Raw genomic sequence first — 72,089 nt, forward strand, 5'->3', positions numbered from 1 at the left:
GCTTAAGCCACATTGGTACCTAAGATGGCATCAAAAGGGACTTACAGTATACCTCTGGTGCTGTAAAATGTAAATAGAAAAAAACTGAAGAAAAATAATGTGTACAGAATTAAGAAAAAGTATTTGTTAATGATGTTGCAAAGGATCAGAGGTGAGAAGTAACAAAGTAAAACCAATTTTTTTACTAATAGAATATTCATGTAGGCTATCTGTATCTTTGAGTATTTTATTTGTTTGAGACATTTTACTTTAACTCACTATATTTCAAACGAAAAAAAAATCTGTACTCACTACAATAAAAAAAAAATCCATTAGTATCTTAACAACAAGTTCCTGCATCCGAAAAACAATGGTAATTAGGTCAGGTAATTTTATTAAATTATTTGCATATCTGTTTGAAATTGAGGGACTATCCCATTACATATTTATTTATTACTGTAACAAATTTATTAGAGAAGCAAATGCAGTAACTGTTGTGATTTAACCAGTGAAGATATGGTCAAATCAATCTCAAGCAACACTTCATGAGATTGAAGATACAAATAGGTTAGAAAATATGCCCCATATAAGTAGTAGGCACAAAAACGAGCCTTGGTGAATGCATTGTCTTCTGAGCCAGACATAAAAACACAAGATGACAGTGTTTAAAAAATGCATAGAGGTAAGCGTGCTCACAGGAACCTTTGTTTGACTTGCCGTTTGGAAATAATGATAATAAAACGATAACTAAAAATCAATCAAAATAAACTTCAAGTGGAAAATAATGGTACCCAAAGCCACATTCATCAGCATTAAGCATTCATTTTCTTCTCATCTTGTCATTTGTAGGATGCTAGTTTTATTTATTTATTTTCTGTTCTTCTTGACAATGACCTAGTTTATGTTTATATTTCATGTTGAAGATGTTTATTTCCTAAATTTAAAATAAACATTGTTTTATTGTCATTTTCTGTAGTTTTAAATTGCCTGGGTCAACTTAAGATCATTACTTTTTAAGATGAAAACAGTTGCGATTTTTAAATCTGAAATTGAAATTATCAGATTGATGCATTGCAACGGATCATCTTAAAGGGTTTAAACTCCCCCCATCGCAGTTTTACAAAATAGGGGCCACCCAAACAGAATCTTGCATAGGGCCCCCAGAAAGCTCGAAATGGGCCTGGACATAACACAATATTTGTATACTGTGACCAATTTTATTATTCGGGAGACAAATGGGTGGATCTATCATCATGGCGTTTTGGGTGCATACACCACTCCCAATCACCCAGCGCGACCACCAGCCGCACTATTAAACGATCGAGTGCCTGCGCGATGAAATCCAGCCGCGGTCGATGAAGCGTTCGGGTATCCGCACACTGGAATCATCAAGACAGACCCCCACAAAACACACACACACACACGATACCATCCTCAGACCCCCGAACCACACACACAACAGGCTCACCAAACCCCATGCTCTATTCACCGCTGGATTGATTAATGTTTAAAGTGTGATCAACTCCCTGTTGATGAGTTCTAATCATTAAGTCGTACAGGGGCTGGTGGGGTCTTAATACAGCCCACGTCCGAGATGTAAGTGGTGTCGCGCCTCGCGTGCACAGGGCCGCCGTTCTCCCCTCTTACTATCAGTAAACCTCAGTGCGTTCCACCTTTCATTAAGGCGTGAGCGGGCGTGGCAGCGCGCACCGCTGCTCAAGGTAAAACGCAGCATAATACACTGCCAGACTCAAATGCCACTATGTTCTGTTTCACTATGACGAAGAAAAAACTCCTGTTACTCTTGTTTCTGACTTCTTTGGGACTCCTGCTATGCCTCTTTCACACTACCAAGGAAATAAAACGGTAAGCAAGCGGGTCATCGGCACCGCCTTCTTCGACGTCAAAGTGTGGGTCTCAATTTTATATGGTTATCTGCCTTGTGCATGTTTCTCTGTCCATGTTCTGATAGTTTCATTTGTATTTCTCTGTCATTGACTTAACAGCTGTAGATGTAACAGATGTAATTATTGTGGTTTTGATAACTATAGGGCTCAAATCTGCGTTTTCAATCAATAATTATTAGAGTTTTTAGTCATGAACAGTCTAGGTCACTGATAAGGGGCAAAAAGGAAACCTGTGAAACCTGAACGTCCTGTTTACTGACCATCATAATCATCGGTAAACAACCAGTGACAGAGCCAGGGTTTAAACACGTCACGGCTAATCGCCCGGCACTCATAAAGATCAAACTAAATTCCTCCTTCGTGACGGAATCGACGTGACTGTCCGAGCGTCCTCGGATTTGCTTTGCTTCCCTTTAAATGTGTTTTCCTGTGTTGAACCAGTCGTTTTTGATGTGTCTTCAAACTTAATATCAATAAGCGTGTTTAGGAAATGGGTGAATTGGTTCAAATGAGACTGGATTTTAAAAATGTGATAAAAGCGAATGACTTTTTATCTAATTCTAATGTTGATTGAACATTCCGGGACATTTTATTTTATACCGCTGTTATTTAGTGTGTAGCTGGCTAGTCTGGTTCCCTTACACAGTTTAACGATTTGCTGCGAAACTGGCATCTAAAATTGAACATTCATGTTCCTCTAAAACGATCGGTGTCCGGTCCAGAGTTAGTTTCTGTATCTAGGCTCATGTTGTCAGAAAAGGCTCCGATGACAACAGCAAACGTCAAATTGACAATGGGGACAGTGACCAGGGTGAGAGCTTCACTAGGGGCCAGCGAGAAGGGAAATTGACTGTAAGATGATTAAAACGAAACAGACGTTAAAAGTAATTTATCATAAAGACAGCATGATTCACCATTTCTTTGGTATGTGCACGGCCGGACTGCACAGGCAGCGAGTTATGGAGCCCGCAGATTAACCAAGAAGAAGTGTGACAAAAAAAAAAACACTTTCACGCATTCTTTGTTTTTGGACCTCCTTTACGTATGAGCTAAAACGTTCACAGCTGTCCAAGTAGATATTGATTCGCACGCCCTGCGTCATCCCTAAGCTTACGGGTCTCCAGTATAGGTTGGGACGGAGTCCGCAGGCAGGCAGGCAGGCAGGAGCCCGAGTGCATCTTGCCGATGCTTGAGGAAAGGAGTATAATTGAACATGGATCGAGTTAAACGTTTAACTCAAATATCTGAACGGAAAGCACGCGAAGAAGGTCAGCTTGTCAGGTACAAAAAGTCCCTTTCAGATCTTCGTCTGTTTCTAAGTGAGGCTTATTAGACGTAATTTTAATTTAAACTGAAATAAAATTATAGGATTCTCATTTGATCTGATGTCCGCCAAGACAAGGTGGTTTCTTTCAATACTTACAGTATATAATAATCAAAAAGCCTGACGTTGAAATGTGCTGATCAACTAAACCTTTAATTCAAATGCTCCATCAACAACAGATCATGAGTGAAAAACGCTTCATCATGCCTGTCAGTTTTCTGCATTTTTGACTTACAGTCACTACAAGCAGCTGTGAGAAATTCGTTTTGAAAATGAAATCCTTCCTTTACACCAGAGCAGCACCTTTGTCGCTGTTGTCAAAGCACAAAATGGACCTCATACTCTGATGGCCCTATCTCTGTACGACTGGTAAAGTTTGTTGGTAGCTAATGACAGTGCCCAAAGTGTGAAAACTGCTGAAAAACTGTTTTTAATTTGATACATTTTTAAAATGTATTTTAATCCGATTTTAACTTTGTTTTCATATTTTCTTAGTTTATAATCTTAACAGCCAAATTTAAATGATAGAGTGAAAGGGTGTCAGAATAATGTTTTAAAATATGTTTTCCTCTCCCGTCTTCAAGGTTCAAGGCTCAAGGGTTCTTTATTTAGTCGTGTTTACACAAAAAAGCATGAATTTTGCCTTCTCAGTTGCATCTAATAACAAGACAGAAAGAAATAAAACAAAACAAATAGAGATAAGACAGGTTAAATAAGCAGTTGAAGGATCAAACTCTCTTTGTTTTGATATTTCACATGGCTTACTGTGCTCTAATGACAAGTGTTTGTAGTTCTAAGCTTTAGTACTTTAAATAACAGCCAGCATTGGTTTATGAGAGGAAGATCCAGTCTTTTAGATTTTTTTTTGAATAGGCAACTGGAATAGTTGATAAAAGCAAAGCATACAAAATAACATACTTAGACTTTCAAAAAGCCTTTGACTCAGTCCCACACCAATGACTCATTGTGAAATTAGAAGCTGTAGGCATCGGCAGGGCTGTCGTAACAGCATCATAGGCCCCAGGGCAAAGTAGTGTGCTGGGGCCCTGTTTTGATAGCAAAATGGAAACATACATAAAAATCAGAAATATCGTAGTCCCCTAATCTCCTGGGGCTCCCAGCCAGTGCCCATAGTGCCCATACGTTAAGGCAGCCCTGGCATTAGGCAACCCACAAAACTGGATCTCAAGTTAGTTAACTGGCAGGAGACAAAGAGTACAGATAAGAGGTCAATGCTCCATGTGGAGTGAGGTCATCAGTAGAGTCCCTCAGGGGTCTGTCCTAGTATGGCTGCTTTTTCAGATTTATATTAATGATATTGATCCTGGTATAGTCAGTGAACTTGTAAAATTCACAGATACCACCACAACTGGTGAAATGGCAGACACTGAGGAGGCAGTAAAATGACTTGGACAAGCTTCGGAAGTGGGTGAACACTTGGAAAAACGTAGTTTAACACAGAAAAGTGCCAGTTTCTACATGTGGGCAGCAGGAATGCAAATTGGAAGATAATATTCTACAGGATGCAACCTCTGCAAATAATTCAGAGGTTTATGTTGGCATAGCTTTTTCATCACATAAGCATTTTAGAGAAACAATTATTAAAGCAACTAAAATGTAATATCTTAAAGCAGATGAATTTAGCTCAAAGGAACATTATGCTTAGACTACTTAATGTGCTAGTGAGACCACATCTGGAGTATTGTGTACAGTTTTAGTCACCACGGTACATGAAAGACATAGCAGCACTTAAAGTTGTGTAGAGGAGAGCAACCAAGTGCATCCCAGGACTTAAGGAGAGACTTAAACCTGTTTAGTCTCTAGCACTGTGTGGGGGCCTAATTAATCACATACTCAGTTGTTGTGCATTCAATAAAGAAGAAAGGGAACACTTTTTTAAGCAAACAGTTGTGGAAATCTGGGACAAACTGCCAAGAAACATAATTCAAGTTACTGTATATAACAGTTGCAATTTAGGAATTTTTAATGCACTATAGACAACTAAATATCCCAAAATGAAGAATAAAATACACTAAAGCATGAGGTGGGTCAAACTTGACCCAAAGGTGTTCTAAAGGTTAATAAGTCAGTGACATAAATGAAGGATTTGAAGAAAACAGAAATGTACCTGTATAGAAATGCCAAGGGAGACAGAAATGGTCTGGAATGTGCATGTGCCTTTGAAGCAAATAAACATCAGATAATAAGCATATGTGGTTAAATGCCATCAGGTAATTCAGAGGTATTGTTACAGAGGCAGGTCTTGAAATAAATTTCTTGATGCAGTCCTTCTATGTATGAGCATCTTTGTGGCCTGTCACCAGACATTCAAATTATGAAAAAAACACTGAAAGTCTTGCATGTATCATTTCTCCAATAATCATTAAAAAGCATTGGAATTTGTGCTGTCGAGATCCAGATCGGTAGAAGAGGAGTATCACACTACATGTGGGTGACTGCCTCACTATCACATAATGTGTATCTAGCAATATCAGCAGATGTTGTACTAGGAGAGGTAATATTATTAGTTGTAAAGAGTACAGTGAAATTATTAAGTACATTTCCAGCTGATATACGCGTCACCACTCTCTAGCACAATGATTAACAAGCCTACATTAAAATGCAATACTTCATTTTAATTAATAGAAAACACAAATGCAGATTACTTACTGGACTCCTTATTCTTTCACTTATAAGCAGACTCCTTTAAAAATCTTCATACCTTCTCAATTCAAAGTTTGGAAAGAAACTTAGTTTCTACCTCTGGAAGAAACTCTGATAACATTTATTCGTTAGTAATAATAATAAGATAATCCACCCTGGAGTAGCTCAAAGCGCAGTACCTATAAAGAGTATTCACCTCTTTGGAAGTTTTCACATTTTATTGTTTTACAACATTGAATCTCAGTGGATTTAATTTGGATTTTTGCCCAAGCTACTGTTGCCCAAGTGCTTCACCAGTTGCAGGTTTATGGAAGAATGGCAAAGAGAAAGCCAGTATGGGGAAAAATGTCATTTTGGCTAAAGTTTATTACAAGGCAAATGGGAGACTCTGAAGTCAGCTGGCTAAAGGTTCTATAATCTGATGAGGCAAGAATTCAGCTTTTTGGCCATTGGAATAAATGTCAAGTTTGAACATTGCACAGTATCAAAAGCACACCATTCTCACCAAGAAGGGTGGTGGTGGTAGCATCATGTTATGGACACTGTGCTCTGCAGCAGGACCTGTAAGTCTTGTGAGGGCAAAGGGGAAAGTAAATACAGCATGATACAGAGAGAACCTAGAAGAAAACCTAATGAAGTTTGCTTTGAGATTTGTTTTCCAGCAAGCTATCGACCCCAAGCATAAAGACAAAGCTACACAGAAATGACTCAACCGCAACAATGTTAATGTCCTGGAATGGCCCAGTCAGAGTGCTGATCTCAACCCAATTTATGGCAGGACTTGACAAAAACTACTCTCCCACATTTAACATACAACCTGACAGAGCTAGAGCAGTTTTACAAAGAAGAATTGTGGAAAATGGCAGCATGCAGATGTGAAAATCTGATAGAGATCTGTGTGCACAGACTCAAGGCTGTCATGGCTGATGAAAGTGCATCAACTAAATACTGATTTGAAGGGGACCAATATTTAAGGGATCACTTATTTTACTTTTTATATTTGTAATAAATTTGGACACTTTGCCTTGATCTTTTTTTTTTGAATGGGAGAAATTCCAAGTGGGCGAATTGTTTTTATAGGCACTCTACTTGCACTATTTCAGCTCCATGATACAGTAGTTTCCTTCATATTTTTTTACTACCCTTAGAATTAGAATGTTTTAATTGATTTGTCTTGAATTTCCACCAGTGCCCTCAAGTACTTGGTTTGCTATTTAAATGAAACAATGCAAGAGTGTTAGCATCTTTGAGAATCTTCAAAGTGTATAAGTAAATAAGTTTATCAATTCCTTAGTCTGTGAAGGAAGGACTTGTCTTTTAGTCTAGGAATGCATTCAGTTGTTCTCCTCTGCATAACTTCAGTACAGCTATGAGTTTTTCGTAACATGATGACCAGAGTTGCATAAAGAACTTCAAATGAATGCCATTAATTTATGGCAGATGATTTGTTTTCTGGAATAGAGAAAGTGCTTCCTGACATGTACTGAAATAAACTCAATTTAGAATTAAAGAGTCCACATATGAGATAGCCGTGCATGTTACTGTGTGGGTTTTTAGGAAGTGGTAAAGATTAGAACTAGTCATCTTTATTAGGGTGAGGATTTGGGAAGCACTTGACTTCCTGTACATCAATAAAAACTTCCACTGAGGTATCGTGTAGTTCGTTCCTCATATGATTTGTAACATGGATGTAACCTTGACAGCACTCAGTAACCCATTACACAGTCAGAACATATTGTCTCCGGATATCTATTCACAATGTATGTTTATTTTCATTAGAAAAACAAGGGCCAGGGTTGGTTGCTCCTTTATCCATTGTGGTCTATGGCCGGCTTGTAATCCCGGCCAATACCCCCAGGCCGCCAGATGGAGCCCTCCTTGCAGCATGGAGGTGCCCCGAAGACCAGCAGGGAATCATGGACAATGGAGTTTTAATCCACAGCCCTGCTGGATACCACATGGGCCTCTAGAGGGAGCTGGAGGGTGGAGCAAAGCATCATTTGTGCCCTATAACCCGGAAATGTGTCATAGGCAAAACAACAGCAGAAGTGACGTACTTCCGGGATGATGAAAAGGACTTTTTATCTGACCCGGAAGTGATAAGGATCACACGAACTGGGGATTGGAACACTTCCGGGTCAGGGACTATAAAAAGACTGTGACAGCTCCCAGACGGCGAGCTGAGCTGGGTGGAAGGGTGGCAACGCGTCTGGGAGTGGAGGAATTGTTTATTAAGTATTGTGATTATTGAATGAGTACTGTGGAGAGGAGGGTGCTTTGTGTACTGTGCAGTTTGAATAAAGTCTACTTTTGGACTTTTATTGGGTTTCTGGAGTTGGATCGAAGGGTTCAAGAGGACAACAAAGCCTTGAACTATCACAACATAAAGAAGCTGGTAAATGATCTGGATCTCGGAAAATTCAAAGGGCTCAGATAACAGAGAAATGCTTATATTTTATTTGTCTAATAATCTGAGCAGCTTTCATCTGCAGTCACTCAGTATCCCCACTGATCCAGGAGATCAGACTCTCCAGTCTTGAGGTGAGATAACCTTACAATGAAACCGGCTCTCGATAGTGCTGTGCCTTTGTCCATTTTAGGACAGCTAGCAGCTCTTCTTAAGGCCATTCACTCTGTAAACATTTGACCTGGATGGTGTTTGAGAACCCTCCTGAAGATGCTATTTGATGACAACGTCTTTTGAAAGGGTACATAAACGGTTATTACATTTGCATGATAAACCTGCCCATCTAGTCGGTATGTTGATAATAAGGTGCTTTTTATTTTTCACACTGATTTAGTTCTTCTAAAATGGTATGGTATCTAGAATATAAGTTGATAAATATTTTGTATTTCTTTGTTTGTAAGCCAGAAAAAGCAAAAATAATATTAGTGTTTCAGGAGGCATGTTTTACTTCATTGATGAGAACAGTGGTGCTTTGATGTTTGTCTAACCAACTCCCCCAGTCTTTAGGACTGACTCAGGATGACGAATGTATGGCAGATGCGATGGAGCATCAGACCAGCTTGGCAAGGATAACTATGTTTGGACATATATGGGCCTGTGAGCCATCACCTGCAGGTAGACCATTAACTGACTAAATAAAAGGCCTGTGGCCTCAGGTGGTGAAACAGCAGCCGTTCCATGGTCTTCATCACATGTGATGTCAGAGCGACAGGCCGGAAGTCATTCAGCTGACTAGGACATGAGACTTTTGGGACTGGGGTGATGCAAGATGTTTTCCAAAGCCTCTGGACTCTCCCCTGTTCCAGGCTCAGGTTGAAGATATGCTGTAGAGGACTCCCCAGCTCCAGCGCACAGGCCTTCAGCAGTCGTGGCGATACTCCATCTTGACCCACTGCTTTACTAGCACAAAGTCTCCTCAGCTCTCTGCTCACCTGCACTGCTGTAGTTGTGGGTGGAGATGTCTCTCCTATGCTGGTATCAGCAGAAGGATGGGTGGAGGGTGCAGTTCTCCAAGGTGAGAGTGGGTTAGGGTGGTCAAACCTGTTAAAGAAGTTGTTCATTTGGTTTGCTCTCTTCACGTCTCTCTCAATGGTGGCACCCCTCTTCGAGCTGCAGCCAGTGATGATCTTCATCCCATCCCACACTTCCTTCATGCTGTTATACTGCAACTTCTGCTCCAGCTTTCTCCTGTACTGCTCCTTCGCCGCCCTGAGCTGGACTTGGAAGTTCCATCTGCACGTGCTTAAGCTCATGCTCATCACCGCCTTTAAAAGCCCTTTTCTTCTGGCTCAAAAGGCCCTTGATGTCACTTGTAATTCATGGCTTGTTGTTCGCATAGCAGGGTACTGTTCTTACTGGAACTACAATGTCCATACAGAAGTTGATGTAGTCAGTAGTGCAGTCAACAACCTCCTCAATGTTCTCACTGTGTGACCCCTGCAGGATATCCCAGTCCGTAGTTTCAAAGCAGTTTCTCAGAGCCTGCTCAGCCTCAGGGGACCACTTACTGAATGAGCGTATGGTTGTAGGTAGTTCACTCACTCTTGGTTTGTAGTGAGGTTGAAGCAGAACCAGGTTATGATCTGTTTTTCTTAAGCGCAGGCAGCAGGGTGGTGCTGTATGCGTCTTTAACATTTGCATACAGTAGGTCAATAGTCCTATTTCCCCGGGTGTTACAATCCACTTACTGGGAGAAGGCAGGTAATGTTTTGTCCAGCATCACATGGTTGAAGTCTCCAGCGATTTGCACAAGCGCCTCAGGGTGCTGCATTTGTAATTTAGCAACAACGGAATGGATGATGTCATCCGCTATCTCCACATCCGCCCGAGGAGGGATGTAAACAATTACAACAATGACATGTCCAAACTCTGTGGGCAAGTAAGGGCCGATTTATACTTCACGCTCAGAACACGTACGCGCCCGCATCATGGCTGCCACGCATTCCCAGCGTTCATTTCACGCGTTCTCTGAGCAGGTCCTCAGAACTTTATGCGACGTGTGCGCGAGTTGCAGTACCAGAAAAAAGTTGGGGGGCGAGTGTGCTAAAAGTCGTAATATGACGTCAGAGTCTCTGTTTACTATCTACATGTGACAGCAAGCCTCTATGGAGATCCTTCGGGGATAGGTGTGCACGCTTTGCTGTTTGATGAATAGTTCAAAGTGGTGAAGCAAAATGCCGACATACAGATGTATTCGTGGTGCTTTTATATTCAAGCGTCGCATATTCCTGATCGTAAAGACACGATACATTTTAAAAGTCTCACATACCATCTTTTGTGTCGTCTATTTTTTATTTTTACTTTACCTGCTGTCAGGTCCAAGAGGCTCTTAGCGATTAAAACTGGGATGACGTTTACGATGGTCTGCTTTATTAATAAAGTAAACTATGAGGTTAAAATGGACATTTCGAGATTAAAGACGAAATTTCCACTTTAATCACAAAATACACGTTTTCACCGTGTCTTTTATTTTCTTCTCAGCGGCTCAAATACAGCGCTATACATTATGTTGCCGATGTGAAGTTGGTACAAAAGATGGTATGTGAGACTTTTAAAATTTGTGGTGTCATTACGATCGGGAATATGCGACGCTTGAATATAAAAGCACGACGAATGCATCTTTATGCATTTTGCTTCGCCACATCGAAGCATTCATCCCATAGGATCCGCATAGAGTCTTTCTGTCACATGTAGATAGTTCCCGAATGTAATGACATGATACATTTTAAAAGTCTCACATACCATCTTTTGTGCCGTCTTTTTTATTTTTTTATTTTTGCAACTTAACAACAGCAGCATAATGTATAGCGTTATATTTGAGCCACTGAGAAAAAAATAAAGGACACGGTGAAACATGCATTTTGTGATTAAAGTGGAAATTTCAGATTTAATCTTGAATGTCCACTTTAACATCATAGTTTACTTTATCATTAAAGCAGACCGTCGTAACCGTCATCCCAGTTTTTAATCGCTACGAGCTTCTTGGACCTGACAGCAGCGGAAAGCAGCAATAGGTCGCCACACAGAACAAATTAAATGTGTGATATTCCAACTCTCAGCACATTTAGAATCCTTAGATTTATACTTAATATCACTTTCATGATGAAATGCATTAAAGTGTGTATGTTACATTTTACATATAATGAATATTGTTAATTACACACATGGGGGTGTCACAGTGGTGGAGTGATAGCACTGCTGTCTCACAGGGAGTTATGTTGCTGGTATTTCTTGCTTGTTTTCCACACTGTGCTCCGGTTTTCTTCCAAAGATATGCAGATTTGGGAATTTGGTGCCTCTAAAATGGCGCTAGTGTATGTGTGTGCTTGTATTCACTTTGCGATGAGCCGAGGCCTCGTCAAGGGACTGTTTCTCACTCGTGCCCAATGCTTGCTGGAATGGACGCAAGCCTGGATTGATGGATTTAATCAAGTAAACATCCTTTTCAGAGATATTGCGGTAAGGTGTCATCAGAATTTAATAGGTGTTCTAGGCAATTCACAACACAGAGAAGCCAAACGTGTTCTCACTGTGATAATATCTCGCACTGGCACCTGGTGGATTTCGCCAGATTTACGTAAAGTACACGCGCAAGAATGAACATTACAACACTTGCGTAGCAGGAGCGTCCGCTGCAGCATGCGTCGCGTCGCATGAAGTATAACTCCGGCCTAATAGGGACTCAGACTTCGATGTCTCTGCAACAAGTGCACTTGTCAACCATCTCAGAAAGAGAAGCAGTGCTGCAGCATGGCTCATGTCAGCAAATGTCATCTCCAGTGTGATAGCTGTTGTCATCATTTTCCTGCTTACAGTGTTGCATGTCCATAATTCATGCTGCATCTACAGTTTAGAGTAAGGAACATCTTTTATTGCAAGGGGAATAACACCAAATATCAGAACTGGTCTGGTCAGCGTATTACTTCAACCATTTAAATAAAGTGACTGCCTTTCATTACACAGGTCTCAGTTGATGATCAAGAGCAGCAAACACGAGAAGCCAGTGGTGCTGTCCAATGAGATGAAAATTGCTTGTCACAATCTATGGAAAAAGATCCGTTCATGGAACTCCCTGAATAAGTGAGTAGCTGTATTCTCAAGTGCTAAAGGTGGGTCGTTGATTCTGAACAGCTGCTAGAGTGTTTCGAACATCAGAAAAATGAAACGTTCAATACAAATAAACTTCTTCTAAACACACATCCATACTTATGATTCCAGAAAAAAGTGACATCCAGGACATAGTGGTTCACATAACAAATTTAAGGACCAAGGTTTGATTTCCAGTCCAATCACTGCACGTGCAGATTTTGTATGCTTTCCCAGGTCTACATAGGTGTTATTTGAACTCCCTAGTGTTCTGATGATGTGCAGGATAAGGTATTTGGTTCAGCAGAGTCAGCAAGGGTGTGTTCTGATGGTGACTTTGGGTTAGGATTGACGACAGAGCTTCACCATCTCCAAAGGTGTCAAGTTGCCAGCAGGTTTTTAGCTTTGAGTTTCTTGAAAAAGTGATGAGTCAGCAGGGCATAGGGTCTTGGCTGTCCATTCTTCCAGAATTTACTTCATAAAGAGTATGTCTATTCAAAACAAAATAGTGTTGGAACGAAGACTGTACAACTTTACTGGGGAGAAGAGTTAAAGTTGTGCATTTGAAGCGGACAATAAATTCCAGTTTGGACAACTAATTATCTGTCTTAGCTTTTGAATTGAAAGACAGCATTGTGTTTGGATAAACTGGCATATTCCCTTTGGAGTTCTCACATCACCATCTTGTACCATCCCTCATGTTTCCCAACATATGTATATTAGAGAAACAAGCACCTTTTTTACCTTGTGTGCTCCCAACCTTGTTAAATCAACAACAACCAAAATCATCATTATATGGTGTAAGTTGCCACTAGTGTACATCATGTCATTTCGCTGTGAGTATATCATCTAAAGCCTTTTCTTACTTTATTTCTAGAATCTCACCTAAGGATCTAATTAAAGAAGTCCAGCTCATGAAAGTATGCCCTTGGATACAGCACCTTAAAAACCACAATAATTACAGGTATTGATCTATCAGTTCATTGTTCTTAATTAATACTGACCAGACTATCTGATATTATCATTGAAAAACATACGTTGGTGCTATTTTGGTCTCTGTTTTTGAATAGATATTTAAAACAATTATTGGTAAACTGTGCATAGTTTCTCATTTTACTTGGTAGCTGATATGTATCTCACTGATATATTACATTAGAGGTTTTGATGAGCCACTGTTTGCTTAACAATAACTAAATTAACAACATATATTGTTCACCAGGCACCTAATACTAGAAAAAGATTTAATCATGTTCATAATGAATAGGTAATAAATGTATATGGTCTGATACTATTTCAGTGGAACTAGAGGCAGATATTATTAGCTAAGGAGATGATAGTTATCCATCATGGCCTATCATTGGCATTAGTTGGATTCTCATTAGAAAGGGTTGTCTAGCACATGAAACATGCATTGAAGCAGTTTTTTAACTAGTAAGCAAGTGATAGGCTATAATAATGTGGTGGGCTGGCGCCCTGCCTGGCATATGTTCCTGCCTTGCACCCTGTGTTGGTTGGGATTGACTCCAGCAGACCCCAGTTAACTTGTGTTAGAATATAGCATGTTGGATAATGGATGGATGGATGGATAGACTATAATTTACAAGGTAACTCACTGTTCCATTCCATCTGAGCTAGTGTGGTGCTGAGGTGTCACCCGTTACATGGCTGCACTTGGGTCCTAATCTGGGATCTTGATTTGGTTTGTTATGTGTTGGGTGTGGCAATGTGCTGTATTAGTGTGTGCTCCTAACCTCTCTCTCTCTCTTTCTCACTGTCCTTTTTGGAAAAATATATGAGGCAGTGTTAGAACAGGTTTAGGATAATATTGGGAAGATTATGATTGGGTAGTGTTGATCCAACTCTAAAATAACTCATTATGCGGAACACAGACAGGGTAGTGATGACCATTATTAAGATGAAATGTTAATAACATTGAACTGTAGGTACCTGATGGTTATCTATTGCTATTCTAAACCCATTTGGAATAACTTCATTTTCTGAATTTGTTGGTATCAGTTATTTTGTTTTATGATCCAAACAGGCTGGAGCTTCAGAGCTGCTGTAATGCCAGTCATAATCTGGTTCTCACCAAAGGGAATATAAAAGTTGGAGATAAAATCACATTTGAAATGGAGACAAAAAGGACTCATGTTGTCGATGAGGCTCTCTATGAAATGCTTCTGGAAGTAAGCCGTTTTTATCAGTTCTGGTTTCATCTTGGAGTGGCTTAAATCAATAAAGGAGGAGAGAACAGATCCTAAAGGACCATAGTGCTGGTAATAAGAGCTTCAGTCTATAAGCTCCCTACTGTAGCCTGGAGTCTCCTTCAAGCTTTGAGCCCAGTTTGCGTGTTATGCCCTAGGATGGTTGGATTAATGGGATACACACAATAGCTAAGTTTAATACAATTGTAATAAAATATGAATATTAATTACAATATCTCCCTTCCTTAGGAACCTTTGTGGAGCAAGACTTTGGGACACTGTGCTATAATAGGAAATGGAGGGATTTTACGTAACAGCAACTGTGGAGAGCAGATTGACCAAGCAGACTTTGTTATCAGGTAGTAAAAACATTCTTGTTTCAGATTATCTTCAGATAAACAATATCTAACACGAGACTGTAGTCAAGATAAATTTCACATTTAAGAAAATTGCAAGATGAGTTGTAAGTTAACCTTCGTATCATGAAATTTTTCAGGGTGTGTGTGCATATGCACTTTCTGTCTCATGTTAACATTTCTCCTGGTTGCCTGCTTTTAATTCAACATTAAAGTGACATGCAGGTTAGGTCCAATTAAATTTAATTACATATATTTCTATATGTTTATTATACATTTCTACTGAGCGCAGGCTCACCGCCTTGTTTACAATTACAGAAAGAGTTTAGTCACACTTCATACACAGACATACTAAAGTGCCGCACCAGCATTGGTAATGATGATAATGGCCAACAATGAGGCAGAATAAGTGTAATATAAAGAGAAGGTAAACTTGCATGTGTAAAACAAATCATACATAGATAACATCAGAGAACACTTGCAGCAAGGAAATAAATGGAGAATTGGAATAGCAAATAGTGCCTACAATGATTTGGAAGTGCAAAAACATTAATGTGAAGATCGAACCAAAAATAACAAAAAAATTGTGATGTTTGTGTTTCTATACGTATGGTAGTCTTGGAAAGAAAGTCGACATTGTTAAGTTGAATGCATTTGAAGTTAAGTGCTATACAAAATAATGGGATTAACTGGGAGGGAATGGTCGACAAAATAAAAGAGATTGGAAAGGTGTTGAACAAAAGAGTAACAGTAGAGGCCAAGATCAAAATGAGGAGACTGGTGATGTTTGGACATGTTTGCTGGATGAAGGATGACAGACTGGTAAAGACAGTAATGATTGGAAGAGCTGAAAAAACAAGTGAAAAAGGAAGCTAGAAAAAGGTATGATTGGATGACATCTGGGGATGGACTACAATGGATATCCAAAGTGTAGTAGACTTCCACCACCGATCCATTGGACTGTCAGGTGCAAGATGAGGAACAACAACAAATACAAAACAGTTCCTTATAAACATAGTAGGTTAAATTTAAATGTAAAAACACCTTGATTATTTAGTCAATTTCCAAAACACATTAAAAAGCAACTAAAGTTTGAGGTTATATTGTAAAGTCTGCTTAAAATAAGGCAAGGGATTTTATTCTGTAGCTATATAATGCACTAGAGACCTCATCTGGAATACTGTGTCCAATCCTGGGGCCTCATGTATAACGCCGTGCATAGAACTCGCACTATAACATGGCGTAAGCACAAAAGCCAAAATGTGCCTACGCACAGAAAAATCCAGATGCAGGAATCTGGGCATACTCCAACTTCCACGTTCTTCCGCTACATAAATCACGATCAGCGTGAAAAGTAACGCTCGTGCACACGCTTTATGTAACGCCCCAACTCCTCCCAGAATTATGCCTCTTTGAATATGCAAATGTTCAGCCTTCTGTGAAAAGACAATGGGAAAAGCACGGGGGAAAATATAAGAATTTCAGCGAATACCAAGTGGAGGCAAAGGAAAAACATACTTTTTGTTCAAATAAACCGTGGTATAATCAACAAAAGGAAGTTGATCGAGTGACATAGCATGTTAGAGAAACTTGAAAGCTCACGTTCACAAAATCGCACAGTGCCGGAAATAAAAAAGAAGTCACATATCAAAGTCGCTGTGAAAAGGCAAGTTATAGCCCACTGTCTGAGTGTCATATGAAAGCTTATTAGGGTACAGAGAAAAAAGGCACACAGTGGGGAAAAAGCACGAAATGTCAACTTCAATCTCGACATTTCCACTTTAATTACGTAGTTTATTTTGTCATTAAAGTAGAACATCATAAACTTCATCTTAAAATCGTTTAATTAACCAGTTTCTCAAATCACATCGTAATGAAAGTAGCACGTTAAATGCTTTGTTTTGTATTTGATCTTCTATGTGCTCTGTGTGTGTGAATCACTACTTGCTTCTTAAACCGGCTCTCTTCCTCCGACTGGACACAGAATCCATTACATTCGTGGTATTACAGCTCTCTGAATAACTAAAATACTGAGATGTATACCGTGATATCATTTTTATGATGATAGGAGTTAAAGCACGTTATTAAACATGAGTTTCATGTCGCAGTGATTGTGTGCGACCTTCGATGAAATAATTTATTGCAGCAGTACTCAGGGGTGGCTCTAGGCTTGTGATGGCACTGGGCAGAGGAAGAATCGGTGGCTCCTTCACCCGCCCGTCAGTAAGGTAGCTTATGCACGGTGGATGGCCACGTCCGTTGCGGACACTGCATAGCCTCCTCGTTCTCATGACACAAGCATTTAACTTTTGCCGAAATTTGTCGCATGCGTTTTTAGCTGTGTTGTTATTTTCTCTTTCTGTTTTATATCCAATATATATTGGCGTAGCCGCCACTGCAGTCCTTGCTTTTCTTTCTCCAAATACCCAATTACCACACAATCAGCTCTGTAATAGAAGTTAAGCCATCTGTAAGCTTAGAGTGCCAATTCTTCAAAACATTTAAGGAACATTGAAATATCTTCGTAGTACATATTTAATTATTCTATCCTTCACGACACTCCCAGTGAAGAATATAGATTATTTAAATGAAGTTAAACTTTTATCTGTATAATATAATACACATATTTTGCTGCATTTCACCTTAAAAATGATATTGTCATCATATGTAAATACGCGTATTATAAAGTGGCTCAGGTTGTGCGATATTATAACTGTAGTGCAAGTTTACAGTGAGGTGATTGTACTTATAAGTGTAAACAGTTCTACAAGGAGCAATTGATTGAGTGCGTTTAAAGATGAAACTGTTTCTGAACCGCGAGGTCCGTACAGGAAAGGCTTTGAAACGTTTTGCCGTGGCTGAGACAGCGTGTGCTTGAAGCTGTATACCAATAATTCTCTTTCGAATCAGCTGCTGCTGTGATTCACACTCAGATATAGTGATATAAATACTCCGAGTGGGGCAGTGAGAGTAATATGGAAAAAGATGATCCGCTGTGGCAACTCCTAACGGAAGAAGAAGAAGAAGAAGAAGAAGAAGAAGAAGTGAGAGTAACAACGCTAAAGCAGTTATGGTATTTGGAATACTATGGCTGTTCCCTGGACCATTATATTGTTACAAGTTAATTACAATCAGATGCGTTACACTAATAAACAATATGTGGTTAGTTTCAGTTTATTTATAAAGCCGCATCAGGAAAATAAAGTGTAACCACACAGGAACAGTAGCACTGCTTTGACGCTGGGTGCCGCCAGTCTGCAAAACCGAGCGGAGAACTTGCGTACGAAAAGGTATGAGGTACCGTGGAAAAGTGCGTGACTTTACGACAAGTGAAGGTTTTATACATCGCGATTTGAAGGTGGAAAAGTTCTTATGCAACATTTCTGTGCGTATGCACCGTTTATACATGAAGCCCCTGGTCACCAGACTACTAAAAACAGAGCAAACAGCACTGACCTACATGATGGAAGCAATGACTGGAAAGTGGGTTTTGCATTGACACAACATTCTCATCACCAAGGCAAGATATGCCTTAAGCAAATATAATACTGGAATGTATTGTGAAATCTGTTTAATATAAAATAAAGTATGATGTGCATCTCTGCTCAGCATGTCACATAAAATATAAAACAGAATGGGAGGCTAGTTAAAGAAGACCATTAAGTGCACAGTGAGACTAAAGGCCTTGTCTGCTCTGACAATCTAAGAGCATTCAGTCTCGAGCTGGGGAAGGCTGTTGTGAAGATTCCATGTGAGGTTCCACCTATTTATGCCACTAGAAGCTTCTTTACTGCTTCAAGTAGTTGCGAGTCCACATCAGTGATAGGATGGACTGGTCTTGTAAGATAGTGGAACTATATTTGAAAAGGACAGAGGAGAATCTGTTTTCTTGAGACTCTTGGGTGTACTCTAGGGGTGTTATTGTTGAATATTTCTTGAGCCACATTAAAAGATATGTTTCCCCCAAAAGGACTATCTATCTATCTATCTATCTATCTATCTATCTATCTATCTATCTATCTATCTATCTATCTATCTATCTATCTATCTATCTATCTATCTATCTATCTATCTATCTATCTATCTATCTATCTATCTATGTATGTTATAAATATCTAGGCGTCCACCTTGATGACAAACTGGACTGGTTAGTGAACACAGATATCCTCTACAGGAAGTTGCAGAGCAGGCTCTTTTTCCTCAGAAGACTGAGGAATATGCATAGGTAGCATATGTAGTGAAATGCTGCCTTTGTTCTATCAGACAGTTGTTTCCTGTGTCCTCTTCTTTGCTGTCGTGTGTTGGGGAGGCAGTATGACAGATAAGATCACTGAAAGACTGGACAAGCTGGTGAAGAAGGCCGACTCGGTGCTGGGTAGGACTGTGGACTCAGTGGCAATGATGGTGCAAAGGTGTATGAGGACGAAAGTACCAGCCATCCTTGACAATAGCAGTCACCCTCTCCACAACATTTTGGCAGTTTAGAGAAGTAAATGTAACTGCCATCTTCTTTCACTGCACCGTAGAACAGAATGCTTTAGAAGATCATCTGTTCCTACTGCTGTGAGGTTTTATTTTTTAAAATGTCACAGAATTTATTAATTTCGTATTCATATAAGAGCCATACTTATAGTGCAATAGTGCAGTATACAAATTCAATAGTGCCCACTCAGAAACATTAACATGGTGAGATTTGGTTTTGACGTCAAGAGAATATGTTTTGACGATAACATGAAAAGAGGACAGATGATAAATGTATTTGGGTGTGTATCTTTGGGATCCATTGTGATACAGCCTCTAGTGTCCAGCTAGATTGTTCGGTTTGATGTTCTTCCCAGGCCTGTGTATTTTTGCTCTGGAGGCTCTGCTTTTCTTTCACAAGACAAGGTCATGTTGTTAGATGGACTGGTAGCTCTGATGTAGCTTAGTATAAGTGTAACTATATAAGTGAGAGAACCCAACCAAGCCAAGTTAGCTCTAATGTCCTGAAGTGAAGAAGCAGCTCTTCTAATATTACAAGAAATGATGCAAAGATTCTGCCTGAAATAATTTTACCTTTATTTTCCAGGCTCAACTTGCCACCTTTAAATTACACAACTGATGTTGGAACTAAGACAGACCTGGTGACAGCAAACCCCACCATCTTGTCCAAGTCAGTATTGTCCAGAGAGGAAGCATTGGTTTTGTGTGGGCAGTTTATTAATATATTTTTGGAAAAATAGGGAAATCTATAAGCAGGGGGGTCCTATAACTATGGTGTTTCTTTCATTTATATGCTACTTATATAATAATAATATATTAATATTATAAATTAGACCCATTTTATTAAAATGTTGTTCTCCTATAACCGGCACAACATCACCACTTAGTGAAATAGGAAGGCAGTTTTCAAAGACTTAGGATTCTGTATCGGTCTACTATAGTAACAAAAATGTTTCAGTGTTTGAGAAATTTGCTTGCTTTTTGCTGTTAGGTTACAATAAATGTGCTCTGAGATTTTTCAGGTAATGAAGAAAGAGGTTTTGAGGTAGTCATGGCACCAGAGAGTGGCAATGTGTCATTTGTTAATTAGCACATGCAAGTTAGACTTTCACTTTACTCTGTTTATATAACAGTAATGATCATACAGTATAAACATATAAATTTAACTGACCAAAAAAAATCTACATGATAGATAGATAGATAGATAGATAGATAGATAGATAGATAGATAGATAGATAGATAGATAGATAATGTGCTGTATAGAGGCACTCTAAAATTAACCCTCAAACCCAAAGATGATCCAATATAATACAAAATATTAAAATGTGTGTTTTTTGTAAAGGAAAATGAACTGAATACGGTGAACACAAAGCACAACAAAAAAATACAAATAATGTAAGACCTTAAGCCCCACAAGACATCCCTATGCCCCAGGTGCCAATGCCTATCATGTTCCATAGGTAGTCCACTTTCTATTAGAACACCTTCCATCTCCTCACTGCTCACCCTCCAATAACATAAGAATGCCTTCTTCATACCCTGGTCTACCTTCCTGTGGTCAGGCGAGCTCTTAGCAAAGTTTCACCTCTCCACTCCAGTCTCAGTGGTGGCTCCAGGTGTTTCTCAGCAGGGGCCATGAAGTTGTACTGAGAGAAAAAAGAAAAAAAATTTTAGATGTGACACATGGACAATCAATTCTTTATTCAAGCGCTTTCGAAAAAAGGTCGCTTGTCATCATGGGAACTTAGGCATACCCAGAATGCCCTGATGGTAGACGTAGATCCGACTAAAATCTACCGTCTGGAAAATTATGTTATAGTATAGTCATTGACCCTTTGGGTTTAATCACCTTCATACCCTGAATTCTAACCTTGTCTTTAAAAAATAATAAATTTAAACAGGCTTCCTCCAGCATTGGTGCGTTAAAATACTGCACTAAAAACTGATTATGTTTAAAAAGTCAGCTTGTAAATTTAATCCAGTGATTATGTGGTTAGATAAAGTCACTGATAACTATAATATCCCTCTCTAAATGTTAATATTACTAACAAGATTTGCATTGAAATTCATGTCTGCTTTGGGGCATCTGTAGCTAAATCCAGACGTTCTCACTAAGATGTGGTTTCATTGTCCAGATGAAGAAGACTTGCATTAAAATTTTGTTTTACATAAACAGCAATCTCCCTCTCCCTTTTCTTTTCTGTCTGTCCTTCCTAAAATCATTTAACTGTCTATGTTATACTCATCACTACCTTTGTTACTTAGCCAGGCTTCAGTTATTGCTATAATATCATTATTAAATTTTGCTTCAAACAATTCCAGCTCACTTGTATTATTTTTGATACTTCTAACATTAAGACAACCAATTTTTTTCTATAACTATTTTACATTCACACTTTAACCTAAGGCTGGAATTTAACTTACTTTGCATATTTGTTCTTACACTACTTTTTGTACCTTCATGTATGGTTCTAAATTTGGCCTGTCCTAAACTCCCTGCACCCCAAGACAGAAGACAATAAAAACAAGTCCAAAACAAGTTTCAAGAGGAGACCCAATACCTTATAAACCTATACTCTTCTATAGTACAAGAAGATTTGAGATACACATTAAAACTTTTTTATGTCAGTGTTATCTGGACTAGCACATAGCAAAGGCAGAACACTGGAAAGAAGTGTCCTGTCAGTTCTGACTCTCGGCATGGGCCTAACTCTTTAAATGCAGAGATGATAACTTGCCCTTTTGTATGTCTTTCTTCTAATATGGACAATGAACAACTGGATCCACCCCCGCTCTGGCCAAGAGCCTATCCAATCTTTCAATCCCTCTAATGATTGAATCCCCCACTATTACAATCTCTCTCTTTCCTGGTGGGCCATTGGGGATCCTCATGCCTGCCTAACACTGATGACCCCTTTGACTTGTGCCTGTGACCCACTTATCTTCCTGTCTGCTTTATTGTTTTCTCTTGTACCACCTTAAGGGTGCACTCTCCATTTCCGTAATGGACACCTTGTCCAGGTCTGTCAATTCCCTATTACAATGTAGGCAATCTACCTTCTCCTCCAACTCAGCAACACTGAGTTTGAGGTACTAGATTTGTGTCCAAACCACTCTCCAAAAAGTCCAACATCAAACAGCACTTCCCGCTTCCTGACCTTATTTTTTAAAATTTGAAGTAGGTTTTCTGAACTGCTCAGTGCCATTTTAATTACATTTAGGTTATTTCACTTAAATTATTAAAATAAATAAATGATTAAAGAACTACTTCAGTTATTTAACACCTGCACATCTCTTAAGTGGGGCGGCACGGTGGTGCAGTGGTAGCGCTGCTGCCTCACAGCTAGGAAACCCAGGTTCACCTCCCGGGTCCTCCCTGCATGGAGCTTGCATGTTCTCCCCGTGTCTGCATGGGTTTCCTCCGGGCGCTCCGATTTCCTCCCACAGTCCAAAGACATGCAGGTTAGGTGGATTGGTGATTGTAAATTGGCCCTAGTGCTTGGTGTATTTGTGTGTGTCTTGCAGTGGGTTGGCACCCTGCCTGGGATTGGTTCCTGCCTTGTGCCCTGTATTGGCTGGGATTGGCTCCGGCAGACCCCCGTGACCTTGTGTTTGGATTCAGTGGGTTGGAAAATGGATGGATGGACATCTCTTAAGCTCCTGTAATACTCTCCATCTTAACTGCTTTCAGCATTTCTTTCTTTTAAGATACTAAACTTTTCTTTCTGCCTGTCTGCTTTCCTAACTCTGAGCAGCTCTTATTATTTTCTTACTTTCAAGCTGTCTGCCTCATCCTTCTCCATTTGTGCTCCTTCCAATTAACGAACACTTATGCAGCACTAGCGCTAACTTTCATGAGTGCTAAAAACTGTATGTTAACCTCATGTTAGTTATTAGATGGTGTAGGTTTTAGAGACAGGAAATAATTAGGGAGCCAGAATGGTCCGGCTGTAGTGGGCAATTTAGCCAGAACATCAGGCTACTCCACTTTTTTTTGAAAGATGCCAAGGGATCTCTTATGATAGCAAAAGGACCTCAATTTAACATCTCACCTGAAGGACAGCACCATTTGTACATCACCTTGTCCCTGTCACTGCCCTGGGGAATTGAGATCCACACACAGACCACAGGGTAAGTGCTTCCTGATGGCCTCACCAACACCTTTTCCTGCAGCAAGGCAAGCTTTTCCTAGATGGTCTCCTATTTAAATACTGGTCAGATTCAATCTTACTTACCATCAGGTAGATTACCTGATCTAAAGTGCAGGTGGGATATCTGCTGGGGTTTCACTGTGCTCTCTATATGTGAAAATAAAAACCGTACAGGATAAATACATACATCTATCTGACAAAAAATACCTATACAATAGATAGATAGATAGATAGAAAGATAGATAGATAGATAGATAGATAGATAGATAGAAAAAGCACCGCAGAGACAGTATGTCAGTTGCAAAAAAATGAATTACCTGAACAGTGCAAGATTAGAAAGAGAAGCTGCAGCATAATGTGGAAGGAGAACAAAAGTGATAGTTTGTGTGTCCAGCAGGAGGTGCTATCTCCCTGGGAATGAGTTATTTCATAATTGCGGCATGTTAGATAACCTGAATCTATATAGATATAACTTTAAAGGCAATACCCCTTCCTAGTGATACAGAAGAAAACTCTGTCCAGGACTGCAGGCAAGAGGCTATCAGTATCGACGGTGCAGTGGAAGGCATTATCAGGAACAGATGACGGTATCTCCCATTTCTCCTTTGGTTACAAAGGTGTGCTGGGCAATGTTCCAAGGCTTTGTACTATTTCTTCATGCACAGGGCCCCTCTTAGGCCCTGTTGGGGATTGAATTGAATTTAGTTTGTTAAGTTTGACTTGATTTTATGGAATGTTACGTGCTTTTAATAAATTCAATGAAAGAAAAAAAAAGAAATGTTGACACCCATAAAAAACCGATATGACACTGCATGAAAATTAATCTTTAAAAATACTTTGGAAAAAAATATACAAATGTAGTCAATGGATCCCTTGGTCTTCAAAACCCTGGAAACTATGTGTGAAAAAATTAAAAGACCAAAGGACAATTAAGGTCATCAGTCAAATCATAATATATACAACTAATGCCATCTTGATGGCGTATGAGGTGCCAGAAGAGACGGAGAGGTCACTACTCCTCTTCCAGGTTGTGATCTTTCTAAGTGGGCATGGAAGTGAGATACAGTAGATAGATAGATAGATAGAGAGAGAGAGAGAGAGAGAGAGAGAGAGAGAGAGAGAGAGAGTTTATTTGCTAACTAAACACATAAAAGGGTTATTTCTCCCCAAAATTATATTTTTATATGTTACTTACCCCATGTAATTTGTAGTGATGGCTGAGAAAAAAATTAATCTCATGTATTCATACAGAATGAAGTAAAAAAACGTTGAATTGAAGATTTTCCTCTTCTCCTTATTTGGAGGAAAATACTACTTTATTCATTTCAAATGTCATTCCCATGAGACTTTAGTTTCCTGTTTCTGATGCATTCAGGTTGTTTCAGGAGTAAATATTTAACATTATTTTAGCAAAAAAAATGCATTTTACACATGCCACTGGATAACACACATGTGGATTATGCAACACAAATAACATGAGATTGTTTTGTTTTTTACCATGGGCATTTTTTACTTCATTTGCCATTGTAACACATTGGTCTCTATTGGTTTCTATGATAAACCTTTTTCTCTCCATTCTGCCTGAAAACATGAGACTATTTTTTTTTTTGCCCACAACAACAAACAACATGCCATAATTAACATATAAAAAATACAAATCTGCAACATGTGTCAAAACTAGAGAATTGTGTTTAAAGTTTTGGGAAAAGTATGTTAGTTTAGGCAACTGAAAAAATGGCATTGGGTGGTGGCTAATAAATTCAACCTTAAGGGCTACTAGAAAATCTGTATTGTAAATACCAATGGCAAAGAAAAAAGATCCAGATGGAAGGTGCTCATCAGCTGTAGACAACTGTCCATGTATTTGGACCTTGATATTACAATGCTGTTTTGATCCTGACTTGTTTTTCTTGTCTTCTGTCCTTCAGGTATGATAAATTGTCCTATGCCAGGAAGCCATTTGTTCAACTGATGAAGTCTTTTGGACACGCAGAGGTGCTGATGCCAGCTTTTACTTATGCCTTTTGCATGCAGCCCTCTTTCAGGGTTTACTTTACTCTTCAGGACTTCAGTCTTCAGCATGTCTCCTTCCTACATCCAGGTTACCTGAGCAAGCTGCACAAATACTGGCGTAGTAAAGGACTAACGTTCACACGGCTTTCTTCTGGAATGATACTGGTCAGCGTTGCCATGGAGCTTTGTTCTAAGGTTTCTCTTTATGGGTTCTGGCCTTTCTCCTTTGACCTAAATGGACAACCCTTGATGCATCACTATTACGACAATCAACCTGCTAAGCGTGGCATGCATGCAATGCCACTGGAGTTTTTAACTTTACTCCAAATGCACAGCAAGGGGATGCTTAAGGTAAACCTAGGCAGGTGCTCATGATGGCTGAGGAGGACCTATTCATTTCTTGTATAAAATAACTTATTAATTTATAAAACCTGCTTGCTGTGCTATGCCTGGCTACTTCCTCCCTTTCCGACCAGGATGGACTGCATCTTAATATAACCCTAAAATTGAATTGAATGGACATAACCAGAGGCCTTGGTTTGGCTCTGTATCTGGTCACCCTCGGTGTAGAGTGTACACCTTCTCGCTTTGACTAAGAAGTGTTTTATGGTACTCCAGTCTTCATCAGCATTACAAAGAGGGTCAGTCTAAGTAAGTTATTGACTCAAAACTGGTTCAGAATAAGAGACTATGGGTGTTTGTAAAATTAATGACTTTTTGACCATGATTGTTTCCCAGTGCTTCCCAAAACTGTCCTGACACTGTGACAGATAAGGTGGTTTAAGGAAATTGATGGTTGGGAGGGCAACCTGCACGTTCATTTTGTACTGAACAAAAATGAAGGATGCAAAGAGCCAAACATTTAATACTTAATACTTTTGTAATGCATATTTTTTATTAACTCACATTTTAAATATGTGTGGCTGTGACCAGCAGCCTGTCCACGATTTCAAAAGACAGGAAAACTACTAAAAAGGATATGTTATGTTTTGTCATTCTTTATTGCCTATTTGCTTTATTAATTCTGCCACCAACATTCTAATGATGACTCACTCTGACCTGGTGGTTATAATATCTGGTGACTTCAACCATGTGACTTTAACAATGATAAACGTCTCTCAGTTTATGTCGTGTTCCAATCAAGAAAATAAGCTAGATCTGCTCTATTCCATTGTAAAGATGCCTTTAAATTTGAACCTCTGGGACCATTGGACATATCTGATCATACATCTGATCCTGTGACTCCAAGCTACAAGCCTGTTGTTACACAGCAACCTGTTACCACCAGGATAGTAAGGAAATGTATCCTGGATGTTGAAATGGCTAAACTGATGTTAAGTTGCAAGCAATTCTCTTAGGACCAAGAAACAAAGTTCTCCAGCGGACTCATATCTTCTATCTCACCCCACCCCTCATCAATACATCCCATTAGTGCAGAATCATCAACAAAGTTCTGCAAGTAGCATGACCTGGTGTTAAAATTATAGTTCAATGTGTGGAGTGAAGAGAAAAGGTGACAGGACTGTGTCTTGTGATTCATTGTGGTGCTCCAGTATTGCTCAGACCCTTGAGACTGACAAACTGCAGTCTGCTGGACAGAGAGTCCATTATCCATGATACCACAGGCTCAACCACCTCCATTTCCTTTAGCTAACCCCTTAAATGCATTGAGGATATAAAAAAAATATAATCCTTACAGTTCTACCAGCTTTGTCCACATGTAAATAAGTCTTGTGAAACAAATACAGTAGGTAATTGCAACCTGTACTACTATCTTTGTCCAATAAGGAAACTGCAGTGGATCAAAGTGATCTTTACACAAGATAACTCATATAGTCCTCTCGAACGTCTTTATGATGTAAAATAGAATGGACACTTGTCTATAGTGAAGTCCTGAACCAAACAAAGATCAGAACATGAACCAAGAATTAAAGTCTGGAAACAGTATGGAATATCACAGCAAAAAGGGAAGGCATAACCAGAGCCTAATTGAGCAGATGCTAAATGTAGTCAAGGAACAGAAAAAATATTCTGTAACCAGACGATATTAATATGAAGAATTACTAAAGTTTGTTTTCTGGAAGAATATGAAATTTCAAATGATAATGAAATGCTGAAATTTAAACTAATCATGTTGAAGCGTTGCACGCTCTTATTCACCATAGCCACTTTCAACAGAAATGGTGACACCCCATGGTTGGGGATTGAATTGAACTTAGTTTTGTTAAGTTTGACTTGATTACATGGAATATTACATACTTTTAAAAAGTTCAATGAAAAAAAAAAGAAATTTTGACACCCATTAAAAACCGATATGGCACTGCAGGAAAAATTATCTTTAAAAATACTTTGTGAAAAAAAAAAATACAAATGTAATCAATTGATCCCTTGGTCTTCAAAACCCTGGAAACTATGTGTGAAAAAATTAAAAGACCAAAGGACAATTAAGGTCATCAGTCAAATCATGATATGTACAACTAATGCCATCTTAATGGAGTATGAGGTGCCAGAAGAGGCGGAGAGGTCACTACTCCTCCTCCAGGTTGTGATCTTTCTATGTGGGCATGGCAGTGAGAAGATAGATAGATAGATAGATAGATAGATAGATAGATAGATAGATAGATAGATAGATAGATAGATAGATAATTTATCATGCAGGTATGCCAAATGAGGTGCTGTTGCTAACAGTCTTGTCTCCTTTTCTCCTCACATCTTTGAGTAACCACCCCTGCAGGGTACTGAAAGGAAGCCCTACCTCTTCTGGTCTGCCTGATATAAAACCAAAATGTTCCTGGAAGACTGCATCTCATTTCAATGCTGACCTTGCTTCTGTACAGACCCAAACCAAAGTCTGTTAACTAGTCGCTCCTTAGAGAAGACTCTATTTCTAAAAGGCACACTAAGGCACATTTGCGTTGATGTTCTTATTTTTCTGTTTCAATTAAATGGAGTTTTGCCCTTTTGGCTTTGCCCGGTCCCCCTCATTCATGCCTTATTTTGAGATGCTGTTTCAGACCTTGCTTTCTTTCCAAAATATCTTATTCCAAAGTCACTGTGTAAACTAAAGCCTGCTGCATCCAGTATCTCTGAAACTCTGATGTGTACAGACTGAGCATTAGCAGGTGAAGCACGCTTATCAGGGTCACACAGTGGCTTGATGGTTGTAAGTCATCATGGGTAAATGACTCATACATCCATCCATCCATTTAATAACCCGCTGAATCCGAATACAGGGTCACGGGGGTCTGCTGGAGCCAATCCTGGGCAGGGTACCAACTCACCACAGGACACACACAAACACACCCACACACCAAGCCCAATTTATAATCGCCAATCCACCTAACCCGCATGTCTTTGGATTGTGGGAGGAAACCGGAGCGCCCGGAGGAAACCCACACAGACACGGGGAGAACATGCAAACTCCACGCAGGGAGGACCCAGGAAGCGAACCCGGGTCTCCTAACTGCGAGGCAGCAGCGCTACCACTGCGCCACCATGCCGCCCATGACTCATACAGACATATGCAAATGACGATAATCTTTCCCCAAGAACAGGGGCACAATGGTGCATGAAATGAAGTGCAGGCCTTTTGAAATAAAAGCTGTCTTATGACTTGGAAGTGTGAGAAAAATTCAGAAATAAATGTAAGAAAAAAAAGCACACCAAGCAGGAAACAAGGATGTTTTAGCAGGGTACATCTCTGTTAGGCCAAGCTCTTTTGATCCGTCAAGGACCCCTCAGTTGTCCCTGGATACCCAAATGGCCTCCCTCATTCCCTTTCCTTTACTTTTCTGTTGACGTCAGTGGGCGAGCGGTTTCAAAAGGAGGCAGTAGAGGTAATGGGTGGTGGGGTTGGTTGGGTATGTTGGGGACTTTTTATTCCTATTCATCTCCTAGCAACAGCCAGCCTGTCCCCAGATCAGCTAGTTAGACTTTAACTCTCCTTTATGAGTGAGTTCTGGAAGTGTCTGCCTGTGTGTGGCCATTTGTTAAAGACGAAAAAACACACCTCATCTCGCAAGTGCTTATTAATGACAGGAAGGGGAAGCTTTTAAGATGACTGGGTGAAGGTCCCATCCCAGTGTGCACGTTTAGTTCTGGTCATGTGAGGTCTTCTTTTCAAATGTCTAATTATCAATTCTTTCATGAAGTTTCCTGAACTCTTTATGGGTGAGGGTCATGACAAAGACATATTGAATTTGTTTTATACTCAATACTTTGTTTAGATCTACCTGGGATGAAAACTAAGTTGCAAGTAGGCTGTAATTTGGGGTGATTGATGTATTTGAGTCTTTTATCAACCATTTAAGGCTGGATCTACAGGGGTGACAGTAGTTGAACATCAGTAAATTTTAAATAGAACATCTCTGCAGAAAACACAGTGTACACTACTGGAACAAGATCCCACCTTAGGGCACCTTTAGATCTCAACTAGGCATTGTCAAGGGGCACAGGTGTGAACAGGCATCAATGTGAATACTGGCCTCCATAGCTATTTGGCTCAAATATTATTACTAAGTTCTTGGAGTTCATGACAAGATGTATACACTGCTGGACCTCAGGTCATAAATTAACAACAAGCATGGAAATATTGGTTTGTTTTTATCAAGAAACCAATACTAAAAATAGGGCATCTGGTTTTACCAAGTTGGCTCACTGCTGATCATATTCATTAACACTAATGTGACACATTGACTCCTGGATAGTGTTACCAATTGCTTGAACAAAAATACATCTGCAAAACTCCAATTAATTAATACTAATGTGACACATTACTTAATATGTTCCTAAACGTTAATTTCAGAATTTTTCAGATTATCTTTGTTGGACAATCAGTATGGATATAACAAATAAATGAAGTAATTATTGCTTGGCATGGCTAAACTTTATTTCTCTTAACAATGTGCAGATAACCTTATTGAATATTCCACCCAAAAATGATATTCTTTTTATATCTTACTTACCCCATGCAGTTTGTAATGGTGGTCAATCAAAAAGTTTAATCTCATGTTTTCATGTGGAATGAATGCTCATGATACAATGGAACATTATGGTAAGCTATTCTGTCCAATGGTAAATGATGTGAAAAACAACCACAGAAAAAAGGAAAAAAATCTCTCAGAACTTCTGTTATTCATTTTTATGGTCAAAACAGTCAAAATGCATGTATATTTTGATAAACTATTAATAATACTTACTATTCAGAAAACTCAATGTACAAGTTCAACAGGAAAGACATATTCCCATAATACAATGTGTTTGAATTGAAGACATGACTCTTGACCAATGAAAGCTGGGGAGAGGCGGATATTCAATTAAAATTTTCATTCACTGCAAGTTAACTTTAAAAAAACAAAAATAAATGAGCCAAAGGTATATCTTAGAACTCCCCAACACATGAATTATTTTGGCTTATCATCAACATCTGCAGTCAGCCTCTATGAAACATCAACTTTCATTTTGTCACTAAAGTGTCCATGCATCAGGCGAGAGGACTGTTTGACTTACTTATCTTCATAACAGGTCGCAAAAAAGCAATGCTTCCAAACATGCACCAAGGCAAAAGCTGCCAGTTTTGGATATTTTGGTTCAAAATATTGATACAATATGACCAGACGTACACTGGCAAATTTGCTCTTCAACAGAGAATTCCATTGTAAATCAGTTAATTCCATTTGTAGGTCATCTGGCATGTCAAATGAGTTTATGGTGAATGGGGAGGTAAACATCCAAAGTGTTGTCTCAGGTTGCTGAAGGTTTTAAAATTACTGCTGAAATTCACTCCTTAGTTGTTATTTTAATTTTGTATTTATTCATATTTTCATTAGCTGTCATTTCTCAGAAAGGGAAAATGTACAGGATTGTTCTCCACAAGTTGTGCATCCTACAGATTTACTTTCTCCTAAAGCACATGGATGCTATCATGGTACTCTGTCACAAGTTTGTTTCAGCCTTGCAGTTTTGTGTTGCTCAGTAATATCCACCATAAATGAAAATTTTTCAATCTATTTGTGATCACTCATTTCTTTCACCATTTTCCCCTTCTATTCATGAAAAGTCTGATTTTCATGCAAAGGCCATAAAACTGGTTGAGTACAGCACACCAGCTTAACCACCTTACAGGACCTCTGTGTGGTACAGGAGGCTATGGCTAACACTGTGCTCACTCAGCCAAGCATCAGACTGGCAGTGGTTGAGTTCTTTTGCACAGATGAGATTCGCTGTTTTGATAACAACACTCATGACATGACGTATCTTAAGTGATCACCTCAGCCCACAAGACTTGAATACATAAAACAGAAAAGTTGCTGCTTACAGAAACTAACAGGCCATACTAACAACAACACAGGCAGATAACAAATTCAACAATGCACACCTTAGAACAGTGGCATCAACAACAGATATGGTTACTGGCTAAACCACCACAGACTCTATCCATCGAGGATTATAAAGTTCTACACAAACTGTCACAGGACTTTTAGAGAATACTATAGGCAGTGTATATAATAAACAGGAAAAGAGCCCACTTTGCATCCCCTGATACGAAAACCTCTGAAAACAAAGGAACTGTCATTACATAGATACATTTAAAACATTAAAATGTACATATACAATAAAATATACATCTGTAATTACTGCCATCACCAACACTGGAATAAAAACACAAGATAGACAAAACATAACCACTTCACACAAAGCAAGGAAACTTGCCCGAGAAACACAGATTAAGAACATTAGATGTGACTTAGGCCAATTAACACACTTGAAAAAGATGTTGTTACAGAAAACTACACTCTTTTCATAAACAGTGACTCGATAGATTTTTTTAACAAAAATGATCAGAAGGTCTTAAAGTTGTGCATGCCAACTAACCCCAGGGATTTACATCCTAATGGGATAAGAAGGGTCAAACTTACTCCTAATATAGGCATAGGCTTTTTTGTTTTATTCTAATTCAAAGTTGCAGATTATAAATATAATAATATTTTGATATGTGATTCTTTACAGGTGGTCCTAGCCCCTTTAAGAGTGTTCATGATGACACCTAATGTACAATACTGTACAATGAAATGCACAACAATCTTTATCTCTGCCTGATATAACTTTTTCTTGGAATTTAAAAAACAATACCTGATTTTCTCCAACACATTGACAATGCACCATGAGTACCCAGCCTAACAAAGTGAGCCCCATCTGCCCCTAGTTTATCCAAGGATTCGACCAAACAATTGAAACTGTGGCTAGTTGTAGTTGCGTCTGTTATAGCAATCAAACTGTTCAGTGACATTTAGAGTCATCAACACCTCTGAAGAAAACAGAAAGTTGAGCAACAACCAGGGGCAGATCTACTATACAGAAGTGGCTGTAGTCCGCATTGCTTAAAAATTTTGTGTGTCTACTGTATGATAAGTGGATTAAAAAAAAAAAAATAATAATAATAATAATAATACAGTGTAATTAAATACAAAATAATAGTTAAAATAAATAATGAAAGGTTTATAAAGTATCAAATATGTACAGTAGAGTCTCGCTTATCCTACCTTCGCTTATCTGAAATTCCGTATTATCCGACGTCCCACCGCAAAAAAAAACGCAAAAAACGCATCAATCGGCAACAAGAATTGCAAATTGTGAGTGTGAGCGTAGTCTATTTTTTGTTGCTCCCGACTCTACCACAGCTAATTACAGTGGAACCTCAGTTTGCAAGCATAATTCGTTCCGGAAACGTGCTCGCAGTCCAAAGCACTCGTACAGTATATCAATGTGAATTTCCCCATAATAAATAATGGAAACTAAGATGATTTGTTCCACAACCCAAAACTATTCATATAAAAATGATTATGCAAAATATAAAGTAAAAATACATAAAGCAAATTAACCTGCACTTTACCTTTGAAAAGAATCATGGCTGGTGTGAGTGAGTTTCTAAACTCTTGTGGGATTCCACCCAATGGGATGACACATGGAAGAGCGTCCCAAAGCAATCACAGTCTCCCAGCGCTGTAGCAGTTTGCCATAAAAGCGAACCCGAAAAGATCGCGGACATGCTATAAGCACCTGCCGTCGATGGGTGATACAAGGAACAAGGAAGATTATAAATGCGCAAGGCACAGTACTTTCCCCCGACACTGCCTGACTGCTGTGTCTGTGTATAGGAGAGTGGCAGATCCCGCTACAATAAATAACTGCGCTGTTGCTGTTTCAAGCTGAATAAAGCTAGTTGGTGTTGCTAAAGTACTGACACTCAGCTTCGTGTTTTTGGGTGCAAGATGGGGACTCGCACGTCACTGCACAAACACACACATACACACAGTCACAATGCTGTGGTAAACAGTATACGCTCGTACAGATGTTGACTATATGAGTGACGGAGTTAAGGCTCTAGAAACTGCAATTAATTACATTCAGCAACAAGAAGAAGCTACAGGAATCAACATAATTATGCTGCCAAGATGGCGAGACTTGGCAGCGAAGAAACGGCACTCGTCAGGAAAGCAGACTACGATCAAAATATTTTTAAATCATCTCAGGACTGAACTTTTTAAGTACAGTACATACTGTATTTAACTTTAGACAATTCTGTAACTGTAAGTTAATTTTTTCAGTTAATTTATTCTGTTGTAAAACATGATTATTAGATTTGTAATGTGTAAAATTCTAACATAGTTTGACGTTTAAAAGGCTTTTTTTTAAAACCTCCCATTATCCAACATTTTCGCTTATCTGACGTTCTGCCGGCCCGTTTATGTCGGATAAGCGAGACTCTACTGTATATATATAGATATAGATATATATATAGATAGATATACAGTGGTGTGAAAAACTATTTGCCCCCTTTCTGATTTCTTATTCTTTTGCATGTTTGTCACACAAAATGTTTCTGATCATCAAACACATTTAACCATTAGTCAAATATAACACAAGTAAACACAAAATGCAGTTTTTAAATGATGGTTTTTATTATTTAGGGAGAAAAAAAATCCAAACCTACATGGCCCTGTGTGAAAAAGTAATTGCCCCCTGAACCTAATAACTGGTTGGGCCACCCTTAGCAACAATAACTGCAATCAAGCGTTTGCGATAACTTGCAATGAGTCTTTACAGCGCTCTGGAGGAATTTTGGCCCACTCATCTTTGCAGAATTGTTGTAATTCAGCTTTATTTGAGGGTTTTCTAGCATGAACCACCTTTTTAAGGTCATGCCATAGCATCTCAATTGGATTCAGGTCAGGACTTTGACTAGGCCACTCCAAAGTCTTCATTTTGTTTTTCTTCAGCCATTCAGAGGTGGATTTGCTGGTGTGTTTTGGGTCATTGTCCTGTTGCAGCACCCAAGATCGCTTCAGCTTGTGTTGACGAACAGATGGCCGGACATTCTCCTTCAGGATTTTTTGGTAAACAGTAGAATTCATGGTTCCATCTATCACAGCAAGCCTTCCAGGTCCTGAAGCAGCAAAACAACCCCAGACCATCACACTACCACCACCATATTTTACTGTTGGTATGATGTTCTTTTTCTGAAATGCTGTGTTCCTTTTACGCCAGATGTAACGGGACATTTGCCTTCCAAAAAGTTCAACTTTTGTCTCATCAGTCCACAAGGTATTTTCCCAAAAGTATTGGCAATCATTGAGATGTTTCTTAGCAAAATTGAGATGAGCCCTAATGTTCTATTTGCTTAACAGTGGTTTGCGTCTTGGAAATCTGCCATGCAGGCCGTTTTTGCCCTGTCTCTTTCTTATGGTGGAGTCATGAACACTGACCTTAATTGAGGCAAGTGAGGCCTGCAGTTCTTTAGACGTTGTCCTGGGGACTTTTGTGACCTCTCGGATGAGTCGTCTCTGCGCTCTTGGGGTAATTTTGGTCGGCCGACCACTCCTGGGAAGGTTCATCACTGTTCCATGTTTTTGCCATTTGTGGATAATGGGGCTCTCATTGTGGTTCGCTGGAGTCCCAAAGCTTTAGAAATGGCTTTATAACCTTTACCACACTGATAGATCTCAATTACTTCTGTTCTCATTTGTTCCTGAATTTCTTTGGATCTTGGCATGATGTCTAGCTTTTGAGGTGCTTTTGGTCTACTTCTCTGTGTCAGGCAGCTCCTATTTAAGTGATTTCTTGATTGAAACAGGTGTGGCAGTAGTCAGGTCTGGGGGTGGCTACGGAAATTGAACTCGGGTGTGATACACCACAGTTAGGTTATTTTTTAACAAGGGGGCAATTACTTTTTCACACAGGGCCATGTAGGTTTGGATTTTTTTTTCTCCCTAAACAGTTTAATCAGTTTCAATTACAAGCAAAGGGGAACTTCTGTCAATGCATGATTTCCTGATACACCGATTACATTGATCAGCGCTTCCCAAAATCTGAGTATATAAAGACAGCGTTGGAATATTTTGGAATATATAATGTAAGCGCTGGAATATATAAAGTCAAAACTTAAATATATAAAGTCAGCGCCGGAATATATTGTCACGCTTGGGTCACAGATTTGCACAGAGACACAGGAGGTCGTAGAAACAAGAAGGATTTTTATTGAAACACTGCAAACACATGAGCTTAAACGTGCTCCATGACAAGTCAGAGATGACAGTTCCACTAGGAGCAGAGAGAGACAGATAAAAGCAAGCAAACAATCAATTTTCAACTGACAGGCGCTGCACAAGGCAGAGTATCGCACGAGGTTTGCATTACGCGTTATAGCTCAAGTGAGAAAGTAAAGAGCAATGTGAGGGTAGTCTGTGTTTCAGGGGTTGTGGTTTGCCCAGGGGCGTCTGTATCTTCTTGGGGTGTGATCAGCCCTCCAGCTCACACCCTCCCCCTCAGCTTTATTCACATTCCCGTGAATCAAGCGACTCTCTGTACCAGGTTCATTTAGTCGTGATAATACGTCTGCGTTGATGTGTTCAGAACCTGGTCGATGTTTTACTGTGAAACGGTAAGGTTGTAAGCCCAGAAACCATCTCATGAGGCGAGAGTTTGTATCTTTCTGTCGGTATAATACAATACAATACAATACAGTTTATTTTTGTATAGCCCAAAATCACACAGGAAGTGCCGCAATGGGCTTTCAACAGGCCCTGCCTTTTGATAGCCCCCCAGCCTTGACTCTCTGAGAAGACAAGGAAAAACTCCCAATAAAAACCTTGTAGGGAAAAAAGAAGAAACCTCGGGAAAGGCAGTTCAAAGAGAGACCCCTTTCCAGGTAGGTTGGGCGTGCAGTGGGTGTCAAAAGCAGGGGGTCTATACAATACAATATACAGAACAGAACAATTCCTTAAGACAGCATAATAACAAAAATTTTAGAAGTACGATTTAACAGTAGATGATATGACATAATTAGGTTTGGATATTTTTAGAGTCCTGGAGACCTCATCCATCTAGCTGCCTCCCCATTTGGCCATGCCACGGCTGAAATGTTGCTCCGATGAAAGGACCCTCTTTCCCATGATTCCTGTGATCCTCCATCAGGGATGACTTTACCATAGGCAGGCAAACAACTTGGCAGGTGGGCCGTGGCACCAATTGCCACATTTGGGTACCGAGAAAAGAAACAGAATAGGTGAGGGTTAGTATTCAAATATAATTATCATGTTACTTATGTTACAGTGCTAATGACAAACAACAGAGACGCAGTATGTACAGTTAATCAGCAGCTCTAGTCAGGATATGCTAAACTGAAGTAGTGACTTTTCAGCCAGGATTTAAAGGCTGAGACTGAAGGGGCATCTCTTATGGAAACAGGAAGACCATTCCACAGTTTAGGGGCCCTGTAACTAAAAGCTCGACCTCCCAAATGGTATAACCATTGATGTGGAGCATGATCAGTTACCAAAGTGAAGTTTCGTCCCCACAAGTAATAGCGAAGCCCTCCAGCTCACAATATAAAGTAAGTGCTGGAATATATAAAGACAAAACTTCAATATATAAAGTCATCGTCGGAATATACAAAGTCAGTGCTGGAATATCCATCCATTTCCCATCCCGTTGAATCTGACCACAGGGTCACAGGGGTCTGCTGGAGCCAATCCCAGCCAACACTGGGCGCAAGGCAGGAACCAATCCTGGGCAGGGCACATGCATCATTTTCAAAACATTAACCAAACAGTGTTTTTTTAATTTATTTTTCTGAATACGTTTTTGTTAACTTACTTCATATCAGAGTCGTTTCAATCAATATATTTTGACTTTGACTTTATATATTCAGGAATGAGTTTATATACTCCGATGTTGACTTTATATAATCAGGAATGACTTTATAAATTCCGACGCTGACTTTACATATTCAGGTTTTCACTTTATATATTCCAGCGATTACTTTTTATATTCAACTTTTGACTTTATATATTCAGAAACAAGTTTGACTTTATATATACCGACGCTAACTTTATTTATTCAACTTTTGACTTTATATATTCAAGTTTTCACTTTATATATTCCAGCGCGACTTTATATATTCTGACGCTGACTTTATATATTTAAGTTTTGAATTTATATATTCCGGACAGTGACTTTATATATTCAAGTTTTGACTTTATATATTCTGACGCCGACTTGATATATTCAGAAAATCAATATATTTGCCTGTTTCGCACCCCTTAGTATATGTGTGTGTGTATATATGTACACATGTATGTATATGTATATATATATATATATATATATATGCCAGCAACACTCATGACAATGACAAAACAATTACGTTGTTAATCATGTTACGTTGTTATTAAAATGTTTCCTTTTCTTTTTACTTCTCCGCTGCCAAGCGCGGGTATTTTGCTATATATATATATAGCTATATATATATACTGCTCAAAAGAATTAAAGGAACACTTTTTAATCAGAGTATAGCATAAAGTCAGTGAAACTTATGGGATATTAATCTGGTCAGTTAAGTAGCAGAGGGGGTTGTTAATCAGTTTCAGCTGCTGTGGTGTTAATGAAATTAACAACAGATGCACTAGAGGGGCAACAATGAGATGACCCCCAAAACAGGAATGGTTTAACAGGTGGAGGCCACTGACATTTTTCCCTCCTCATCTTTTCTGACTGTTTCTTCACTAGTTTTGCATTTGGCTACAGTCAGTGTCACTACTGGTAGCATAAGGCAATACCTGGACCCTACAGAGGTTGCACAGGTAGTCCAACTTCTCCAGGATGGCACATCAATACGTGTCATTGCCAGAAGGTTTGCTGTGTCTCCCTGCACAGTCTCAAGGGCATGGAGGAGATTCTAGGAGACAAGCAGTTACTCTAGGAGAGCTGGAGAGGGCCATAGAAGGTCCATAACCCATCAGCAGGACCAGTATCTGCTCCTTTGGGCAAGGAGGAACAGGATGAGCACTGCCAGAGCCCTACAAAATGACCTCCAGCAGGCCACTGGTGTGAATGTCTCTGACCAAACAACCAGAAAGACTTCATGAGGGTGACCCAAGGGCCCCATGTCCTCTAATGGGCCCTGAGCTCACTGCCCAGCAGCATGCAGCTCGATTGGCATTCGCCATAGAATACCAGAATTGGCAGATGCACCACTGGTGCCCTGTGCTTTTACAGATGAGAGCAGGTTCACCTGAGCACGTGACAGAAGTGAAAGGGTCTGGAGAAGCCATGGAGAACATTATGCTGCCTGTAACATCATTCAGCATGAGCAGTTTGGTGGTGGGTTAATGATTGTCTGGGGAGGCATATCCATGGAGGGTCACACAGACCGCTACAGGCTTGACAAAAGCACCTTGGCTGCCATTAGGTATCAGGATGAAATCCTTGGACCCATTGTCAGACCCTATGCTGGTACAGTGGCTCCTGGTGCACGACAATTCCTGGCCTCATGTGGTGAGAGTATGCAGGCAGTTCCTGGAGGATGAAGGAATTGATACCATTGACTGGCCACCACACTTTCCTGACCTAAATCCAATAGAACACCTCTGGGACATTATGTTTTGGTCCATCCAATGCCACCAGGTTGCACCTCAGACTGTCCAGGAGCTCACTGATGCCCTGGTCCAGATCTGGGAGGAGATCCCCACAACACCATCTGTCATCTCATTAGAAGCATGCACCGATGTTGTCAGGCATGTATACAAGAACACAGGGGCCATACAAAGTGCTGCGTACAATTTTGAGTTGCTGCAATTAAATTTTGGCAAAATGGACTGGCCTGCCACATAATTTTTTCATTTTGATTTTTGGGGCATCTTTGAATTCAGGGCTCTGTAGGTTGATCATTTTCATTTCCATCAAACGATGTGGCATCCTTTCATTCTTAACACATTACCCAGTCTATATCAGTATAGATATCCAGGAGGATTTCTTTTTCCCATTGAGATCTGATGTGTTTTCAAAGTGTTCCTTTAATTTTTTGAGCAGTATATATATATATATATATATATATATATATATATATATATATATATATATATATATATATATATATATATATATATATATAGATATGACAACAACACTCATATCAATGACAAAACAATTACATTAACAATCATGTTACGTTATTTAAAAAATTTTTCCTTTTCTTTTTCATAACTTCTTTTACACACTACTTCTCTGCTGCGAAGCGCGGGTATTCTGCTAGTATATATATATATATATGTGAAGGGGAAAACTTTTCAAGATGGGTGGTGACCATGGTGGCCATTTTGAAGTCGGCCATTTTGGATCCAACTTTTGTTTTTTCAATTGGAAGAGGGTCATGTGACACATCAGACTTATTGGGAATTTCACAAGAAAAACAATGGTTTGCTTGGTTTTAACGTAACTTTATTCTTTCATGAGTTATTTACAAGTTTCTGACCACTTATAAAATGTGTTCAATGTGCTGCCCATTGTGTTGGATTGTCAATGCAACCCTCTTCTCCCACTCTTCACACACTGATAGCAACACTGCAGGAGAAATGCTAGCACAGGCTTCCAGTATCCGTAGTTTCAGGTGCTGCACATCTCGTATCTTCACAGCATAGACAATAACCTTCAGATGACCCCAAAGATAAAAGTCTAAGGGGGTCAGATCGGGAGACCTTGGGGGCCATTCAACTGGCCCACGACGACCAATCCACTTTCCAGGAAACTGTTCATCTAGGAATGCTCGGACCTGACACCCATAATGTGGTGGTGCACCATCTTGCTGGAAAAACTCAGGGAGCGTGCCAGCTTCAGTGCATAAAGAGGGAAACACATCATCATGTAGCAATTTCGCATATCCAGTGGCCTTGAGGTTTCCATTGATGAAGAATGGCCCCACTATCTTTGTACCCCATATACCACACCATACCATCAATTTTTTTGTTCCAACAGTCTTGGAGGGATCTATCCAATGTGGGTTAGTGTCAGACCAATAGCGGTGGTTTTGTTTGTTAACTTCACCATTCACATAAAAGTTTGTGCAGGGTCCTGTTCCAATTTTTGTTTTGCCCATTCTGCAAATTCAGTGCGCCGATCTGGGTCATCCTCGTGTAGATGCTGCAGTAGCTGGAGTTTGTAAGGGTGCTATTTGGGAGTAGCTAATATCCGCCGAAGGAATGTTCGACTAATGCCACTCTCCAGTGACATGCGGCGAGTGCTACGCTGTGGGCTCTTGCTGAATGAAGCTAGGACAGCCACTGATGTTTCTTCATTAGTGACAGTTTTCATGTCCACATTTTGGCAAATCCAACACTGAACCAGTTTCACGAAACTTAGCAAGCAGTTTGCTAACTGTAGCATGGGAGATGGGTGGTCTCGTAGGGTGTCTTGCATTGAAATCTGCTGCAATGACCCGGTTACTGCGTTCACCAGACATCAACACAATTTCTATCCGCTCCTCACGTGTTAACCTCTGCGACATGTCAATGGCTGTAAACAAAGAGAAACTTGTAAATAACTCATGAAAGAATAAAGTTACGTTAAAACCAAGCACACCATTGTTTTTCTTGTGAAATTTCCCAATAAGTCTGATGTGTCACATGACCCTCTTCCTATTGAAATAACAAAAGTTGAATCCAAAATGGCCACCATGGTCACCACCCATCTTGAAAAGTTTCCCCCCTCACATATACTAATGTGCCACAAACAGGAAGTTAATATCACCAACCATTCCCATTTTATTAAGGTGTATCCATATAAATGGCCCACCCTGTATATATATATATGTAATCAAAGACGGCTACACAATCGGGATGCCTGGGACATGGAAGGATGGGAAGAGCGCCAATACCTCTCCAGGGACATGCGAGAGCTACCCCCCTGGAGTGCAAGGGGGCCACAAGATCAGAGCTGGGAGGCTCCACCCTGTTGGGGCACGTGGCCACCGCCAGGGGATGCCCAAACATTCCAGGCAACATGGACTGCAGCACTTCTGCCACAACAGGAAGTGCTGCAGGAAGCTTGTCAGGAAGTACCTGGAGCACATCCAGGTACTGGATAAAACAGGCCACCTCACTCCATTCCGAAAGCCGGAGTTGGGAGGTAGCATGACGAAGCTTGACAAGAAAGGAGTGCAGGCAGTAGGAGAAGAAAATAATAAGGACTGAGAGTGTTTTGGTCATTGTGCTGTACTGGCTGAAGGAAAACACAATAAAAGAGTATGTTTTGGAGATAGCTGTCTTGGTGTCTGTATGTGGACGAGCCCGGTCTTCACAAATATATGTGAACCTCAGTTCACGAATGTCTCGGAACATGTACAAATCGGTTTACAACCAAAAAGATCACCAAACTTTTGCATCTGTTCACGACCACATACTTGGTATACGAACAAGCCAGTTTCCCATTCGGTCTGTGTGCGCCGATGATTTCCGCATGTGTTCAGTCTCTCCCTGTGCATTCCCTGTGCAGCAAGAGAGAGAGAGAGCGACACACACAGACACACACAAGTGAGAGAGAGACACACACACGCACGCAAGAGAGAGACACACACACACAAATGGCAGCGTGCACGAGAGAGAGAGAGAGAGAGAGAGAGAGAGAGAGAGAGAGAGGGTTGGACGCATAAGGCCGAGAAGACAGTTAAAGAATGCACTGGGCTTGTTTTTAAAGAAACAGATTTGAGCATTGTTTTAACCTCCTTATATTTAATGAAGAATTTTTTCTATTGGATTTTAACCTCTACTTCACTTCTCTTTACAGCGATCGGTTCATAGCGTGCCTTGTTGCAATGTTACTTTTATTGGTGGTTTATTAAATTACAGATTTTTCAAATGTTAATTTTTTTCCCTGTGCTTAAAACACATTAAAAAAAAGTGTTTACAGTGAGCGGTTTGTAGCGCTATAGCACAAACTCTTGCAGTGATAGTTTTCTCTGTTGTTCAAGGTTTTCTCAGTGTTATTCAATGTTTTTACATTTAGTTTGCTATTATGCTGTGCATTCTATGGTATAATTAACTATATCTGTGCTTTAAAAATCTTTAAAAAAATATATTTACATACAGTTTGTAAGGTCTGGAATGGATTAATTGTATTTATGGGGGAAATTACTTCGGTTCACGACCAAATTGGGTTACGACCAAAGTTTTGGAACAAATTATGGTTGTGAACCGAGGTTCCACTGTATATATATATATATATATATATATATATATCATGGTGATCTGTCATGGAACCACCCCATTGAAGAAGATAACAGTGGTTACCCACACTGTTGCTGGTTGTGAAGGGGGCCCCACAACAGTTCAAGCTTCAGGGCCCCAAAAATGTAAGTCTGCCACTGCCAACAAATGTAACATTTGTACATGGTAATGGAAAAACAAGTAAATTCTGTTACATTTTCTTTTAATTGCTAAGTCTGTGACTCCACAAGCTTATATTAATAAAAGCCTGTTGCTTGTTGGGACATAACAGTTTTGTTGCCCTGGACATGCTTATTATAATGAAGTCCACTTCAAAATAATACTGTATATTGTAATTTCATAGGCAATGCTATAGATAGTCTTCACAGCTGTATCATTTGTCAGCGACTGTGAGTGAAAACAGATGGTTGCTTTTAAAGAGCCACAGTTCGCTCATGTCCGCAGCTGTCCTGTATATTTTTCAGATTTTTCCCATGATTGTTTCATAGTGCCTTTGAATACTAAATTCTCGGGGCATAGTCACTTGTGGGAAAAATTTATCAAATGCATTTGTGTTTTTTTTTTCCTAGAAAAAAAAATATACTGATATCCTCTTCTCCTGGAATGCTCAGCTTACAGAATCTACCATATGTTTTTTTTGATAAAGACAATTTTTTCAATAGCACCTATGAAAAGGTGCTAATTAAAGCCATAAAGGACATCTACGGAATAAAATAAAAGCTGCAATTTACAATTTGACTTGACAATTTTTCTCATCAGACTATGGGCTGGACCAAACCATCAGGGCTTTATATTTTGCACCTCTGTTTTAAAGAGAGAAAAAATGGTTTCTGTCATATCATTTGCTATCCAGACCACGGTCAAGGGATTTGCTGTAGCCTATCCCAGCCACCATAGGGCACAAGACAGGAACAAACCCTATACAGGGTTCCTGTCCTTCACAGGCCAAACACACACACACACACACATCAGGACCAATTTAGTGTCACGAATTTAACTAACCTGAAATTCTTCGGACTGTGGGAGGAAACCAGAGCACTTGGAGGAAATCTAAGGAGGACTCAGGACACAAACCCAGTTGTCATTACCACAAGGCCATGAGATGGAAAAGGAAAATGGTTTAGAGTGATTAAAAAATTTAAAAAACTATTAAAGCTCCTGTAAAATATGGCAGAACATTATTAATGATTTCTTTTTTAATTGATCTGCTAACCCTTGGAGTATGTCATTCTGTCGATGACTGGTTACTTCACATTAAATATCTCCTTGGTTTTTGTATTGAGTATGGAAACATTCCATATGAGAATATTTTATATTTGATTGCTTTTTAGTTCTTTCATTGCTATGCAACTGGTAAAATGTCAATTTATTTATATAGCTCATTTAAAACAACATAGGAATGATGTGGCCAAAGTGCTTTACAATAAAAGAAGAAAAAAAACATACAATAAAATAAATGAATATAAAAAAATAAATAATAAATAGAAGTAAGATTACACAATCACAATGAGGAAACCATCAGTATTACTGAAGGTCAAGGAATGTAAGTGAATAGAAGTGAGTCTTTAATCTCGTTTTGAACAGTTCGATTGTAGACGACTCCTTTATATGATGAGGTAAAGAATTCCACAGGCGAGGAGCAGCAGCTGCGCAAGCCCTCTCTGTCCCCCTTAGTTTTACACTTGGTACGAGGGACAACAAGAAACAACTGACCAGAAGATCTAAGCACTCTGGGTGGCTGGTGTAAAACACACAATTCAGATAAATAGGCAGGAGCAAGCCCATGTAAAGATTTAAAAACAAGCAACAAGATTTTAAGCTCAATTCGAAAACTGACAGGCAGTCCGTGTAAAGAAACTAATATTGGAGAAACAGAATCAGACTTTATTGCCCCAACCAGAAAGCGAGTGGCAGCAATCTGGACCAACTGTAACCTGCGTATCAGGGATTTGCTAATCCCAGAATATAGCGAGTTGCAGTAATCAAGGTGAGAAAAGATTAAAGCATGAGTAGCTTTCTCAAGGCCCCTAGAACACAGGTCACTAATAGGCGAACCGTGGTGCGGGTCTGGACTCAGACTCTGTTCTGTCCGGACCCAGACCAGGAACAGACATATCTTTGAGTTTTATTTAGTTTTGGTGGAGATTACATTTTTACCAATGACTCTTTACTGCCAGTGTTTCTACACTGCTACTCAGTGAAAGGGACCTCCTACGTGTCTCTGATTGGCCATTACTTGTTGCCTTCGTGGGTCCAAGTTGGTTGGATTTAAGCATGAAGTCTGAAATTGCTCAAAGTGAAGGCAAGAATTTCAGCCAATCACAGGCAGAGTAGGGCAGGTCTTCACTGAATAGAGGAGCGGGAAACCTGCATTCTGAGTGAAAGCACTCTTGTGGCAGCAGCATTGACATGGAGAGAAAAATATAGAGGAGTGAGAAGACAAGAGAGAAAAGCGACAAAATAGTCAATGTGCCATGGCTTTTGCTAAACGGCAGAAGCTTGACACTAAAAACTGGGCTTTTAATCTGGAATGGACTGAGGCGTTTATGTTCATACTTCCCGTAGGAAACTCAAAACTGCTGTGTCTCATCTGCTATGAGACGGTGACAGTGGTTAAAAGCGGGAATGTGAAACACCACTATGAATCTAACCACAAAATTACATTTGATAAAAGTTACCCACTAAATTCGCCAGTTAGGCTACAGAAAACAAGCGATCTAAAAGCCAACTAACAATAGGTAACAATAGGTCAACAAGGATTTTAACACATTCATTTACTGGCCAACAACTCGTTAATGAGTCTTATCTCAGAGATGCGTGCATTTTGGGACGTCATAAAAAAAATTCAGTCATGACAATCTTCACACATGCATGAGGATGGCACTGACAACAGTCCAGCCCAGATTTAAAATCCTGGCACACCAGGCAAGAGCTTGTTTCTCTCACTGAACAAGAGAAAGTAGGCAGTGGGATATGAGGGAAAGAAGGAGGGGAAGATACGTTCAGTTATTTAAAGATGTTCAGATTTACTGTGAAACTGGTTATGCCTGTTCAGTTGTGGACATATTAAAAACTCTTATATATTTTATTTTTATATGAGGCCAAGTCTTTTTTTGTTGAAATGTTAAAACTTGTTATTTGTGGAACACGTCCCAGACACAGACAGGCAGACATTGTTATGTCACCCACAGCACGTTTATTTACAGCCTATTTACACAAGTACACCACAACCCCCAAAGTCCCCCAAAGTCCAGGCCTCACAACCAATGCCTTCCTTTCCTTCAGGCCGCCTCCACTCCTCTCCTCCAAGACCTCGCCCTTCTTCCATCCAACTCAAGCCAACGAATGGAAGGAGTCGGCCCCTTTTATATAACCCGGATGTGCTCCAGGTGCCTCCCGACAATATTCCGCCAGCACTCCCCAGTGTGGCGGAAGTGCCGGCTGCGTACCCGGAGGCACTCCGGGTGTCCCTGATCCATTTCCCCCCAGCATTTCTGGTTGTGACAGAAGTGCTGAGGTCCAGGGTTCCATAGGTATTGGGGCACCCCCTGGCGGTGACCATGGGCCCCTACAGGGCTGAGCTTCAAAGCTCTGTACCCGTGGTCTCCATAGCCACCAGGGCAGTCGCCCCCATGTGGTCTGGGGGAGGCGTAAGTCCGGGTCACCCCAGCAGCCACCTGTGACTCTTTCGGCACCCCCTCCAAGGTTTCTGTGCCCCTCTGGCCTTCCGTCAGCGAAGACCCGTCGGTCGGAGCATCTTGTCCCGCGAGGGCAGCTTACCCCTGAAGTGGGTCCTACTCCTACAGCTCCAGGGCCTGGTCCTGCAAAACAAGAAGCAGAAACAGGGGCAGAGACGCTGCCTGGACACCACCACCTGGTGTCCTTTCGTGCCACACACAGGCAGCGCTCCCCCCTCCTACTGGCACCTCTGGGCATACTCTTTCAGCAGCCCCTCCAGTTGGAACCACTTGCACCCCCGTAGCCTTGGCCGACTTCGGGGTTTCCCTCTGCCTCTACAGAGGGCAGCCATCCACTGGACATGAGCTTCCTGCCTCACGTCCTCCCTTATCGGAGGAACCGTCTCTCTTCCCTCGATTCTTCCTTTTCCACTGGAATGCCGAGATGGTTTGGGTCTGCCAATGGCAAAGGCACAGATCCTGTCCCGTCTGCGTCCCTGTAGAGCAATGCGAGGCCACTGCTGACTCGGGTCATAGGGCGCTAGGACCCAGGGCACACATCATCCCCCATCCTGCCAGCTCCCTGACTCTTTCTCCCCTCACTGCACACACAGCAGCCACCGCTGTGTCCACTGTTGGAGACCCCCCTACTTGGTTCCATTCATTCACATCCCCGGCCTTTTCGGTGGGGTCTCCCTTATGCTTTAAGGGGTCAGCTCTACTCACCGTTCCCGCCATACCACTCCGGCCGAAGGATTCAGCGTCACGCTATTCTGTCCACCCACATGGCTTCTCCAATGACGCAATCGCTTTCCCTCCCAGCTTCTCCAATTCCTCATGGAGGGCACGTAACACCTGTGAAAGCGACTCTGTGGGATGAAGGCAGAACCCCAGCTCACGCAGAGCCACTGGCAAGCACAGAAAGTCAGCCGGTGATTGACTTACTTGGCTGTCAGTCACATACGCTGGCTGCTTCCTCCGGACCAATTGGGTCCTTCCCGAGCACGTCCTTCCTTGGTCCAGCCTCCATCCAATCATCGGCAGGCATGCAAAACACACCTTCCAATCCCATGCCTGTCTCAGGGAGGGACTTCCGGTCCACGGCCATCTTGCTTCCCCTCCACCTTGTGTGGCAATGAGCCAGCTTTTTGAGCTGCATAGTCTCCTCCTTGGCAGCTCTTGACTCCAGAATTAATCTGTTTCTCAAAAGAGAGGTTACTGTCAAAGATAACACCAAGATTGTGGACTTGAGGTTTGCAAAAGACAGAGAAAGAGCCGAGAAGTCCAAGACCAATTTGGGCTTTAGCTGATGGACCCACTATAAGCACCTCCATTTTATTTTAATTCAGATCAAGAAAATTATTAGCCATCCAGGATTTTACTTCAGAAAGAGAGTTGTGCAGTTGATTCATTGCAGAGTTGCAGATGGGAATATAAACCTGTGTATCATCAGCATAGCAGTGAAAAGAAATGTTAAATTTACTAAAAATAGCTCCAATAGGTTGAAGGTATATAGAGAACAAAATTGGACCCGAAATGGATCCCTGAGGAATACTACATTTAAGAGGAGCAGTAGATGAAAAAGAGGAATTTAAAGTCACTGCAAAGTGTTTACCAATTAGATATGACCTGAACCAGTTAAGAGCAGCCCCTTTAAGCCCAACAAGATGTTCAATTGGCTACAGCAATATCTCATGGTCAATAGTGTCAAAGGCAGCGGACAGGTCCAGGAAGACAAGGACTGCAGCGCCAGAGTCAGTAATAATAGAGATGTCATTGAATACTTTCAGGAGGGCTGTCTCAACACCATGATAACGCCTAAAGCCAGATTGGTAGATATCAAATAAATTATTGGAGTTAAGATGATCAACCAATTGATTATATTACAAATAATTCTTTCTAATATTTTAGCTCGAAATGGCAATTGGGAAATCGGGCAAAAAATGGCTAAACCTCCAGGATCGAATTCTGCCTTTTTTAGACAGGGACACACCACAGCATGTTTAAAAAATGAGGGCACAACCCCCTCACTATTAGAACCATTGATAATGGCTAGTAAAGATGGACCCAAAACATAAAAGGCTTCAACTAAGAGGCGTGGTGGTACAATATCAAGAGGACTGAGAGCTAATTAAAGGGTGTCAATAGTGTGAAAGTGAGACATGATCAAAAGATTCCAAGACAATGCCATGATTAACAATAGGAAGTTCATAGTCAATTGGAACAATACCACAGTGGATTTTATCAATTTTACTGACAAAGAATGAAAGAAACTGCTCACAGGAAAGAACAGTACTATTTAATCCCATCACAGAATGAGGGCGAATGGCTGCATTAGTTGAATTAAATAAGACCCTAGAATTCTTAGAATGACGGGATACTAAATCAGCGAAGAAATCATGTTTAGCTTTCTTAACTGCAACCTGGAAGTTGAATAGAGAAGTCCTAAAAATCTGTTTAGAAACAATCAGTCCATCTTTTTTCCAACACTGTTCCGCAGTTTGACAGCTGTGGCTCAGCGATCGTGTAGTTTCATTTAGCCAGGGAGCAGGTCTTGCCTTATTACAGCATATCTTGAGCGGAGCAGTTGAGTCTAAAACCATTTTACAAGAAGAATTAAATTCTAAAAAAGAATCACCGATACCATCATATTAGGACATGTACATCAAGACTAGAGAATATTTAAAATCGGATATTATAGAAGAATTTAAAAAGCGAGAACAGTGTGGAGCACAACTTGTAGTAGGAACAACTACAGTAATATTCAAATCCATCATTATAGAAAAGTGATCAGTAAAAGAAACATCACATAAATCAATATTATTAACTGAAATATCACGTGTAAGAACGAGATCAAGAGTGTGACCGAGAGAGTGAGTTGGCATATTAATATGCTGGATAAAATAAAATGAGTCCAATAGTGATAAAAAGTCATTAACCAGAGGTTTCGATTGACAACAAATGTGCATGTTAAAATCACCAACAATAAATACTTTGTCATGGGAGAGGGTGAAATCAACCAGGAGATCAGAGAATTCAGAAATGAAGATATCATTAATTACAGGAGGTCTATAAACCACAGCAAACAACCAAGAAGGGGAGCTGCACACTTCGAAAAGTTGCTGTTCGAATCTACTAAACGGACCCCTTGTAAGGCTCTGACACAAGAACATACTTTTAAAGACAGTGGAAATGCCACCACCACGACGAGTCAGCCAAGGAGAGTTTAAAAGTAATAAAACACACAGACAGGTTTGGAAAATGAATGACTGGAAAATCAATTTAGTGAGGATTTAGCTGGGGTCTTCTGCTTTTCACACTTAATACTCAGCAAAACATTTAAACCCAAAAATGGAGATGGTTATTATATTAGTGTACAGTGAACTGCATAACTTCACTCGTTATATCTCAAGAACTTATGTACTAAATTGTTCATTTTTAGCTCATTTTACTTTGACGTCTGCTCAGGTCTGAATTTAAACAATGCTGCAGTGCCAGTCAGGATCTGTTTCTGAACCAAGACAACACTGTGATGAAGCAGACGATTTTGCATGAAACAAACAGGAAAAACAGAAATCAGTCACTGTGGATAACATGCTCTTCCAGATGCTGCCAAAGGTTTGGAGGAAACAAGAAGCCTAGACTGGGTAATGAAAGAAGATGGTAGAAATAATAGGGGCCACTCTGCTATAAGGCCAGGGAGATTATCTGATTGCTGTGATAGCTTACCTTATACATCATTACTATGTAAAATGTTATAAGTTTCACAGGATAAATTCTACTGTATATAGAAACACTCTGTATCTCTTTTATATACTAGCCCATCAGTTCTGTAGACAGATTGATTTTACTTCATGAATCTCCCTGCTCCAAGCATTTCTGATTGTCTCAAAGTGAACCCATTTATACATTATACAATGGCGGCTTGCACTTGAATTCAAATTCAGTATTAGTGATTGCGCAAAAATGTCTTGAGGATTAACAAGACACCATTTCCTCTTGTGGCTACAAGGAACATTGCACCATTACTCCCATCCTTTACCACAAGCAAAGGCACATAGGACTGGAAGACTCTACCTCCTTATAAAAAAGATGAACCCTGACTTTTTATAATATCAGGCTTCCCCCATACTGTATGTTACTTTTCTTGAATTTACTTTCATTTTTTGGGAATGTATATATTTCCAGCAGCCTTAAAAAAATATATATATAAATCTATATATATATATATAAATACTGTATATATATATATATATAGTGGCGGAAGACTGGGGGGTTTTACCAAGCTGGGACACCTCAAGGATAGAAGGACTGGGAGAGAGAGAATACCTTCCCTGGGACATGAGAAGGCAGCACCCCTGGTTTGCACTGGGGCCACAGGATTGGAGCTTGGAAGCTCCAATCTGCTGGGGTCCGTGGCCACCGCCAGGGGGCGGCTGGACAATTATGGAGCCTTAGACAGCATCACTTCCACCACACTCAGAAGTGCTGTCAGAAGAAGATCTGGGGACACACAGGAGTGCTGCCGGAAGCTAATTGGAGTGCACCTGGAGCACTTCCGGGTGCACTATAAAAAAGGCTGCCTTACTATGTTCAGGGAGCTGGAGTCGGGAGGAAGGATGGGAGTGGAAGAGGCAGAAGAGAAAGAGAAACATAGAAAAGGAACAGAGAGAGAAAGAGAAAAACGGGCTGAGCCCTATATTGGGAAGAATTGTGTGTTTTGTATGCTGTGTGTTGTGTAAAGGGCAGCAGAAAAAAAATGTGCTAGTGTGTGTCAGGGGTTAACTTCCACTATATTTATATATGTTTATATATATGAAAAACATTTGAGTTGAGACGTGATCATCTCGGGGAGACACTTTGAAGTCCCGCAAGACTTCCTGCACGTCATGCCCTTCTTACAAGCAGTTTCTCGGAGACACTTTAACGTCCCATGAAACAAGGAAGTGAGATAAAAGGACAGCTGCTGTACAGGCTTTTAAATGATTGACGCACAGCGCAACATGCAGATCACGCAACACGGTAGCAGCTAGCAAACAGCCAGCAGCTGTTCCATCTGCATTTCTTTAGCGTGCGTTCAACCCCCACCTTCACAACACGAGCGGCAAAGACGTGAAGTGGCTAGCGTGAAGCGCGCCCCTGGGATTGGGGGTTGTGGGGTGGGTGAGCGAAGCGAGTAGGGTGCACAGCCCCCTAGTATATATATTATTCAGTATTTAGGCGTAGTATCACTTTGGAAAGGTTATCTTCGCTAGATCTTCCATTATTGTGGTGTCTCGGCCAGGTAAGGAACTTCCATCCATCCTTTTAGAAATGCCAGTCCAATCATATTGTAATGGACAGATGTGGATATTGCCTAGACGGGACGCCCATTTTAAAGAGAAGATCGGGGAAGGGACATATGACCAGCAGGACCTCCCCCGGGACACGAGAGGGCAGGCTCCCTGGTTTACATCGGGGCCATGGAACTGGAGCTTGGGAGCTCAATCCGGCAGGGGGCCGTGGCCACCACCATGGGGTGCCTGGACAGCTCCAGACTCTGGGCATGAAGCATGACCCGGAGGTGCCGTCAGAGGAGGAGTTGAGTTTATATACAGCACTTCCGCCACACCCGGATGTCAATCAGGAGACACCTGGAGCACTTCCGGGTGTAGTATAAATGAGGCCGCCTCACTCCTTTTGGGAGCTTGAGTCGGGAGGAGGTGGACAATGCTTAGAGGAGTGGAGTGGAGGCAGAAGAAGAGAAAGAGAACTGTATTTGGTGGTGATTGAGGCACCGTGTTGTGTGTAGAACTAAAAGGAGAAATGAAAATGACTGTCTAGAGATATTTGGTGTCTGTGTCTGACTGTGTATAGGGTTCAAGTTCGCTTTTTCCAAAGACTCAGCATTTTCAACATTTCTTGAAAATATCAGTGAAGATACTGCACAACCTGTGTTACTTATTTTTGACAGCAAATTCTGGGTAAAAAGAAGTCAAAATGTTGACATTATTTTGCATAATAAATTGATATTATTTACAAAACTATTTCTCTTTCAGTTGGGATAAGAGTATTGGTTCAGTGGGTTCAGTTACTTTTGCAGTGATAGCTAGATGTTCCATGCTATCCAGTTCTTTTAGCTGGCCTTGCAATGTGTATCGGTTTCTGCAAGGCCAGCACACTCCTGGGGTAGCAAAATTATGAAGAGTTATACTGCATTCACCAAGAAACTGCCTTATGTGTTTAAGGACATCTGCAAACTTGTGCATAATATTTGCATGCTCATTCGTATCTGTATGTAACAACAGCAACCAATTTGATTAAATCCATGTTATGGCATGCTTTCAGTTTGAGAATATTCACTACAAAAAACTCCAGTATAATTGCAGCATCCCTGTATTTACACCATAGCTGGCAAGCCCCCTTTACATCTAGCTGTTATCCACTATATCCTGAAAGGTGAATTTTTGTTGTTTTCAGTTTTACATGACCAAAGCGCTTTTTGAAGCTGCTTCTTGGTATCTGTGTCTTGTTTAAATCTGACTTTATGAGGCAGTGGGCGAACTTCAGTTTCTTCGTATGCTCCTCATTCTTTGTTCCACAGTTTTTTTTTATGATGGCATCTATAAAAAGCTCAATTGACTCCTCAGAATTAGAGTTTCTGACAATGTGCACAGCTTTTGACCTATATGATTGTTCAGTTTAAGATATGTAAAATGCATTTCCAGATATGTTAAAATGTATTTTGTGATATCTCTAAATGTTAATTTGGTTTGCCATTACCCATAAAAGAAGGCAACTGCTCTTCTCTTCCTCCGTTTTTGCATGCCATCTCCACGTTTGTGTTAAGTTCAGCATCTCCCAATTCAGGTACAGTGTCGGGACTCCCGTCGAATCCATCTTCTTATCTATCACTGAGCTCAACCAATTCTGACACCATATAGTATCATAGTTTCATTTCACAGGTAGGACTGACTTTTATAAAAGAATACCACCACACCTGGGATGCAAGTTCAACTGACTCATTTTCTTACTTCCAGCACCAATTGCGTACATTCAAGAAAGGACCCTCTCTCAATTGGTTTCATGGGTATTGTAATTATTCAACTAGAAATTTGGGAACATATTTCAACATCTCCCTCAGGAATTCAAGTGAAATTGTCAAAGCAGGGCTTGGTAACGTCCTCCTGGATCAGCCAGAATCATCGTAGCAGGGTTTTGTTCGGGTTGCTGGTGGACCACAGTACTCAGGTAGGGAAACAAATGATATTTTTGAAATATTACCAGATAAGTTTATGCAGTTGAGATGCCTAAATAAATATGTGTGATACTATGAAAGAAACATAGTGTAGGCATTCTCAGGAAATGTTATTTGTACTCAGGTATTTTTATTGAACTCCAAAATATTTAATATTCACCAAATATCTGTCACAACTGTTGAAGGAAATAATTCAGTTCAGAGGTCAACATCATCTATTACACAGCTAGCTCTGCTGGATACCATGGGGGCCGCCAGGAGTCCCTGCAGGGAGGCCCAGGGATTTATATTTTCCGTATAGCCCGGAAGTATTTCCAAGTCACGGGAACAGAAGAAATGATATACTTCTGGGCTGAAGAAAAAAGATGTTTTTACCTGACCTGGAAGTGCTGGATAATCACATGGACTGAGGGCTCAGAAGCACTTCCGGGTCGAGGACTATAAAGGCCTGTGGGAGATCCCAGACAATTGAGCTGAGTTGGGAGGAAGCGTCTGGGAGTGGAGGATTGGTTTATTTGAGAATTGTGTATTTGATTATTGAGAACTGTGGAGAGGAGTGTGCTTTGTGCACTTTATTATTGTAATAAATCAATTATTTGGACTTTTATCTGGTGTCTGACGTGTGGTCTGAGGGTACAAGGGAGCGAGAAAGCCCTAAACTGTCACACAGGAATTATCTTTAAGTTAATTACCAAAGCTTAGGTTATAATAAGTATAAAGTGATTAAAATAGTACATATTTATCAGTTACAGTTTCACAGTACAGGATGTCAGCCATTGTTATAATGTATTGCATATGGTGTCACTGACTGCTAAGATGTCTCCTAGACCAATATAGTATCATTCAGTATACAGAGGATAAGATGTCCTCGGTGGACGGATTATAGAGCCTGATGGCTAAGGGTGGAAACATCCTTATATACCTGCTAAAAAGCAATTGCTTTAATTTGTCCTTTTTGTAGATACTTTTCAGTTGTATTCTTAATAGACTATATGGGCATAGAATTAATATATTCTTCAAAGATCTGGTACTTGTACTAACCCCCACTATTCTCTGCCTTTTCTTTCCAGTTCCTCTGTGGTGTGATCTGTGCCACCGCCACCTGATCAAGGCACCACACAGCTTCTTGAGATGCTGGAATGAAGGCAGATGTCTCAGCAGTCTATGATAACAACATCAAATCTAATTATATAAAGCAGGAAAACTAAGAGGCTTAATTTGGGAACATTTATGTTAGGTAGAATGACCAGTAGGGACTGGGTGGACTTTTGGCCTTGGAACCCCAGCAGATTTTTTTTTTTCTTCAGTCTGACTAGAGTTTTTTTTTTTCCTCCCAGCCATCTAACTTTACCTCGTTTTCATATTATTTATTCTTTAAAGTATATTTCCTAATCTTAATTTATTTCTCTTCTTGTGACTTTCTTTTGTCATCTTGTAAGGCACTTTGAGCTGCATTGTTGTATGAAAATATGCTACATAAATAAAAGTTGTTGTTGTTGTTGTCTCTCCTTGGAGCAATGTAATTGTTTTGGTCTGTTACTGAATGTGCTCCTCTGTTCAGTGAAGCCCTCGTACAGGGATGAGAGTCATTGTGCCCTGTCCAGGATAGTAAGTTGGTTCTTGAGTTACCTTTGTTCTACCACTTCCTCCATGAGCAGCATGGTGGCGCAGTGGGAAGCGCTGCTGTCTTGCAGTTAGGAGATGCGAGTTCACTTCCTGGGTCCTCCCTGTGTGGAGTTTGCATGTTCTCCCCGTGTCTGTGTGGGTTTCCACTGGGTGCTCCGGTTTCCTCCCACTGTCCAAAGACATGCAGGTTAGGTGCATTGGTGATCCTAAATTGTCCCTAGTGTGTGCTTGGTGTGTGGGTGTACCCTGTGGTCGGCTGGTGGCCTGCCCGGGGTTTATTTCCTGTGTTGGCTGGAATTGGCTCCAGCAGACCCCTGTGACCCTGTAGTTAGGATGTAATGGGTTGGATGATGGATGAGGGGCTTCTTTTGTCCCAGACATTGCAACATTGCTACCAGGAGGAACTTTCAGGTGCGGGCAACCTCCATAAAACAGGGAGTCCTCTTCAGGCAGCATTCTTTGGAGGCACCCAAAAACCCAACAGGGCTGCCATCTAGAACTATGAGAAACATGCAAATCAGAGCCATACTACAAGAACACTGACAACTAGTCCACTCTGGGACACCTGGTCTATGGAGTCTCCCTCTGCCCATCTGTTTTTCCTGCCTCCAAACTGTAGCAGGGAACAGTGCCCATCCAAGCTGCGATGCCCATACATCCATGTATTTCATTACATCTGCAAATTCAAGCACAACATAAACCTGATAGTATGAGATCATCTGAGAAGTAGTGGGCACCTTTTCTGCTTTCTTGTATAAAGTGTATTATGTAAAGCTTTTATAAGGCAGTTAGATTCTTGTTTTTTTTTTTATTTTTTGTTATTAAATTATTATTGGTCAAAATTTGAAAAGGTAATGTAAAATACATTAAAATGTACACAAAACATATGGACATGAAAGAAAACTGTGAAATATAACAAGGTAATTAATAGAAACCATAATAATAAAACACACACAACCTACTGGTGCCCACCCACATCCCCATTTAACCACTTCACACCTGCCCTGAAAAGTGACAAAAAGAGAGCTTGTTTTACAAACCAATGGTCACATAGGAACCAGAGGAGTGTTTCTACTAGTAAAAAGAGAAACAAGAAGAGAGGAATAAAAATGAAAAGAAAAGAAACACGATTCATGGACCACCCACTGTGCAGTCTTTAACCAACTGGACTGTATTAGTCCAGGTCTGAATAGCGGAGCTAGGCGAGTGATTGATTTAGGCAGCTGAAAGTTCTAAAACTAAGAGTTTATAGACAGGAGATTTCCAGGTCAGGGGAGAACACAGTTCAGGATGTGTCCAGTGTTGGGTTATTAGCAACTTCACTGCAAGCTAGGTTCTTGTTAATGCCAAACTTCCAAATCCTGTTACACCTATAAAGTATGCATTTTTTCTGAATGGATCATTTCTTATTCTTAAATAAATGAGGATTACATGCCCTCTAGTGTCCAAAAGAAGAATGTGTTTATTTAAGCTGAAATGTTCTATATAATTATATTTTTTAAGATTTCCTGGTTGGAATATACAGTTGAAATTCTCCGGAAATTACATATTTCTACTCTGATTTATTATTTAGTGAAGCCACACTTTTTTTTGATACTCGCCAGTTATCTGTAAAGAATGTTAAAGGATTGGGTTCAGTTTGGAAATAATGATCATGTATATAAAGTTGTTTTTCAAAACTTTTGTTTCATTATAGAACGTATAAAGACTGCCTGAACAGCTGTGGTGAAATAGAGTTTCCACATGTATTAACTAAGAGAAAAAAGGTAAATTGTACTGTTGTATGTACAAATGAATGCTACAGATAAAAAAATACTCTGAGAGTTTAAGGTCCATAATATGTTAAACAACTGTCTCACTGTTAGGAAATGTGGCTAAACTGCTATCTAATATTCTTACATTATGATCAGTGATGGTGGTTTCTTTATTTAATTCATAGTATACATGTTAAAAAGAGAAATGGGTCGGTGTAGTTCACAATTACAGTTGTTTATTTTTTTGTTTTATTTTGTTTTCTTGATTCCTATAATGTGACAGAATGTTCTTTATTATGTCTTGGAAATACTACAGAAGTGGGATGAGTTTGCAGCTCCAGTTGTAAGAAACTATTGGAAAGCAATAGTCTACCATCTCCTTATTTAACTAATTCCAGTGGTTTCAATTATTTTGTGGCTTATTTTGCAATTGATTATTATTACATTAGAGTTTTTTTTTCTTAATCAATGTCCAAAAAGTTAAATTAAATCCACTGTGAGTCAAGGTTTTATAAAAATAAAATGAGAACACTTCCAATTGGGTGAATACATTTTATATGCATTTTATGATACAGATGCCCTATTTATATGTTTTTTTTGTAGAGGATAAATCAGAACCATGAATTATCTATTTAATTATATATTTTGTGCAGCACTACATAAGCAAAATGTATCATTACTAAGAAAAACTTACATGAATTTAATATTAACATTACATTTCTAAAAATGGCTCTTACAACATGGCACTCCCCAACCTCACATGTTTGACACTGTCTAATAAGAAGTCCATGATACACAAATAAATTGAAGTAAAATTCATCCACATGAACAGTCTATGCACTGATAGTAATCAAAATTTATGGGCCATCTGGATGGTGGCACCCAGCAAATCATCACTCAGTCAATAAAGATATCAGCCGTGAAATTCAATATAACACCTTTTACAACTGCCTTATCACCAGGAAGTTTACTGAGGATATTCTCTAACAATACATACTGTATTAACAAAAACAGATAATGCCATGTAGTACAAGACAATTATAATGTGTAATAAGTTACTGGTAACCTGAAACATCTATAAAAATTAAAAAAAAAACACACTCATGTTAAAGAGAGTATAATGAGAGCTATAGTCATTGTTGTGGCAGAAACATGCTGCTCAGAGAAAGCACTCAGAGACCTCAGGATGTGCAAGCAGAATGGTACTCTTTTATTACAAAAAGTACAGAACCATCTCAATTCAGTGAAATGAGGAGACAAAACAATGACAAAGTGTTGTAACCCTGTATAACTGAAATAAGGCAACAATTAAAAGCATGCAACAGGTTGCAGATAACAACCTTTCAGATGGGAGATTAGAATTGAACTGACTTAAAATGGCCGAACTTCTGGTCATATGGGTTCCACTCAGGAAGGGAAAGATTTAGCATCGCAGAAAACAGAAGTGACGTCAGTGGTGGAACGGCCATTAGTCTTCTGTTCTGCAGAATGAGGAAGAGAAGACATTAGAATACAACGCTAACTCTTGGTTCGGCAAGTAATTACTAATTGTCAGAGCCTTTAAGCTATCTACAATATGCATGCACATGAGGCTATTTAAAACTTTTTTCTTGTCATTTGTCATTTGTAAAGCACTCTGAGCTACACTTTTTTATGAAAATCTGCCATATTAATAAATGTTGTTTTTGTATATAAGCTGAAATCCTGGCGCCTTGTCTAGAGTTGGTTCCTGCCTTGAGCCCAGTACTGCTGGGATTTGTTCTGATAAGCTTTTGAGAATATTAATAATTAAAACAGAACGATGAGGATTTTGCATCCTAAACACTTGTCAGTGTATCTTATGGATTTTGACCTGCTGATCACAAAAAATTACCTTTATATTTTCTTGCTATATACCTTTTTATTGCAATGTCATATTTTGAGATTACCTCCCATACTACAGTATAAGTATGCATATACTGTACATACAACTGCTACTACTAGAACATCTGTGGTGATTTAAAAGCAGTAGAACTGCTACTAGGAATACAACTCAGATGAACCAACTACTGAATCATGACAGCCATGCTAAAGAGTCTCTTTACATTAAAAAGCACTGGCCCTCCATAAGCACCACTTCTCAACCAAACAAAGTTATTAATGTCACCTCTTCATATAAAACCTGGAATGACGAAAACTGTTGTGAAACTGATTAATTTTGTGAAGGATTTCAATATTTGAGACAGATACTAATACTGCCTGAGCTCCAGTTGGAAATCCAAAAGAACTGTAACCAATTGTACTGTAAATGTTGGAAACAGCATTGGGTAAAGGTGTCAGCCAAATAAGTAAATGTATAACTTAAGCCTGTTAGAACTATTAGCTGCTCATGTTAAGTTCTTCTCTTTATCTACTATATCATCTCTACTATAGAAAAAAATAATTGTACTAATCGAAAATAATTTATTTTACTCTTTAAGCTTTTTTTTTAACTTACTTTTTCAGACACCTCTGAATTGGAGCTGGGACACTGGCATATTTGAGACTTTCTTTTCATTTTGATGTCTGCACTTTTCACATTTGGTTGTTCACCCCTCTTTTTGAATGAATAAAATATTGCTTACAAAAAAGAAAATGGGTGGCACAGTGGAGCAGTGGGTAGCGCTGCCGCCTCGCAGTTAGGAGACTCGGGTTCGCTTTCCGGGTCCTCCCTGTGTGGAGTTTGCATGTTCTCTCCATGCCTATGTGGGTTTCCTCCGGGTGCTCCGGTTTCCTCCCACAGTCCAAAGACATGCAGGTTAGGTGCACTGGTGATTCTAAATTGTCCCTAGTGTGTGCTTGGTGTGTGTGTGTGTATGTGTGTGGGTGCCCTGCGGTGGGCTGGCGCCCTGCCCGGGGATTGTTTCCTGCCTTGCTCCCTGTGTTGGCCGGGATTGGCTCCGGCAGACCCCTGTGACCCTGTAGTTAGGATATACAGGGTTAGATAATGGATGGATGGAAAAAAGAAAACAAAACTTCTGACTTGATTGCCTCCAGTAAAGGTTTAGCTTATTTGTTCTGCGACTTGTGAAAGTGTCTCTCCAGGTTTTACTTTATAAAATCAACTTTTAGATTTACAACACACAGATTTTTTACCTGCAGTTCAAATCAGAGATACGCAAATAATTCCATTGATGGTGTTAGAGGAGTTTTATCTCAGTAATTTCTGGACACACAAAAACTCCAGTAATTTGTAAACAAGAGAGCTGTTGGGATCTAAGTTACCCTCAGAAGTCTGCATTAGTTGAACGGGACCAAAGTCTATACAACAGAAACTGCTCAAACAGGCTTGTTTATCTTGGTGCTCTAGAGTAGTGAAAATGTGCTATATAAATAAATGTTGTTGTTGTTGTATCTGTACACATAGTAATAGCACCACCACTAATAGAGTTACTACATGGAACTTGAGTTAATAAGGCTAATGGAAAAATACATTAATACAAAAATGCCAGCAACAAAACATTCTCGAAATTTACTTAATCCAATTTAGGGTCAGAGGCAACACTGTCAAATCAAGAGGTTCATTGCAGGGCTCACTCTCACACATGTCCGGATATGGACAATTTAAGGTGTGATCTTTGGCCGGCTTATCATCCCGGCCAATACCCCCAGGCCGCCAGGTGAAGCCCTCCCTGCAGTATGAAGGTGCCCTGAAGACCAGCAGGGAGTCATGGACTTTGTAGTTTTTATCCTCAGCCCTGCTGGATACCACAGGAGCCGCAAGAGGGAGCTGCAGGGAGGACCGAAGATTCCTTTGTGCCCTATAACCCGGAAGTGCGTCAGAGGAAGAGAGACGTGCTTCCGGGGTAATGAAAAGGACTTTTTACATGACCCGGAAGTGATATAAGATCACATAGACTGGGGATTGGGAACACTTCCGGGTCAAGGAATATAAAAGGACGGTGAGCGCTCCCAGACGGCGAGCTGAGCTGGGTGGAACGGTGGCAATGCATCTGGGAGTTGGAGGATTGTTTATTTGTGATTGGTTATTGCTTTGTATGAATATAGTGGAGGAGAGGGTGCTTTGTGCACTGTGGTAATTTAATAAAGTCAACGTTTGGACTTTTACCTGGTGTCTGGAGATGTTCAAGGGAGCGAGAGAGTCCAAATCAGTCACAAAGGTGACCGGTTATTCTAGCCAGCATGTCCTTGGGGATATGAAAGGAAAAAAACAAAGTGTACCCAGACAAAAACACACACAGGAAGAATATGCAAACTCCACAAAACAGATATTGGATTTGAATCCAGGACTGATGCTACCTACTGCACCAATATGCCACACCATACAATACAAACACAGTAAAAAAAACTGACATATGTCACTGACACAAGTATTCAGACCCTTTGCTCTGATGTTTCAAATTTGGCTCAGATGTATCCTATTAGATTAGTCATCATGGAGAAGTTTCTATTCCTTTTTTGGAGTCCAACTTTGGGTAATTTAATCGGGGGACTGATTAGGACAGGCACACACCTGCTTATACAAGGTCTCACAGTTGATAATGCATATCATGAGCAAAAACCAAACCATGAGGTCAAAAGAATTGCCTGCAAAGCTTAGAGATAAGATTGTGTCAAGGCACAGAGAAAGATTTTTAAAAATTTGCAGAATTGAAGGTTCCCAAGAAAACAGTTGACTTCATAGTTATATAATGGATGATGCTTGGAACAGTCACAACTTTGTTTAGAGCTGGTCACCCAGGAAAATTGAACAATCACGAGAGAACGGCAATGCAACAAGTTCTTGGTCACTCTGCCTTCACTCCAGTTAATTTGTATGGAGATAGAAGAAATTTCCCAAGGGAGAGCTATCACTGCAACAGTCATCAGTAAAAGATACATGAAATTCCACATGGAATTTACAAAGAAACACCTAAAAGACTTTTAGAAACAAGATGCTCTGCTCTGATGAAACCAAGATTAGTATCATGTCCGTAGGAAACCAGGCACTGCTCTTAACCTGAACAATACTATATCAATGGTGAAGCATAGTGGTAGCAAAATCATGCTGTGACACTGGTGACTAGGAGACTACTCAGGGTCAAGAGAAAGGTGAATGGACCAGGTAATGACTACCTGCTCCAGAGCATTCAGGACATCAGATTGGGTCAAAGGTTCACCTTCCAAAATGAATCACAAAGCAAAGACAACCCACAAATGATTTAAGAACAACTCGGGAAATGTCCTCAAGTGGCCAGCCAGATCCCCTAATTAAACATCTCTGAAGAAACCTGAAAATATCTGTCCATTAATTGTCTCCATCCAAACTGACAAAGCTTGAGAGGATCTGCAGAGAAAAATGGAAGAATGTCTGATTTTCTTTGAGTTTGGTTTGCTCTTTGTTGTTGAGGGGTATGTTATTGCCATGCCTAGACCGAAATTGATCTCTATAGCCTACACAAAGAAGACAACTGATGCCTATGATTTCGGGAAAAAAGATCTCCAAACAATTTGAAATCAACCATTCCTCTCTACTGACAAATGGAGAAGATTTCAATCATCTGCAGAGTTGTCAAGGGCAGGATGCCCAAGCAAGCTTAGTCTAATTGCAAAATTCAAGATGCTGAAAGAAGTCACTAAGAAGCCCAGAGTTTCATCACAGGACCAACAGGTATCTCTTACCACTGTTGATGTCAATATAAATGATATAAATGGAAAGTGTGCCAGGAAAAAACTTTGCTGTCCAGAAAGAACATCAGGGGAAGGCTATAATTTGCCAGTGAACACCAAGACAAACAGTAGGACTTCTGGACGAATGTGCTCTGGACAGATGAGACATAGATAGAGATATCTATCCACAGTACCAGAAAACATTATTTGGTGAAAACCAAAGACAGCATTTGACCAGAAGAACTTGATCTCAACTGTAAAGCATAGTGGTAGAAATGTTATGGCTTGGGGCTGCTTTTCTGCATCAGGGCCTGGACAGCTCAACATCACAACATCCACTATAGTGAATTCATATGTGAATTCTTTATTTAACAGAAGGTGCTTGAGGATAATATGAGACCATCTGTCAGAAGTTTGAAGTGTATCTTTAAACATGACAATGACCCAACAATAAATCTACTAAGGAATGACTGAAAAGATTGAAAGGGGGCTTCTGGAATAGTTAGTCAAAGCCCGGATCTGAATATCATTAAGATGCTGTTGGGGGGATTTGAAACAGGCTTTTAATGCAAGATACACCCTCAAACATCACAGAGCTGGAAAGCTGCTGCATGGCAGACAGTTATAGAACTTGAGAAGTCAATACTAGCTATTATAGCCAAGGGTGGACTTATTTTTTCCACAGAAAGAAATAATATATCTGTTCATTTTTCATTGAATATTATTTTTGCAAGATCACAGTTTCATTGTTGTTTTTTTTCAATTACATCACCTTTATCTAAAGATACTTATTGAATGAAAAAATTAAATATTGGTATTTCCAGATATGTGAAAAAATTCAAAGGGTGTACTTTTGCACATGACATATATGTGTACAAACTTCTCTAATGTAAATATCAACATACTGAACTAATAATGTGTGTACCTCCTTTGTTAATGACAAGCGAAACCTGCAATTTCATGCACCTTTGATGTCATAAAGCAAATCAATCAATGAGATGCTGGTGTCTGGTCTGTCTCAATTGGTATTATGTCACTGTTGACACCTTTTGACATCATCATCATCTGACAAAATTCATGAAATACTGTTTAGATTTAAACACTAAATGAGTGCCTTGCAATCTTTTGATGGTCAGGAAAATGTACTCGCTATAAATGGCAACACCTCAGCTTTACATTTAAATGGCTTTGACGTTTAAAAGAAAAAGCCACAATAACATGGAGGGAACACGCATACTACACACACACTGCATGGTAGCGGCACTACCTACTGTGTCGCCTGGTTTTTACTTTGCAGTGTAAGGCCTGCAAACAATTATAAGAACAATTTTCTACATAATTCACCTGCTCTATGCTCTTTGTTGAAGCATTATGCCACTGACTTTCTTCCATGAAAAGCTTGCTTGATGGATTTTTCAAATTTAGTGCAGTCCTCCTCAGTGGCTAGTGAAAATCAAGATACACGCCATTATAATGTCTTGTGAATACTGTATTCCTAATATTGATCTATTGATCAGATCTGCTCCTTGTAGCTTATAATATGCAGTAGATTTGCTACACTTGTTACTACAGGGTGTTCCAGATCTAATTATGCAATTTTCATTACGCTTTAACTTATTAAGTTTATTACTCCGAGCCTGTATCTAACTGAATGGAGGACAATTGGGACATTACATGGAAAATCAGTAAATTAATTCAATGTAAGTCCATTTTCGTTTATTACAAGATATTTCAAACAATTCTTTTGTCTTGTGTTGTTTTCCTGCATTGCATTAAAAGTTGCATAATTAGATCTGGACCACCCTATAGTATTGTTTTTATTTCTGTTAGTTGTTGTTATTATTTGTTTATTTATTACTGTCTACTTCAAATTATTTCTACCTATTCACTTACCTGTTATTTATTTATGTATTTATAGTATAATACAGTATAGGCTGCGGTGGGCTGGTGCCCTGCCCAGGGTTTGTTTCCTGCCTTGCGCCTTTTGTTGGCTGGGATTGGCTCCAGCAGACCCCCGTGACCCTGTAGTTAGGATATAGCGAGTTGGACAATGGATGGATGGATGGATACAGTATAGGTCTTGCACTTTTTCTTCATTTGTGCATATGTTGCACCGCCATCTTTGGGAACTGCTATTGTATGCTGCAGCTCTGTCAGCGGCTGGTAAGACAATAAAGCTACATGACTTGACTTGAGTTAAATTAAATGGCATCTCAAGGTTGCACAATGTGAGTTTATGAGGATGTACACCAGGGTTCTTGCACTACTTTTTTTGAGGGCCAGATTACCACATATTAAATGTTGGGATGTCCAAGCATAATTCTTGGCTCTCAGCATTCAAATGTGAAAGAGACACTAAATATTGTATAACATTGTGCATCACTGGGTGTTTATTATTATTATTATTATTATTATTATTATTATTATTATTATTATTGCTATTAAGAAAGCAAATGATACCAGACTTTTCCTATCCCTCTTTGCTCACATGTGCTTATGACCTTGAAAAGGAAAAGTGATTAAGAAAGAAAAACGACAACGACAAGTGAGCTTCATTTTAGTTTGGATCACCTTCAAGTCCCATCACTAAATCGGAAAGTTCAGATTTCACATGTGTACGTACACACAATGGTATGGTAACAGAACCTGTCACAAAAAAAAAAAAAACAACCTGAGAGTTGTTTTCTGTTGGTCCTTAGCGTTAAGAAGCCAAGGTGGGCATGTCATAGTGTTATACAGTATATAAGGTAGTGTTATAATGTAGTGTTATACATGGTAGTGTTACATATAAGTCACTTCAAATGTAAAGGTATAATCAAAGGTGGGATTTTAGGTGCAGTAACGTTTTAATAGATGATTCACGATATTTTTTTAACAGCTATACAAAACATTTTGATTTTCCTATTTTAATATAAATGCTTAAAATAAAATTACGCCTATAAATGCGACACTGTGTTACGCATGCAATAGCAACGTAATACAATATTTGTGTACTCTGTGAATATCGATTTCTTCTGGAGATAAAACAAAAGTGCGTCCGTGAGGGTGGCTCACACTCTCTCGCTATCCCAATCGCACTCACTAAATCTCAGTCCGTTCCACCTTTTTTTAGGGCGTGAGCGGGCGTGTCGGCACACACCGCTGCTCAAGGTAAAAGCGAGCACTACACTCTGCCGGTGTCAAATGTCGCTCTGCTCCACTTCACAATGATCAAGAAGAGGCTCCTATTAGTCCTGTTTCTGATCTCATTGAGCCTCATGCTGTGCCTCTTTCTAACGGTCACGGAAATAAAATGGTAAGCTTGCGGGTCAGCAATGCGTGGATTATATTTGATATGGTTATCTGACTTGTGTGTATTTCTCTGTCCCTGTACTAACAGTTGCAGCTGTCTGTACCATCTTTAGCATTTAGCATTTAGCAACTCAGTAACCAGTAATTTACAGTATATTTACTAAAACAAGTTTTAGTTAAACAATTTTGTGAAAAATATTTATCTGTAACTTAAGGGCTAAATGACTGGCTACTCAGCTTCCAATCATTTTTCAGTCAGGCACATAAAACCATAGACATATATAGATAGACGCCGCATTCACAGTGTTGTCCAGTCGACACGATACGTCAGCGCGTCCGCCACACTGCGAGTAGCAAAAGTGCCATTTAAACTAATACAGGTGGACGTGAACACCGAGTTTTCTGATGAAAAAACAATAACGTTTAAAACAGTATCTTTTACATACAAAAGATTTTGGCGAATCGTTTAAATGCAATTATTTATATCAATTTATACACTAATAATGGCAATAATAATAATAATAATAATAATAATAATAATAATGGCGCTGCTGCCTCGCAGTTAGGAGACCCGGGTTCGCTTCATTGCATGTTCTCCCTGTGTCTGCCTGGGTTTCCTCCCACAGTCCAAAGACATGCAGGTTAGGTGCATTGGCGTTTCTAAATTGTCCCTTGTTTGTGAGCGCCCTGCGGTGGGCTGGCGCCCTGCCCAGGGTTTGTTTCCTGCCTTGCGCCCTTTGTTGGTTGGGATTGGCTCCAGCAGACCCCCGTGACCCTGTAGTTAGAATATAGCAGGTTGGAAAATAGATGGATATATGACACATAAAACTTTATCCGTTGATGCAATTTTAATTTTTAGTAGAATGTTTCCATGATGTATATTGGAAAAGGAAAGGTTGCTTTTGTGATGGAGGGTGTGCTACTGGCTCACCCTAAAAACATCATAAATCAGCTTCCATAATAACAAAGTACTTTCAGCACCTACAGAAAATGAAGCTTGCTCGCCATCATGGAGTTCCTGTTTCTCACGGTACAAAGGTGTGGGAGTCATCAGGAACAATGCAGAGCTGCCGCAAAGGGAGCGTTCCTTATACTAACGCTATGCAAAGTAAGTTTTCAGTGCCATTATAAATTTACAGCAATACAACATTATTCATAAACATGGCTTTGAACGTTGAAACAATTGATATTTTAGCTAAAATGCTGCATAAATAGTTTATGTACAGACGCTTATTTTAAATAATTGATTTGACCATTTATTGTTTTACAGTTTTTTGACTGTCAAAATGCGCAGTTAATATAAGAAATTTTTATAGGATTTCTTTACAGTGTATTCAAACTATTTCTCACAAATACTCAAGTAGAGTTTTTTGAAGGTCGCTAAAGACCTCCTCTTGTCCACCTCACTATTCGGTCACTTATTGCTTGTGTCTCTGTTTCTCTTCCTAATGTTTGCACGATATCAAACAAGCTTCCATCAGTGTCACTGTAAGCAGGATTTCACTTTTAACTCCAATCTTACCACTATATATAAGTGAAACGGTTTGAAAACGCACCAACTGAAAATGTCCCCACAATGCAACACGGGCCAGTCCGAGCACAATTTTAAAGTAAATTGCTGTTTTATGACGGAAGATATTATTACCAATGTAAAGAAGATCCAGTTTCATTATAGTGTTTAATTGTAAGAATCTTCATTCAGCTCCTGTGAAATGCTGGCATTATATATATATATATAGCAATGGGCAACCTAGCGGACCAATGTAACACAAACCTCTAGTGCAGAAGAAGATTTCGAGTAAGCCCCAAAATTTCCGGTAAAACGTTCCGCCAGTGCCAGACCCATTAAAATGCGTTAGTGCCCAACCGAAGAGCCACCTTTGGCTCCGTACTCGGAATATTTAGAAGAATAAAGCCCTCCTGCATGAGACAGTAATCGTGAGTGTCCGGGGACAGACTTTCATGGTTTACCTTCGAGCTTGTGTTTCGTAAGCGGGTTCAGAAAACGACCGAATGACGTTCTTATAAATAAAGCTGCGAAAGTGGTTCTTCTGGGCGATATAATAGGGGTTTGGGGGTCATTTTGGGTTTCCAAAAGAACCATCCACATTAAGGTTCCAGAAAAAAAAAAAACATTGATTTATTTTTATTCGTAACAGGATCCACACGTAACTTTTCCTCTCTGTTTTTAAAACAGTGATGATAAAAGTGGAGAATTTTTGTTTCAAATCAGAAATCAGATGAGCATTCCATCCATCCATCCATTACCCAACCCGCTTAATCCTAACTACAGGGTAACGGGGGTCTGCTGGAGCCAATCCCAGCCAACAGGGCGCAAGGCAGGAAACAAACCCCGGGGGTGCCAGCCCACCGCAGGGCACACACACACACACACCCACACACCAAGTACACACCTGGGACAATTTAGGATCGGCAATGCACCTAACCTGCATATCTTTGGACTGTGGGAGGAAGCCCACGCAGACACAGGGAGACCCTGTGTTAGGATATAGCGGGGTTGGACAATGATTGACTAATTTAGATAATTTTCCAGAGATTTCTTTTCATTTTGACATTAAAGAGTCTTTTTGTGTAGATGAGTGTCAAAAAGGCATGTAAAATCCCACTGTGAGTCAATTTTGAATAACAATATTTTGTAGAGGCTTAATGCTTTGTATAGGCACTGTATTAATGCTAACCTTTGCAATAACACAAATCCTAAAATCGTTGTCACAGAAGTTTAGGAAGCACATCCCAGAAGCACATGGGAGCTGTGAAGTTTGTGTGGGTTCAGCGTGACACTAGGGTAGGATCTGCGTCTCCACAGCCCTAAATCAGATATGTGGGCCCAGAAAATGACAGATGGCTGGTAAGATCAGCAGCTTTTATGTTCTGCTCACTGCGAATACAGGAGATCACACTTCAGTCTTGACCTTAAGGTAACTTTATAAAGTTGGCCCTTAATAGTGATGTTCCTTAATTCTCAAAGGACAACTAGCAAATTTTTTATGGCTATTCACTCTGTAAGCATTTGACCAGGACAGTGTCTGACAAGCCTCATGAAGATGCTGTTTGATTACAAAATGCTCTCAATGGCTACATAAACTGTAACCAAATCTGTATGGTGAACCAACCTCTCTAGTCAGTTTTTGGAGCATTAGAACAATCTAGACGAGAACAACAACAACAACAACATTTATTTATATAGCACATTTTCATACAAAAAATGTAGCTCAAAGTGCTACAGAACAGGCCATACAGTCCAGAAAAGTTAATTTAATTCTTCTAAAATAACATCAAGATGATTTTTGAAAGTCCCTAAAGTCCTACTGTCTACCATCACTACTTGATCATTTATTCCAAGTGTCTGTGGTTCTCTGTGTGAAGAAAATCCTCCTAATGTTTGTGAGATATTTACCCTTCACAAGTTTCTAATTGTGTCCACGTGCTCTTGATGAAATCAATTTCAAAGTAAAGTCTTGAGCCACTGGATTAATTCCCTTCACAATTTTAAACACTTCAATCATTTCTCCTCTTAATCTTCTTTTGTTTAAACTACAAAGACTCAGCTCTTATAATCTTTCCTCATACCTCGTCCCCTGTAGTCTTGGAATCAGCCCAGTCACTCTTTTCTGGACTTTTTCCAGTGTGTTGGTAGTGAAGTTTCTTTTAATCTTTCACACTGCTTTAGAATACCTAAAATGGTATATTAGAGCTCACTTTAATGCTTACAGCTCAGCTTTTACAATCACTGAAATGATTAAGCTGACCATGAAGCATGGAGCAATAGTGGCTTCACATTTCTGTAACTGAGTTTTGAATTATTTTCCATAAAAAGACAAAATAAGAAATTAAAATAAGACAACATTAGTTAACATAGAAAAGAAGTAAGGTCCGATGGCCAGGGTTGACAGAAAAAAAAAAAACTCCAGACGGTAGGGAAAAAAAAACCAAAATCTGCAGGGGTTCCAGGCCACGGGACATCCCAATCCCCTCTGGGCATTCCACCTAACATAAATGAAATAGTCCTCTTTGTAGTTAGGGTTCTCATGGAGTCACTTGATATTGATGGTCAAACAGACTTCTGGCTTTTAATCCATCCATCATTGTTGGAACATCACAGTGTTTTGAGTAGATGGTGGTGGTGCAAGCCACCACCGAAAGGATACCGGAAAAGGAAACAGAAGAGAGAGTAGAGGTTAGTACAGATTTTAGAGCCACCATGAATAGTTTTTATAATGAGTTGGATATACAGAGTATCAGGATTTTAATTACAGTGAAGATGTGAGAAGGCCATGTTAAAGTAATGTGTTTTCAGCAGTGTTTTAAACTGCTCCACCATATCAGCCTGGCGAATTCCTATTGGCAGGCTATTCCAGATTTTAGGTGCATAGCAGCAGAAGGCCGCCTCACCACTTCTTTTAAGTTTTGTTCTTGGAATTCTAAGGAGACACTCATTTGAGGATCTAAGGTTATGATTTGGAATAGAAGGTGTCAGACATACTCGTATATATCATCTGATATATAAGATGGGGCGAGATTATTTAAGGCTTTATAAACCATAAGCAGAATTTTAAAGTCAATCCTGAATGACACAGGTAACCAGTGTAGTGACATCAAAACTGGAGAAATGTGTTCGGATTTTCTTTTCCTAGTTAGTATTCTAGCAGCTGCATTTTGCACTAGTTGCAAACGATTTATGTGTTTTATGGGTAGTCCTGAGAGGAGTGCATTACAGTAATCTAGTCGACTGAAAACAAATGCGTGAACTAATTTCTCAGCATCTTTCAATGATATAAGAGGTCTTTTGCTATGTTTCTTAAGTGAAAAAATGCTGTCCTAGTGATCTGAATAATATGCGATTTAAAATTTAGATTACAGTCAACAGTTACACCTAAGCTTTTTACCTCCGTCTTGACTTTTAATCCTAATGTATCCAGTTTATTTCTAATAGCCTCATGGTATCCATTATTGCCAATCACTAAGATTTCAGTTTTCTCTTTATTTAACTTGAGAAAGTTACTATTTATCCATTCTGAGATACAAGTCAGACATTGTGTTAGTGAATCAAGAGAATCGGGGTCATCAGGTGCTATTGATAAGTACAGCTGTGTGTCATCAGCATAGCTGTGGTAGCTCACGTTGTGCCCTGAGATAATCTGACCTAACAGATGCATGTAGATTGAGAAGAGCAGCGGACCCAGGATAGAGCCTTGTGGAACACCATATTGGATATCATGTGTCTTCGAGTTGTAATTACCACAACTAACAATGAATTTTGTCCCTGCCAGGTAGGATTCAAAACAATTTAAGACACTGCCAGAGATGCCCACCCATTGACTAAGGCGATTTCTAAGAATATTATGATCAATGGTGTCAAATGCGGCACTCTGATCTAAGAGGATGAGAACAGATAAATGGCCGCTGTCTGCATTTACCCCGAAGTCATTTACTACTTTAACAAGTGCAGTTTCTGTGCTGTGATTTGTTCTGAAACCTGACTGAAATTTATCAATAATAGCATGTTTATTGAGGTGGTCATTTAACTGCATAATGGCTGCCTTCTCCAGAATTTTACTTAAGAAAGGCAGGTTAGAGATGCATCTAAAATTTTCAAGAGCCGAGAGGTCAAGGTTATGTTTCTTAAGTAGGGGTTTAACTACAGCAGTCTTAAGACAGTTTGGGAA

General features: G+C 39.8%; 1 protein-coding gene across 1 annotated transcript; it reads left to right on the plus strand.

Annotated features, from left to right (window-relative positions):
- The first annotated feature begins 1,694 nt into the window (after positions 1 to 1,694).
- Positions 1,695 to 26,634, plus strand: LOC120525075 (alpha-N-acetylneuraminide alpha-2,8-sialyltransferase-like). The gene is made up of 7 exons (XM_039747050.1): positions 1,695 to 1,845; positions 12,305 to 12,421; positions 13,305 to 13,391; positions 14,469 to 14,613; positions 14,881 to 14,990; positions 20,056 to 20,139; positions 25,550 to 26,634. Exons 1-7 carry the CDS (start codon positions 1,742 to 1,744, stop codon positions 26,007 to 26,009), a joined length of 1,107 nt encoding a protein of 368 aa, XP_039602984.1. The 5' UTR covers positions 1,695 to 1,741; the 3' UTR covers positions 26,010 to 26,634.
- The last annotated feature ends 45,455 nt before the right edge of the window (positions 26,635 to 72,089 follow it).

Source organism: Polypterus senegalus, chromosome 3 (assembly GCF_016835505.1).
Source record: "Polypterus senegalus isolate Bchr_013 chromosome 3, ASM1683550v1, whole genome shotgun sequence".
Taxonomy (NCBI): Eukaryota; Metazoa; Chordata; class Cladistia; order Polypteriformes; family Polypteridae; genus Polypterus; species Polypterus senegalus.

Coding starts and splice junctions, on each gene's coding strand:
- LOC120525075 (XM_039747050.1), top strand. CDS start 1,742: ATGTTCTGTTTCACTATGACGAAGAAAAAACTCCTGTTACTCTTGTTT. Junction 1,846..12,304: donor ACTACCAAGGAAATAAAACG/GTAAGCAAGCGG, acceptor TTCATTACACAG/GTCTCAGTTGATGATCAAGA. Junction 14,991..20,055: donor CAAGCAGACTTTGTTATCAG/GTAGTAAAAACA, acceptor TTTATTTTCCAG/GCTCAACTTGCCACCTTTAA.